We start from the raw sequence: 72089 nt of genomic DNA, 5'->3' as shown, positions 1-72089 counted from the left end.
AATAAGCCCAGGAATGGATTAACAAGCTGTGGTATGTGTATACCATAGAATACTATTCAACCATTAAAAAAGATGGAGACTTTACATCTTTTGTATTAACCTGGATGGAAGTAAAAACACATTATTCTTAGCAAAGCATCACAAGAATGGAGAAGCAAGAATCCTATGTTCTCAATTCTGATATGAAGACAATTAATGACCTAGTACATGTTAGGGGTTTGGGGAAGGGAAGAGCAGATAGAAAGAGGGAGTGGGATGGGGTCTTGGTGTGTGACACACCTTTTGGGTGTGGAACACAATTATAAGAGGGCCTTTACCTGACAAATGCAATCAATGTAACCTGGTTCTTTGTACCCTCGATGAATCCCCAAAAATAAAAAAAAAAAAAGTACACCTTGGTGTATACCCTACAAACTGCCCTAACTGATAACATCTCCAATAATATTAATAGCTTAAAATTCTAATCTGGTAATTAATTGTATGTATGCACGTGACACTTCTTATTAACTTTTTTGGAAAAAATAGGAAGGAACACATAGATTAAAATAAAATTAAAAGATATATTAATCAATCACAGTGAATGCATATAACTTGAATCATAGAATTAAAGGAATAAAAAAAGATGTATGAAACAATTGAAATTTGAACTTTCATTGAATATGTGACAATGATAAAACATTAGTGTTAATTTTTTGGTCTGATAGTGTTTATATTTTTAAAAGCCCTTTTCTTTTAAGAAAGTTATGCTGAATATTTATAGATGAAATTATACATGATGTTTAAGGCTCCCTTCATAGTAAATAAGGACAGAAGAATATAGATGAGATAGGAACAACTGTGGATTGACAGTTGGGGTTGGGTGTTGAGTGTTATTGTTCCTTAAAATTATCCTGTCTACTTTATTGTGCATTAAAACTTTTTATAACAAAATGGAGTTTTTATTTTATAAATAAATAAAATCCAAAGAGAAGATAGGATAGCCTGATTTAATTTTAAGAGTACAGGCTTTGGAGTCAACTGCCTAAATTCACATTTTAGCTCCATCTGGCATGGATGCAGAGAGGAGGGAACGCTTCTACACTACTGGTGGGAATGCAAGCTGATACGACCTTTTTGGAAAGAAGTTTGGAGAATACTCAAGCAACTAAAAGTCCACCTACCATTCGAGCCTGCAATTTCTCTACTAGGTATATACCCAGATGATCAAAATATCTTACAAAAAAGATATTTTTTGCAGCCCAATTCATAATTGCCAAGACATGGAAATAGCCCAAGTGCCCATCAATCCATGAATGGATTAAAAAATTGTGGTCTATGTACACTATAGAATACTATGCAACCATAAAAAGGATGGAGACTTCACATCTTTGTGTTTACCTGGATGAGCTGGAACATATTCTTCTTAGTAAAGTATCTTAAGAATGGGGAAAAAAGTACCTGATGTACTCAATACTACTATGAAATCAATATATAATCACCTATACATTTATACAAATGGTAAAACATAACTATAGTCCAGAAAGTAGAAGGGAAGAGGAGAGAGAGGGGAGGAGAGGGTGCAGGCGGGAGGAGGGAGGGCATTTGGGGGGACCTCACCTAATGGGCATGATGCAATGGTATATTTCAAAACTATTAAGAAAAGAGTATAATTGTGATGGATGTGTTAATCGGTGCAATGTGAGCATTTCACATTGTATATCAAATCAGTACACTGAACCCCATAAATGAATCGATGTACACAATTATGATTTCATAAAAAATTTAAAATAAAATAAAAACTTTTAGATTCATAGAAAAATCACCTAAGTAGACTCACTCTCAGTTTTCATATCTATAAATTAGAGAAAATAATACTCACCTCAATGTATTGTCATAAAGATGGCTTTTTGATATAATCCAAAAACTGGCAAACATATTGCCCAGTGACTTTCGTTTCATAAAATTATAACATCTGAGTAATTCTCTTATTACATATAGTATTAGTTCTAAATTTCTCCTTGTACCCATCAGTGCAAGGAAATAGCCTCTCAAAATCTTGGGACAGGAGATGATGTTTTAAAATTCCACGTGGGGATTCTCATATGCTTGCCACAAGTGATCCTGCTCCTACAGACTGTTAGTCAAGAGGCCAACATGCAGAGAACCAACCTGCCAGCCATGTGAGTGAACCACTTTGCAAGTGGATGGTCCAGACCCAGTTAAGCCTTCACAGGGCTACTGCCCTGCTGAACAACTGAATCAAACTCAAGAGAAACTTTAATCCAGTATCAACAAGCCCAGCTACATTCCTGATCCACAACAATAATAAATGATATGACAGAGAATTAAATGATTAAAGAAAACAAAGTTCATCCAAGAGTTAATAAAACTATAACTCAGAGATTATTCAGTTAACAGCATCACAATGCACATTACTTTTAGATTTCCTCCAATATAATTACTATGTGAATTGTTGAGTAAACTCCATTCTCAATTCTAATTCAGTGGGGGGAGTTGCATCATTATTCCCAGTGCTTTTGATGACTAGCTAAAGTGTACTTGGAAAATAATTATACATATATAGCTCAGAAATATATACAATAAGTCACACTGTAATTATTTTTAACTTTTATAGTTTTTTAAAAAATAACTATTCACTAGATGTACATATCCTAAAACCTACAAATTCCCCTTCCAAGGAGATAACTAGAGAAAAATCTTGCACATATGCACATGAACACATGTAGAGGATACTTTTTGCTTATTGCTGATGACAAGTAATATTAGAAACATTAATGGAAGAATAAAGCACAATGTTTTCATTGGTCTTCATTTGCCTAGTTCTTTTATTTTTCAGGTTAGTTTTAGATTCATTTGTCTAGCTCTAGAGGAAAAATTTATTGCTATTTCTGTTGGACTAGCCTTAAATTTATTATTAACTTAAGATGATTGACATTTCTATGAGGTTAAGCCACTCTATCCAACATGAAATGTCTTTCCATTTGCTTAAGTTTTCTGTTTCTTGTTTTTGTTTTTGCCATCGAAACATCCCTCTGTCACTCAGAGACCAGGAGTGCGCGTGGGGTTGAGCCTAACCTGATTGAGGAGAAAGAGTTGGCACATGACCCAGGTTCTGTCAATCAAAGTAACAGGAGTGGATTAAGGAATGGATACATGTGCCAATCTGGAGCACTGTGCATCAGCTTGAGAACTGTTTCTGGATCTGTTGGGAAAGAAAGATAATCCTTCTGCTGGCATTGCTAAAGTAGTAGAATATAAGACTTCAGCTCTTTGGAAATAACCAAAAAAGAAAAGCAACACCAAGAAAAAGCCATGTCAAGTCATGAAATAAGTCAGGTTCCTGACAACAGTCATTGCATGGCAGGATCCAGCCTTGACCTGTCATATACCCTGGGGTCAAAACATTTATTTTTTTTTTTCTTTGAGTCAATTCAAGTTAATTTTTTTTTTTTTTACTTAAGACTGAAATAGGCAACATGGCAAGTATAGCATTTTTTATGATTTGGGAATTCCATGTAGAGTATGATCCCATTGCAATGGCATCATTTCTGCCATCTAGCTTAGTCACTCTCCTCTCACTTTATCCAGATCAAAGTCTTGAAATACAGGAAGGACTTAGCGTGACACGTCCAAACCTTTTTCTCCCTATATTGTGCTCAGATGAGCAGTCCACACACATCACTTTGTCTGGAAACTCTTTTGCCTCTTTAGCTGGACAAGAAGGTCTCTGCTTAGGGGAGAGTGAATTAATCTTTCAGTAAGATTTCAACTCAGGAAGAAATCGCCTTCCGGCTCTCTCTGTCCACCCATTAGACACCGTTCCATATGTATAAGACTCCTGATAACAGTGGTTTTGACACCTCCTTTTTTTCCTAAACATAAAGATCAGCCTCCTAGTTATTGCTTTACAAAGCAGAGAAACACTTTGGAACTGATTAAACGCATATCAAGGACAGAAGGCATGAACCAGGAACTACTATTTCTAAGCAGTGCAAATATGTGCAACCAAAAGCTCTGAGATTTCCTTAATATACATGGCCTTATTTCACAGATTCTGCTGCTTATTGCTTGAACCGCAGAACACAAAGAGCCAGTAATACAGCAAACCCTGCAAATGTGCAGCACACCATCTCACAGCAGGGGCCTCAGTGGCTCACAGCAGGCGGCTGTGCCTCTTAGGGATGTGAAAAGCCTGCCACAGACTGACTCTCCGGCTGATGCCGCAGCCTTCTTACATTCCGGATAAGCAATTTCCATACTGTTATTTTCTCATATGGATTTCAGCAATGGTTAATATGAATTCGGCTCACCCCAGGCATCTGAAGTATCTGAAGAAATGACATTTTTATCCCTAGAAATATAAACTTGTAAATGTATTTGAGGATTTTATTTTAAATATTAGTATTAAGTGACATATCCTAGCTATATTAGGTCTCTTGGCAATTAATAGCCTTGTTTCTCTTCATTCATTCTGGAATGATGTGCTTATGTAACAACATCTAAAAAAATGTAAATCATTACTTGTTTCCATCCATTCTTCCTGTCTTTAATTATTAAAGCCTGTATTATGTACTGCTTGATTTCTTGGATTCTGCCCTAGAATTCTTTCTTTATTCTGTTCCTCCTCCTTCATTTCTCTCTTTTTCATTCCCTCCCTCTTGTCCTTCCTTTTCTTTTGCAAGATTTTTTGCTAGGCCCTGGATTAATTTCCTATGTGTAGGTACACATATATTTTCTTAATAGAATTAAATTAATCTGTTACAAGCACATTGACTCGACCCTAAGGTTTGTGTACTGAGGGATCAGGATGACTTCCCATGGGTGAAGGAATGGAGGGGCAGCAAGCCAGGACTCTATTTGCAGTGGGGGGGGGGGAGTAATTTCATGAGGAAAAAAAAAAATAAAAACTCCTTCTAAAGAAAGATTAAGTCAAGATGTACAATTTAGTTGTAGGGTTGAGGGCAGACAGTCCTAGACAGAAAGGCTACTGTAAGAATGAGAAATGCTAGAAGGGCCAGAAGTTTTGCAGAGCTGGAAGTATGCAGAGTGGTCTGTCACTGAAGTCCCCGGCATTAGAAGAGGGCGCCCTCAGTCCTCCCTGGCACACTCTCACAGCCCTGGCTGCCCTCTGCACGGACTTAGGGACAGAGCCCGCTAGAAAGTACTAAGTCACTGGAACCACCAACAAGAGAAACTGACCAGCATTGATGGACATAAATAGATCCTGCCAGAGGCACTGCCATTTTGGGCTCCAGCAGCCATGGGAACTGTCACAATATCCAGAGACTAGAGGGAAATGTATCCCAATATTCATGAGAAGCTGAGGAGGAAGGGATTGGAACTGTCTCACGTTATCAGCCCAGCCTGTAGCACAGTACCCAGCACATAGTGCGCACACATTTAATATTTGTGGAATAAGTGAAAGAATGAAAGAACAAATGAATGAACTAGAAAGTATCTACATTACTGTGTTTACCTTTTTAACTGTAGGAATAAACTCCAAAGCTGGTATTTAAAAATGTACAAAGGGAACATTTGTGAACATTTAAAACTCTAAGCAAGGTGACAGAGCAGTCTCAAGGAGGCAGAACCAGTGTCTGATTCTAAGTGGAATCCTAATCAAGTATAACCGACTCACGTCTGGAAGAAAAAAACCACATGAATAGAAGATAATCAGCCCCAGACGCAGGGGAAAACCAGGATCCCAGAGGAAGAGAATGTTGACAAATAATTATGCAAGTGTTGCCTAGAGGAAAAGGAATTTTGATTAAACAATAACATTTTGAATTTCTTGGCAACACCATCCCTACAACACATCAGTCCATCCTGGCTGCAACACATCTTCCTTAATTGAATCACTCCTAATGTCTGGATTCCTGACTCACCAAATGTCTGCCAATCCAGATGTTCTAATACCTGGACAGTTGTATTGCTCTCCAAAATTTGATAAATTGGTTTACAGGAGACATGCCTGTGAGAGCATGGTAATGCCAGGCCACCCAAAGGGATGGCCATGTCTCAGTGCGCTGCTAAATGAGATTTGTGAGCTCCAGAGCTAAGGACCAGTTATGCCCTAGGGGTGATGACACTCCCGAGGTGAATGCCTCAAGCCATGGAAAGTGGCTGGTGGCGAGCTAACCTTCCAGAACCACCCTCTCTGCCTTCCCCAGTGCCTTTGCCAGCATCACCTGTCTGGCAGAAGGGCTGGAGAAGGAGAGGAGGAAAATAGGGGACGGCCACCACTTGGCCACCAGTGGTTTGTCGTGCACAGAAAACACTCTAGAGTCCCCCAGAAATGTGTGAAGAATTTTTAAACCTCTGGATTTATCTGCAGAGCAAATACAAGCAGAACCAGAGAAAATCCATTTGTGTCTGTCACCGTGACTCTGTATTTTGTTGGGCCAGTATCTCTGGGAAACTGTTTATACCGTGTTTATCACAAATCTAACAACATACAGTCACTTAATTTGTTTTTATGCATTTCTCCTAGTCACCAACTGCCTCCAAATTACTGAATTTATCTTGTTCATTGATTATGTGGGTACCTCTAAAGGATTTGACATTGTAGTTCGCCGGCCCTTTTCCCTCATTAAGCACAACGACGTGATGAGATCATGCCTCACCCCTCTCTCTCCAGCAGCTCCTTCACTGCTTCCAATTTCTCCTGGTATGAACTGGAGTTTTAGTCGCTAGATGGCTAGTCTCTGCCTTTTCTTCCAGCAAATCCTGACCCATTCTGACTACTCCAAACACACTCAATCAGTATGTCCCCACCGAGCACCTCCTGTGTGACGTGCTGCCAACTCACATCCATCCCCTGCATGGTGTCCTAAATTGTAGATCCATGTCCATAATGAAACTACTGGACATTTATGTGCAGATGGTCTCCCATCGCTTTCAACAAAGCACAGTAAAACATTAGTTCTTCTATTGCAAGTAACAGGATACACAAATCAAAATAGCCTACAAATTATCCACCCAGATAAAGAGTGAATTTCAGGATTCTAGCTTCTTCTCTCTCTCCTTTGGGTCTTCTCTCTTTCATAGGTAGTACTAATCCTCAGGCAGGAATTTTTATGGTGAAAAAAAGTAGTTGCAGCAGTTTCAGAACTCAAATATATATCTCAGATTGCAGAAGAAGAGAGCCTCTCTTGCACAGTCCTTGAACAGAAGTTAAGGCAGGGATTTTCAACAGGGGTGCCACCAGAGGATCTTAGGTGTGCCACTGAAATTTTTAAAGATAATTAATTAAATTGTTTTGAAAGAAGTTCAAAGCACAGTAAATGCATTCTTTTTTTTTTTACTCTTTTTTTATCGACATAATTTAAGTATGCCACAGAATTTTAAGTATAAGTTCAAATGCACTGTGAGATAAAAACCAAAAAACAGGTTGAAAAACACTGAGTTAAGGGCTTTCCTCTGTTTGATTAGTTAGAGTCATCATCTACCTCTGTATGGTCACTGGTCAGAGAAACCCCATGAGCTGTTGGTTGCAGGCTCGTGGCTGACTCAGTTACTGTGGTGAGGAGATGTGATGATCACGAGTAGCTTAGACCACACAGAGCTTTTCTTTGCAGCCAGAGGTGTGCTCAGTCCTACCAAGAGCAAGGCTACTACATGGTAGAAGAAAAGCAGAACAAATGCTGGGAAGACAACCAGTAGTTTTAACTATATCTTGTCAATTTGAAACCCAGAGAAAAGGAAGCATTTTGTATGGCCAAGTTTCCCAGACACCTAAGAGTTCATTTCTTATGTATTTTAACTAGTTTGAATGATATAGTTCAAACGTGTATTCTTCATATCTCGGAAGTATAACAAAGTTTAACCATTTAAAGATAATTTGAGGTCATCAAAAAGTAACGTCATTATTTTACCAAGTAGAACCCAGTGACTGACCCCAACAGTTATTGAGCTGTGCGTGGCTATAACCTATTAAATGACTCCAGAGCACTATGCACTTTAAAAAATTGTATTTACTCCTCCCTTTCTCTAAATTGCTACTTCAATCTATAGTGGAATTGGGAACATGATAATGAAGCTTTTAAAATTGCATATAAATTAAAAGTAAAGATAAAATTGCCCAAGAGGAAATATGCCAAAGTGCAAACTGGCATTGCCTCCACATAGGAGCATTAACACTTCTTTTTTTTTTCCTCATTTTTTTCCTACAGTGATTAAGAGTAGCTTTCGTGATCACACATGCACAAAAAATGAACAAAGAAAATAAGATTTTCTTTGCGATCCAGTACCAGTACCTTCCTTCAAGTGTCCCAGCTACTAATTCTTGCAGTCTGTGACACTCTTCTAGCACCTCGGAGGCTTTGTTGTTGAATTCTTGGTTGCCTGGTATGTTTTGAGTTAGGGAGTATACACACTTGAGGAGAAGAATTCATAAAAAAGTCAGAACAGCCAGGGAGAAAGCTGCCCATCTACCACGAGGCCTTTCCAGGGAGTTTTGACCCTGCTAGGTCTCCACCAGACAGAGACTGGCCCTCTACTTTGCAGATAGAAAAACCTAGTCTTGCCAGTGCCCCAGGGTCAGGCAGATGGTAAAGATGATGACTCAACACTGTGGAAACTCAGAAGTGACAATTTAATAACAGACAATGTAATGGGATCTGCTGCCCACAAGGAATTTTCCTACTGGCGTAGAAATCAAATTAAAATTAGAAGGTTGATTTGGTGAGCATAAAATTAGAACAAACGATGAAGTAGCATAAGGTTAAAATAGACTGGAGCATCCATGCAGCAATACATGGGGCCCTCTCAGCCAATCACACCAAGCCTAAGGCTTTGTGCCACTAAATAGCAAACTGGGAATGGCCAAAGTTGGTCTCCATGACTCACTATTTAATATATTTCATTACCAAACAACCCTCTTGTAATGAGCCATTTTTTCTTTAGGTGTGTCAATACAATCCCAGGCTATGAATAAAGGTTAAAGTCACTTTTCCTACTTCTCTTTGTAAGTATAGCTATGGGAATGCCATTTTCAAATTTCAGTACCACCTTGTGGTTACCTCCCACTCTATATACCGCCTTCAACTTCCAAGACCGCTGAAAGTCAGATAGAAAAAGGCTCAAACAAGTATAAAACTAAACGCATTATCTTCTCGGCAGCTCTTCTACCAAGCCCAACTAGTTTCCCAAACTAAGTCATCTTTTTTTTTCTTAATTAGTTCTATGCACCTCTTTGACTCGTCTCCCCCTGCTGGTGCCCATATTCTCCAGGCCACCAAGTCTGATTGACTCCTCCACCATGTCTTTCCCATCCATCCCATTCTTTCCCCACCCACTGCTCTACCTCTTCATCTCAACCTGAACTATTGTAACAGACCAATAATAGATTTCTTTGCCTTCTGTCTTTTCCCTTCTCTCATCTGCATATTGTTGTCCTATTAATCTTTTAAAGACTTTCTCATCCAAACCATTTAAGGGCTTTCCATTACACAGAGAGTTAGTTGTAAATGCCTTGGGTTAGTGCTCAAAGCTTTTATAACTTTGGCCTTTATTTCATATTTTAACTTTACCTTCTGTGACCCCTTCAACATGGACCCTCTGTTTCAGCTTGTGTCTATCTTTTGATATGCAAGACTATAGGAAAGAAGTCTCAGAAATTAATACCAATAGGTATAGTACATAGATTTTAACAGCTCATTCAGCTTTCTAAAAAGTTTCTTACATCTACTTTCACAGACACATACAAGTATCTGTAGAACTTTCAGGCATCCATGGCTTCTATCATGGCTTAAAAGGAAACCTAAACCTGTCCCGAGTAGGTCTTAATCCAATGACATCAGACAGATGTCACGTGACTTATATCGACTCGAGTCTGTCATCATTCAGAAATATCCTGAACAGAAATGTCTCTGGAATTGTACTTGATAGAGACCCTGTTTATCCCTTATACGGCATGTGACTTTGAGAAACACAATTTAATTGGGCAGATTTGGCCACCTTTCATAAAAGACCCAACACAAAGTGGCTATATTAGAGAGTAAGAGACCAGAGGACAAGGCTGAGACCAAATGTAAGGGGCTTGAAAATCAGGTGTAGGTATTAAAATAAATAACTCGTAAGCAGAAGCTAACTAGAGGGGCTGATGACCACAGGCAAGAATGAGCTTCTTTTTTTGTTTTCTTTTTTTGAGATGAGCTCTCATTCTGCCGCCCTGTGTAGGTTGCCATGGTGTCAGCTCAGCTCACAGAAACCTCAAACTCTTGGTCTCAAGCAATCCTTTGCCTCAGTCTCCCATGTAGCTGGCACTAAATGGCCCACCATGATACCCAGCTAGTTTTTCTATTTTTAGTAGAAACAGGATCTCACTTTTGTTCAGGCTGGTCTTGAACTCCTGAGGTCAAGCAATCCTCCTGCTTCAGCCTCCCAGAGTGCCAGGATTACAGGCGTGAGCCACCATATAACTGACTTTTTCACTTCCTTTACCACATTAGTTAAACCTTGGCTAATTGTAATATCATTTACATTGCAGTTTTTTTAATTTCTTTGCTCTTGAAATTGCCATGACAGTTCTGAGACAACCATATAAGTATGAAAATGGGAAGGAACTCAATACTAGGAATTGCTACCCAAATTCTTGGTAAAAGCCAACCCTTGGCCTTGAACATTCCTCCCCTCAATTAGAAAGACCACAAAAGATCTAAACAACTTCTTCCCAGTGCAGTTGCTCTTTCTCAAGCCTGCCTACTCTCCTCACTAAAAAGCTATCGCTAGCTTGGCTTACTTGGTGTGTCCTAAAATTCTCCCAACCAACACCAAAACGTTGGAAAAACCTCCACTCAGAGACCAGTAATGATTTGAGCAATGAAGGGAATATATTGACTATGTAAATCAACAGTCCAGACATGGTTATTTCCAAGTGTTCACACATGGTCATTGGGAAGCTCCTCTACATTTTAGCTCTTCATTGTTCCATGCTTCACTCCCCAGTATATTCTTTCTATGTAGGTACAAAGACAGTCATCAGACTTAGAAAACCAAATAAAAGGATGGTGTCACTTTCCCAACCAATAAATAGCCTAGGGTGAATTTTCATTTCATTTCAGCTCAACTCCCACTCTCTTTACTGAGCTAATCACTGTGCCAATAATCACAATGCTTTGATTACACAGGACCATCTCATATTCTCCTGCTCCCTTCTGAAGCCAGAGGATGTGGCCAACTCCACTGAACTACCTGGACTAAGAACTGGGGAAGGGGGAGCAGTGGCTCACGCCTATAATCCTAGCACTCTGGAAGCCAAGGTGGGTGGATAGCTTGAGCTCACGAGTTTTAGATCAACCTGAGCAAAAGAGAGACCCTGTCTCTACTAAAAATAGAAAAACTAGCTTATAGCTCAGTGGCTAGGGCACCAGCCACATACACCAGAGCTGAAGGGTTCGAACCCAGCCCAGCCCTGCCAAACAACAATGACAACTACAGCGAAAAAATAGCCGGGTGTTGCAGTGGGCTCCTGGAGTCCCAACTACTTGGGAGTCTGAGGCAAGAGAATCGCTTAAGCCCAAGAGTTTGAGGTTGCTGTGAGCTGTGACGCCGCGGCACTCTAAGGCGGGCAACAGAGTGAGACTCTATCTCAAAATAAATAAATAAATAGAACAACTGAGACAAGAGGATCACTTGAGCCCAAGAGTTGGAGGTTGCTGTGAACTATGATGCCAAGGCACTCTACCCAGAGCGATAGCTTGAGACACTATCTCAAAAAAAAAAAAAAATTGGTGAGAGGTAGTTTTCCAAAGGAAAATAAAAGGCTTTTACCAGAAGAAGGGAGAATAGATACAAAATAAACAATTGAATACCAAGTACTAGGGACAGCTTCTTGCATTCCCAAAGGTGCCTATTAGCTCTTACTATAATATGCTCACTAATGAGTCCCATAACTTTATGTTCAAAATTTCAGATAAACTTTGGAGATATGCATGATAATTTTAATACACACACCACTTAAACCTCCAATTTTATTTTTAGTAATAATAATCACACTAGCTATGCTATTAAGTGCTTTACTCTGTGGTCAACCTGGCCTAGGCAATTTACATATGTTATTTCATTTAATACAAAACAACCCTTGAATGCAAGTGATAGTGTCTCCACATTTGGGTTCAAGAAATTGAGCTCAGGGAGGTTAATGATTTACACAAGGTTGCAGACTCATAAGAGGCAAAGCCAAAATTCTACCTTCAAAGTCTTACCCACTATTGAGTTACTTCTCTCTAAATTCTCAGCAGCAATACGGTCTCATGGATTTATTCTAAGAAAAAATAATGCAGGTGAGAAAAGATGTATGTTCCGGGTTGTTATTTATAAGTATTTGTCCACAAAACTCAAGTGCAAAATACAGTATCAATAAATTATGTCAACCTACATATGTCCCTTCGTTATCACTAAATACATACTAAGCTCCTACTTTAAAAAATGATAAAAGATTAATGACTTTTTCTGGAAGGCTGTGAAATTACAAGTTTGTTCAAATCAGCTGCCTAAGATACAGCTTCACAGTCAAGGTTAATCAAACACAATAGGACCTTGTGCATTGTTTCAAATCTATCAGGATGTCAGTTTACCGTTTAGGAAAAAATTGAATACTTAATCTATACAACTACTCCAAATAAATCTTTATATGTATTCACTGTCTACTATGGGGCCAAAAGGAGCGTTATGTTAAATTATTCAATGTTGATGATGTTCAACACTAGAACATTCTATCAAATGAGAAAGTGAGTGGCCTCAGAATCCCCAAAGATGCTGATTTTAATCACTGCACCTAACATGAGAAGGTCCCATCGGAGTCAGAAACCCTCCGTCTGCCACAGTCCCCACCTCAGAGGCACCAAGACAGCAGCAGCCCCAAGGCTCGTTAAGGAGCTTATACCACCAGGAAGGCAGCTGGACAAACAGTCCTGGTGGCCAAGGCTTCGGACATGCCACCTCAACTGGGTGGGGAGGAAGGGACAGAAAAGCTTATAGAATTATTGTCACTTTTCTAAAAAGATGGATATTAATGTAAATAAGGTCAAGTTCTTACTGGATCTCATAATTGTTTGTTTTTTTTCTCTTTTCAACCAATTATAATGTATAGAAAGATCAATTATAATACATAGAAAGATCAATTAGTTTATAATCAGGTTCTTTTTCATCATGTGTCCATTTCTCATTACCTTCAGGGATATATCCTCAGCAAATATAGCCCCAAAACACAGCAAATATAGCCTGAAAAGCTCATGAAGGAGAAGCTCATTTGCTCAAAAGTAAAGACCTAGTCCAGTTCACTTTTAATTTGCATAATCCCTCTTAATTTCCCCCTTTATGATTTTTGATATTTTTTTTCTCTAAATGACATGGGTTGGGAGAAAAATTAAGCAAGCATCAAAGTTCTGGTTCCTGTGTTCTCAGCTATTACTTTAATCTTCAAGATTTTCTCTCCTGTTTATTAAAAATCAGTGACTCATCCAACTTTACACATAAATCCATATCGAAGTTAATTAGAATCTTGGTAATCTAATGTTTGTCTCTTCCCTTATTAATTCCTGGAAACTTGAAGCAAGACTCTGTGTGTGATTGTGGAAGAAAGAAAAAGAGAAGCCTGGAGATGTGACCCACCCGTGACTAACTAGCATCATTTGCATGGCAGTTTTCAGAATCGTGCCGAAGCCCATTTGGTGCAAGGAAGTACCAGCTGATAGTCAGGTCAGCCTCCTCTGGAACTGAGATCAGCCCTGCCTGAAAGAGGCAGGATGGAGAGTGGAGCCCAGCTTGCAGACCTCTTTCTCTGTCCTTCCTCCATAATTAAGAAAAGTAACCAATTATTCCTATAAATTGACTTTCCTTTCTTCCTGAAAAAGTTATATACTACTTTTGCAAAACTGCTACTAAAAACAGAAAAAAAAAAAAAAATATGGGTACAAGGTGGAAATTATCATGCAGCAAGACACTTTTATGGTTGGTTTTCTCAATGTGAACCTGGATGCAAATGTAGGCCAAGTACATGAGTAGGATTCCATCTAACACACTTACCCTGTTTCCCCGAAAATAAGACTGTCTTATTTTAAGGTGTGCTCCCAAAGATGCACTAGGTCTTATTTTCAGGGGATGTCTTATCTTTCCTGTAAGTAGGTCTTATTTTCAGAGGATGTCTTATTTTCGGGGAAACAGGGTATCAGTGAGGAATTCTCATGAACGGCTCCTGTACCAAGGATTTTATTGTGTACTGATTTTGCTTTAGGAGACTTTTGTGGAAATCACCTAAAACAAACTTAGAAAAATAATTTTCTTTTCCCAAACTGCTCTTGAAAAGTGTTGGAGAATCTTCCAGTGAATTTTCTTATTTTAAAACATTAGTTGCATTAATAACATTCTAAAATCTGGAAAAAAAGGTGCTACAGGAAAGCCAAGAAATTCACATTACACCACATATCAAGGGGCTTAAGTTACTCACAGAAAAGACAAGTTATAGTTTTAAAGGATAATTAATTTATTTTACATCAGTACTTTTGAAACTATTTTTATGAAGTTGCCTAATTCCATGCTATGTGTAAGGAGATCCTCTGAAGACCCAGAAAAAAACCAAAACCATAAATGTTAGTATTGCATTTGACCCACTGTGGAGAGCTGATTCTTGCACTGGCAAAGCATTCCCCCAACCTAGAGTTCCAGAAGCCACTGGAAATGCAGGGGCCCTCACTTCTGCTCCACATGTGCACCCCTACCCCCTACAAACCCCTGAGCTAAGCAGCAGACCTGCTGTTCCCACACACCCTGAAGTGAACAGTTGGCAACTCCTGAATCCTCACATGGGTCCAGGAGTGCAGGTGGAGGAAGACAGTCTCCCTCACCTTCCTCCAGAGCAGGGTGTGAGCCGGTACTGGGGGATCTCAGCACCACCTGTGCTCTAAGGTGTTCCCAGTGCAGTGCATCAGCCCTTCCTCTTTCTCTCTGAGCTCTCTCTTTCCCTGGATCCAGCCAATACTGGGGGCCAGGGATAGATCCTGGGAACAGTTGCTGCACTGTGCTCCATGCCTCCTACAGCCCTGTTACTGTGGCTTGTTCTGGGTCAAGGTCCACATGCCCAGACTCTTTCCTCCCAGGACACTTCCCACCCTGTCCCACTACCTCTTCTCATGCTCAGAATGTATGTCCACCCTGCACAGCCAGATGCTTCCGAGCCCCAGTAATGGGCCGAGTTTGACTTTTCTTCCCAGGAGGCTCTACTGCCTCCAATCAACAAAAAGACTGACAAACTTCAAACCCCAGAAATGTTGAAACTCCCAGGGATGGGTCCAGAAAATGAACAGGGATGGGAACAGGCAGCCTCAAGGACACTTCCATTCCTACTGAGCAGTGAACACAGTTTACTTAGGATCAATCGCCTCTCCGCCTTTTGGCTAAGATGAAGTGAAGATTACTTTGGACTAGTGGATGTATCACACCATTTCATAGCATGGCTATGACATGGGGGTGGGGTGTGCCCAGGTGGCTTAAATGTGAAGAACAACTTATAATGTTCATATTGTCACATAGGTCACATAGAACCCACCTGTGCTTCACAATGTGCACAGCCAAGTTCATGCCTTGTGGCAGCTCTGTCCTTTCTACTCCTTCCTATTACTGTTCATTCCCTTGAGATACTTACAAGAGTTATCTTCACACGTGCCTTGGTCCTTCCTTCCCCAGATGTCACATTTAAGTTTTATCTTCCCTTTTCATTGCTTTTCCCACCATGATTTTAAAGATCTATTTTGGCTAAAATGAAATGATCAACACTGAATTTTGGCACACCCTCCATGCAACACAATTCAAATGAGGCATTGGTATTGATGCAATGTGTAAAATATAAAACATACAGAAGAGCCAGGTTTTCTGCAGGAACAGGGTCTGAAGTCAGCATATAGAATAAAACCATACATTGCCCAAATGTATTAAAAATACCCTTAAACTAATTTGGAGCTCATAGTTCTGTGTATGCAATAAAATATATCACTTACAAATGATTCTTTCCACTTATTATAATGAAGACATGAAAAACATAATTTTCGAAATTTTATTTTCCCAAGAAAAGAGAAAGTTAGCATTCTTCGTTGAGTTTTGGATAAAACAGTTGCCTTGAATTTTTAAAAAAATTTAAATTTTTAAAAAGATTAAAACCATGTTTGAAGGGCTAGAATCCCATGGGGCAGCAAGATGTGCCACTCTGGGAGCCACATCGAAATAGTACCAACCCGGAGGAGCATCATTCGGTGGAGTCCTGGTGGATGCAATTGAAATGGATAATTTGTGGGCAGTATCTGTGGCTCAAGGAGTAGGGTGCCAGCCCCATATGTCCAGGGTGGTGGGTTCAAGCCCAGCCCCGGCCAAAACTGAAAAAAAAAGGATATTTTGGTCTCTTCTGTCTCACTTTTACTGGATTTTTTGCTGGCTTGTGTGTTTGCCTAAGCTAAAGCACCTAAGTAAATTCCCATAAATTAAATGTGTATAAAATACAACTTCACTATACAGGGAAAAACATACATGAGGCTGATAACCCGGCAATGTTTCCTTACTCAAATATTTAATCTGAATATGAAGTAAGGCTTCTTTTACCAGAAGATAGAGTCTTCCTGTTGCCACTGCCACCACACACAACTAACAGATCCATACACACATGCACATTTTCATGCTTGCGGTATGTACACACTTGCACCCACGCACACATACAACCACCAAGAGGGCAGTAAGTGAAACACCTCCCTCCAAGACTTCCAGTCCATGTTCAATCAACTGCCCCACACTGGTTGTTAAACTCCCCACCTCTGTACAGCGAGCTGTCTCTCCACCTTCCTTGTACCCCTGTGGGTGCCTCCCTGGATACCACAGCACACCTGTTAGCACTGAGCTCCTCCAGGCTCCATTCAGGGCCCTCAGCGCATTCTGCTGCCCTCCTAATTGCCAGATTTTACGGTCTCCACCTTTCTGCCCCACTGCTGCTAGAAGAGCCTCTGCTACCGCTGGTTTGCTGAGAAAGCCAATCAAATCCCTGTGTCCATTCCCTAGAAACATGAGGAACAGAGGAGAAAGCAGGGCACTCTTAGGTACTAATCAGATCTTTCTCCTTCGACAGTCCAAGGTCTAAACTCTTGGTTTATTTTGCAGAGCCTCACAGGGTGAGAATAGGAGGAGACCTCGCTAGCAGCAGTACCGGCTTCTGGCTGCTTAATGAAGGAAGGGATCATTAACATGAAATAACAACAAACATGTGCATAGTGCTAAGAATATTCTAGGGACTGTCTTAAGTGCTTGGCTTATTTAAGACAATTATTTTGCCAGCCCCCTACACTATTAAGAGCATGCTTGACATCCTAGGCCCAGCCCTAAACTTTTCAATAGCAGGGAAATTCCTCTCTCTCCCATAAGTGGCCAGAGTGAGGGTTCTATCTTCCCAGTCAGGGTATAATCAGGTTGCATGAGGTCCAGACCTGACTTCTCCCAAATTCTAGGCAGTCCTACATTGTTAGATCATTGTATAAAGCTTTAGGTTCCTCAGGGAAGATAATGTGTCAATTAAAAATTTTAATTTTTTTATAACAAAAATGAATGGAAAGAGAAAAATATAATGAACCCTTTTATATCAGCCTCTCATCTTCAACAATTATCATCTTATGAATAGTCTTATTTCATGTGTACCCCTACTCACAGGATTATTTTTAAAGCAAATAACAGACATCCTGTTATTCCATCTATGAATACTTTAACATGTGTGCCAGTTATTAATTTATTACTCTTCAGCTTCAAATCAATCCTCCCTTCATAGCTCCAACACGTGATACTTGAGCTTGACCCTGTACATGCCTTTTGCCAGCTGGCAAGATGTTCAGCTTTGTCAGTAGAGGGCACCGGAGGGACTTTGTCCCGGAAAGAGACTTTTCTTCCTAGTTCCACCATGTTAATCCCTGTTTGTTCCTGCAGGGCAAAGCAGAACAGCTCATGAGATAGGTAGGCAGTGGCGCTTAACTTCCCAGGGAGTTTCAGCAGCACCCAAGTCCCTAAATAGCTTCTCTCTGCCTGGAGGAGCCACTTCAGTGAGCTTCTCTGATGTCCAGTGGGGCACAATCTCCAGGAGACCTGTATCTCACCCCTGAGGTGACATGAAGGACTACCCTAGATGTGTTCCTTCCTGTCTTAGTACTAGAGGTAGTGGCTGTTCTTTTTAGCTCCTATTCCTCTATTCAGAGTGCACTCCACCCTTTAATAGTTAATACCCTGTTAATAATTAATAGTTCTTCATATGAAACATTCCCTATTCAAAATACATGTAGTTTGTCTCTTAACATCCTAACTGATGTAAAAGATTTTAATTGAGTGTTTAATATGCCTTCATTTTCTCTCCTTCTTAGTGTATCAATTATACTTCTTTTCATTTTTTTACTTTTTTTAGTGATTGCCTAGAGTGGGCAATAAGCATTTACAAATAATTCAAGTCCACTTTTATTTTTTTTTTTGAGACATAGTTTCACTATGTTGCCCTTGGTAGAGTGTCATGGCATGACAGCTCACAGCAACCTCAAACTCTTGAGCTTAAGTGATTCTCTTGTCTCAGCCTTCCAAGTAGCTGGGACAACGCTTGGCTATTTTTTTTTTTTTTTTTTTGCAGTTCTCATGGTTGTTTTAGCTGGCCTGAGTCAGGTTCAAACCCACTAGCCTCAATGTACGTGGCTGGCACCCTACCTACTGATCTACAGGCACTGCCTGCTCCTTTTTTTTTAATTGACATAATGTAAATGTTCTGTGGAAGTTAAACTATAGGTTCAAGTGTGCTGTGAGATAAAAAAGGTTGAAAAACACTGGTTTAAAGCTTTGTGTCTGGCTGCACCTGCATAAGCTGCTACAAATAGAATAAAGAGTTTCATGGCCTAAAAAAAAAAAAGAAAAACACTAGTTTAAGGAAATATTGTGGCTGGTTTGATATTCTATTCAGATTACTAAAACTTTCTCCATAACAACAATAAGGCTGTTTCACTGTCTTATCTTTCATGTGTTTGTAGAGTAGTACTTTTAAGTTTCTTCAAGAACTTTTTCTTTGTATTCACAACTTGGCTAACTTGCATAAGGCCTGGCTTTTGGCCTATCTCAGTTGTTGATATTTCTTCCTCACTAAGCACTAAATAATCATTTCTAGTTTTTGATTTAATGTGAAAGACATACAACTTTACCTTTCACTTGAACACATATAGCCCATTGCAGGGTTATTAATTGGCCGAATTTCAATACTGTTTTACCTTAGCGAATAGGAAAAGCCCAAGGAAAAGGACAGATTTGGGGGAATGGCCAATTGGTAGAGCAGTCAGAATGCACACGATCCTTACAGATATAATAATAATGAAAGATGGGGGTGGAGCAAGATGGTGGTCGAGTAACACCTTCCCTGCAACTGGGCACGGTGAGTCTGGGGAGATAAGACTCCAGGCATCACTGGCTGGTGGGATCTGCCCATAATCATCCCTTTGAGTATACAGGGAGTCAGAAAGGGATTTCTGGACCCCAAGAGGAGGACAAAAGCAGTGGAAAACTGGCAAGAGGTTGCCTGTGTTCGATTAACCTAATACCACTGGCAGCTGTAAGTACAAGCAGAAGTGAGACTGCAAACTGGAAAGGCCTTACCTGTGAACTGTTTTGGTGTTTTTGGACTTGGCACTCAGTTGAACTGCCTTAGGGAGACCTTGAGCAGGAGTGCAGGGAAATCTGGGCATTGTCTAGGGCCCCAGACTAAGCCGCTGAGCTGAATGGAGCTAATAGTGTTCGGCTGTGGGCCACAGGGAGCCATTGTGAGAGACCTGCCCCGGCAAGCTCCACCCTCAGGGTCGCAGAGCAAGTATCAGGCGGGAGTTAGTAACCTAGTGACTGAGCAGCCTAAAGACAGGGACTGAGCTGCCTTATAGCCTTAACCGTCAGGGGCAGAGTGAGACCGGTTTTGGCACACTGGAGCCTCGGGTTGTTGCCCTGGGTAGAGTGCCATGGCATCACAGCTCATGGCAACCACAAACTCCTGGGCTTGGTGCCGTCCAGACCTCCATAAAAGCGGCGCGACAACCCCCAACCCATGACCTGCGCCCACCAGGCCCCCGCATGCCCTGACCAGGAACCGTGGGAGCCGCGCAACCCGGCATCCTCCCTCCTATAGCCTCCCTGTCTCCACACTGGCCGTTCATCTAGCCATGGACTGTGGTAGCCGCATGCCCTTCTGAGCTCTCCCTGCCTCTGTGCAGAGCCCTTCTCCTGGTCAGAGGCTGCTGGAGCCTTGGGCTCTCTGTGCTAAAGTCACTGGGCACCAGGCACTCCCAGAACTGTGTGCACCACCTCCCACCCTGTTGCTGGATTCGGGTGTGTCACACTCTGGAGCTGCTTCCACAACCAGAACTCCCTGGCTGGGGCACCCCAGAGGAGCTACACAGGGTCACTCCCTACAAAGATCCAGCAACAATAGAGTGATCCTGCTGGGGGTCTCATCTTGGAGAGACACTTCCCCAACTCTGAGGACAGTCAGAGGCAATGGTGAAAAACAATCATGAGGCGAAATCAACAGAAAAATTCTGGCAATATGAATAATCAGAGTATATCAACTCCCCCAAGGATAAAAGGGGCATACATAGCAAAAGATCCCATGCACAAATAGCTGAGATGTCAGAAATCGAATTCAGAATCTGGATACCAAATAAGATTGAATTAGAATTCCAAGCAGTAACCCAAAAGATATCTCAAGAATTCAACAAATTCAAAGATCAAATGACCAAAGATTTTGACACATTGAGACAAGAAGTTGCAGCCCTCAAAGATCTGAGAAACACAGTAGAATCCCTCAGTAACAGAATGGGGCAAGCAGAAGAAAGGATTTCTGACATTGAAGACAAAGCTTTCGAATGCTCCCAAACTCTCAAAGATGAAGAGAAATGGAGGGCAAAAACACATCACTCTCTCAGAGAGCTCGGGGATAATTCGAAGAAAACCAATACTGGTCTTATAGGGATCCCCGAAAGAGACGAAGTGGCTTCACAAGGCACAGAGTGTCTTCTCCATGATATTATGAAGGAGAACTTTCCAGACATGCCAAGAGATTCTGAAATTCAGATAGCAGACAGTTTCAGAACTCCAGCATGACTCAACCCAAATAAGACATCTCCCAGACACATCATAATCAATTTCACTAAAGTTAATATGAAGGAGAAAATATGAAAGCAGCCAGACAAAAGAAAACCATCACCTACAAGGGCAAGGATATTAGAATAACTGCAGATCTCTCTGCTGAAACTTTTCAAGCTAGAAGAGGATGGTCATCAACTTTTAATCTCCTAAAACAAAATAACTTTCAACCCAGAATCCTGTACCCAGCTAAACTGAGTTTCATTTATGATGGAGAAATTAAATACTTCGATGACATTCACAGGTTGAAGAAATTTGCCGTAACTAAACCAGCTCTCTAGGATATTCTCAGACCTATCCTCCATAAAGACCAGTGTAATCCTCCACCATAAAAGTAAACCCACACAGAAAATTTTTATCAAATTCCAACTTCCACAGTCGCAAAAGGATTAAAAATGTCCACCGGACTCTCGAAAGGCTTATCAATATTCTCAATTAATGTGAATGGTTTAAATTGTCCTCTAAAGAGGCATGGGTTGGTGAACTGGATACAAAAACTGAAGCCAGATATCTGCTACATCCAAGAATTGCATGTTACATAAAAGACAAATATAGACTCAAGGTGAAGGGATGGTCATCTATACTCCAGGCAAATGGAAAGCAGAAAAAAAACAGGCATTGCAATCCTATTCGCAGACACAATAGGCTTTAAACCAACTGAAATAAGAAAGGATAAGGATGGACACTTCATATTTATTAAAGGTAATACTCAATATGATTTAATTTCAATTATTAATATTTATGCACCCAACCACAACGCACCTCAATTTATAAGAGAAACTCTAACAGACATGAGCAACTTCATTTCCCCCTGTTGCATAGTAGTTGGAGATTTTAACACCCCTTTAGCAGTGCTGGATAGATCCTCCAAAAAGAAGCTAAGCAAAGAAATCTTAGATTTAAACTTAACCATTCAACATCTGGACTTAAAAGACATCTACAGAACATTTCATCCCAACAAAACTGAATACACATTCTTCTCATCAGCCCACGGAATACTCCAAAATCAACCACATCCTAGGCCACAAATCTAACCTCAGCAAATTTTAAAAAATAGAAATTATTCCTTGCATCTTCTCAGACCATCCTGAAATAAAAGTTGAACTCAATAACAACAGGAACCTGCATACCCATACAAAAACATGGAAGCTAAACAACATTATGCTGAAGGATAGATGGGTTATAGACGAGATTAAGAAGGAAATTACCAAATTTTTGGAATAAAACAACAATCAAGACATGAATTATCAGAACCTCTGGGATACGGCAAAGGCAGTCCTAAGAGGGAAATTTATAGCACTGCAAGCCTTCCTCAAGAAAATGGAAGAAGAGGAAGTTAATAACTTAATAGGACATCTCAAGAAACTGGAGAAAGAAGAACACTCCAACCACAAACCCAGCAGAAGAAAAGAAATAACCAAAATCAGAGCAGAATTAAATGAAATTGAAAACAAAAGAATTATGCAACATATCAATAAATCCAAAAGTTGGTTTTTTGAAAAGATCAATACAATAGATAAACTTTTGGCCAACCTAACCAGGAAAAATAGTAAAATCTCTAATTTCATCAATCAGAAATGGTAACAATGAAATAACAACAGACCCCTCAGAAATTCAAAAAAATCCTTAACAAATACTACAAGAAACTCTAGTCTCAGAAATATGAAAGTCTGAAAGAAATCGACCAATACTTGGAAGTACGCAACCTACCAAGACTTAGCCAGAAGGAAGTGGAAATGTTGAACAGGCCGATATCAAGTTCTGAAATAGCATAAACTATACAACATCTCCCTAAAAAGAAAAGCCCATGACCAGATGGCTTTACGTCAGAATTCTACCAAACCTTTAAAGAAAAACTAGTACCTATATTACTAAATCTCTTCCAAAATATAGAAAAAGAGGGAATATTACACAACATATTCTACGAAGTAAACATTACTTGATCCCCAAACCAGGGAAAGACCCAACAAGAAAAGTAAATTGTAGACCAATATCACTAATATTGATGCTAAAATACTCAATAAGATCCTAACAAACAGAATCCAACAGCACATCGAAAAAATTATACACCACAACCAAGTGGGATTTATCCCAGGCTCTCAAGGCTGGTTCAATATACGTAAATCTATAAATGTAATTCAACACATAAACAAACTAAAAAATAAGGACCATATGATTCTTTCAATTGATGCAGAAAAAGCTTTTGATAATATCCAGTATCCCTTCATGATCAGAACACTTAAGAACATTGGTTTAGAAGGGACATTTCTTAAACTAATAGAGGCCATCTACAGCAAACCCACAGCCAATATCGTATTGAATGGAATTAAATTGAAATCATTTCCACTTAGATCAGGAACCAGGCAAGGTTGCCCATTGTCTCCATTGCTCTTTAACATTGTAATGAAAGTTTTAGCCATTGCAATTAGAGTAGAAAAGGTGATCCAGGTTATCCACATAGGGTCAAAAGAGATCAAACTTTCACTCTTCACAGATGATATGATCATATATCTGGAAAACACTAGGGATTTTACTACAAAACTTTTAGAAGTGATCAGGAATACAGCAATGTCTCAGGCTACAAAATCAACACCCATAAATCTGTAGCCTTTATATATACCAACAATAACCAAGCCGTAAAACAGTCAAGGACTCTATTCCTTTCACAGTACTGCCAAAGAAGATGAAATATTTGGGAGTATACCTGACAAAGGACATGAAAGATCTCTACAAAAAGAACTATAAAACATTGAAAAAAGAACTAGCTGAAGATGTTAACAAATGGAAAAAAATGCTCGTGGCTGGGAAGAATCAACATTGTTAAAATGTCTATACTACCCAAAGCAATATATAATTTTAATGCAATTCCTATTAAAGCTCCATTGTCATATTTTAAAGATCTTGAAAAAATAATACTTCGTTTTATATGGAATCAGAAAAAAAAAACATGAATAGCCAAGACATTACCGAGCAATAAAAACACAGCAGGAGGAATCACGCTACCAGACCTGAGACTATACTATAAATCAGTAGTGATCAAAACAGCATGGTATTGGCACAAAAACAGAGAAGTAGATGTCTGGAACAGAATAGAAAACCAAGAGATGAATCTAGCTACTTACCGTTATTTGATCTTTGACAAGCCAATTAAAAACATTCAGTGGGGAAAAGATTCCCTATATGACAAATGGTGCTGGGTGAACTGGCTGGCAACCTGTAGAAAATTGAAAGTGGACCCACACCTTTCACCATTAACTAAGACAGATTCTCACTGGATAAAAGATTCAAACTTAAGACATGAAACTATAAAAAAACTTGAAGAAAGTGCAGGGAAAACTCTTGAAGGAATCGGCCTGGGTGAATATTTTATGAAGAGGACTCCCCAGGCAATTGAAGCAGTATCAAAAATACACTACTGGGACCTGATCAAACTAAAAAGCTTCTGCACAGCCAAGAACATAGTAAGTAAAGCAAGCAGTCAGCTCTCAGAATGGGAGAAAATATTTGCAGGTTATGCCTCCAATAAAGGTCTTATAACCAGAATCCACAGAGAACTCAAACGTATTAGCAAGAAAAGAACACGTGATCCCATCTCAGGGTGGGCAAGGGACTTGAAGAGAAACTTCTCTAAAGAAGACAGATGCACAATCTACAAACACATGAAAAAAAGCTCATCATCCTTAATCGTCAGAGAAATGCAAATCAAAACTACTTTGACATATCACCTAACCCCAGTAAGAGTAGCCCACATAACAAAATCCCAAAACCAAAGATGTTGGCATGGATGTCAGAAAAGGGCACACTTCTACACTGCTGGTGGGAATGCACACTAATACATTCCTTCTGGAAGGATGTTTGGAGAATACTTAGAGACCTAAAAATAGACCTGCCATTTGATCCTATAATTCCTTTACTAGGTTTATACCCAGAAGACCAAAAATCACAATATAACAAAGACATCTGTACCAGAATGTTTATTGTAGCCCAATTCATAATTGCTAAGTCATGGAAGAAGCCCAAGTGCCCATCGACCCACAAATGGACTAGCAAATTATGGTACATGTATACCATGGAATATTATGCAGCCTTAAAGAAAGATGGAGACTTTACCTCTTTCATGTTTACATGGATGGAGCTGGAACATATTCTTCTTAGCAAAGTATCTCAGGAATGGAAGAAAAAGTATCCAATGTACTCAGCCCTACTATGAAGCTAAATTGTGGCTTTCACATGAAGGCTATAGCCCAACTATGGCACAAGACTATGGGGAAGGGGCCAAGGAAAGAGAAGGGAGGGGGGAGGTTAAGGTGGAGGGAGGGTGATGGGTGGGGCCACACCTATGGTGCATCTTGGAATGGGTACAGGCGAAACTTACTAAAGGCAGAATACAAATGTCTACATACAATAACTAGGAAAATACCATGAAGGCTGTGTTGAACAGTTTGATGGGAATGTTTCAGATTGTATATGAAACCAGCACATTGTACCCCTTGATTGCACTAATGTACACAGCTATGATTTAAAATAAGAATAATAATAATGAAAAACTTTAAAATAGTATATGAATTAACAAAATGGGAAATAGAGCAGGACTCTATCTCAAAAAAAAAAACAACAAAAATAAAAATTAGCTCTTAAGTCCTTTTGAAATAATCCCATTATTCTTTAATAGCGTCCTGGTTTTCAGTTCCATCAAGATGTTTTCAGCTCATCTCATAAATTCCTTGCCATTTCTCATAGAACTCTTTATTTCCTTTAGTGGAAATCTCGTTTCTAAAGATGCTTATTACTGATCTTCAAGGAATAGGGCTAGAAAATGTGCTTTTTTAAAAAAAGAGGAATACATTATTATTTCATGATGACATTTCCAACTTAAAATTTGTAATTATAATTACAAATTATAATTTTACCTAGCATCTTTGATTTTCTGTGTATATGTCTTCTCTTGATTCTTAGTGTTAACAAAACTGTATTTTATTTTTTCTGCAAAATATATAATAGGTTCAAAATGACATTATTATTAACAATATTAATATTTCTCCTTAATTCATTTTTACTTGAAGGTATACCCGCTAAATAGGGATAAACAAATAACTGTGCTTTTAAAATACATGAAATAATTCTTCTCTGGGTGTTTTAAGACACGAATTTAAAATACATGAAATAATTCTTCTCTGGGTTATTTTGCTTTTGCTTTGGATATATGGTTATGCACCACATAACAAAGTTGCAGTCAACAATTGACCACAACAATCCACATACTCATTGGTGGTTCCATGAGATTATAACGGAGCAGAAACATTCCTATCAGCTAGTGATGTCATAGCTGTATGTATGTTGTGGCTGTTCCAAGGTCATACAAGCAAACAACCATGGACATATTTCTGAAAATAGTAACACCTCCTCAAGAAGAGCCCCAGACAGGTCCTGAAGGAGTCATTTCAGAAGGCATTGTCATCATAGGAGATGCAGCTCCGCGGATGTAATCGCCCATGAAGACCTTCCAGTGGGACAAGAGATGAAGGTGAAAGACGGTGATATGGATGATCCTGACCCTGTGTAGGCCTAGGCTAGCCTATGTGTGTGGGGGTGTGTTTGTGTGTATCTTAGTTTAAAATAAAAAAGTTTTAAAAGTAAAATAAAGTCACCACGCCAGCAGCATTTGTGTGCAACTGCTGTCCCCACCCACTCTGGGAAGGGGCGGGGGGAGTCTCGCTGGGTGCACGCGCAGCTTTCGGTCAAACAGTTCATAGCTTCCTTCAAGGAATTCTAGTTACCTGGAGGACCTGAGAGGTACTCCCCAGCCCTTCCCTCGACCCTCTAGCATCCCCGAATCTCCCGCTTCGGGGGCCTCGGACTCCAGGCCTCGGGAGATTCCACCGAAGTTACCGCCGTGCCTTCAGATCCCCTTGACCATCCCCGATGTCTGACCAGTCTGATGGTACAAGCTAGGAGTCTCTGCAACATGACATTCAGAAACTGAAGGAGGAGGAGGACATGCTGGACAAGGAGATCTCTCAGTTAATATCTGAAGGATACAGCGTGGATGACCTGGAGGGCCACATTGCCCAGCTCCCTGAGTACAGTGACACCAAGAATGGAGGGCAGATGCTGCTGGGCAAACTAGCCATGATCTGAGGTGTCACCACCAAGGAGTTGTATCCAAAATTTGGTCTGGACATGACTGAGCAGCAATTCATAGCCCTTGTCCATGGCCCAGAGAGACAGGCGGGTGTGTAGATGAGAAGCTGTGAGTGTTTTTAAACTAAATATTATTAGAAAGAAGTCAAAAACTTAAAAATATTTAAAACTTAAAAAGTTTTAGTAAACCAAGGTTATTATTGGAGATAAATATTTTTAATAAATTTAGTGTTACCTAGACAGGCACAGTGGCTCACACCTGTAACCCTAGTACTCTGGGAGGCCAAGGTAGGTGAATTGCCTGAGCTCAGGAGTTTCAGACCCAGCCTGAGCAAGATTGGCACCCGTAGTCTCAGCTACTTGGGAGGCTGAGGCAAAAGGATCACTTGAGCCCAAGAATTTGAGTTTTCTGTGAGCTATGATGCCAAGGCACTCCACTGAGGGCAACAAAATGAGACTCTGCCTCAAAAAAATTAATTAATTAATTTAGTGTAGCCTAAGTGTACAATGTTTATAAATTCTATAATAGTGTACAGTAACGCCTTCAAATTCACTCACCACTCATTCACAGACACTCACCCAGAGCAACTTCCAGTGCTGCAAGTTCCATTTATGACAAGTTAGTATCCTATACAGGTGTACCATTGTTTATCTTTTATACCATACTTTTACTGTATCTTTCTGTTTAGATATATCATTACCATAATGGCACAATTGTCTGTGGTATTCAGTACAGTGACATGCTACATGGGTTTGCAACCTAGAGCAATAGGCTGTAGCATACAAACCAGGTGTGCATGAGGCTATCCCATGTCTGTTTATGTAAGAACCGTCTATGATGTTGACACAAGGGTGAAATTGCCTAATGACACCACTTCTCAGAAAGTATGCTGGTCATTAAGTGACGTTATGACTATACAAATATTTTTTACCTTGATTGTATGTGTTTGTATATCATTTACATGGTTCTGAAGTTCTATCTACAAAACAGTGTATTTAGTGAAATCTAGTTTCCATGTGTGCGCTCTCTTTCCCTATAAGAAATCGTTAGTTTCTTGTTTTATCCTCCATTTGTTAAAGACAAGCAAAATAAATACTTATATTCTCCCTTTATTAAGTAAAAGATAACATACCTATCTGTACTATCCTGCACCTTGTATTTTTCATGTAACAAAATATCCTGAAGATCACTTTATAAAAGTATGTAGAGATGCTTTCCCAACTCTGTTGGCGCTATTTAGCATTCCACTGGGTGAATGCACTGTAGCTTATTCAACCGTTCCTGAATTGGTGGCCATCTGAGTTGTTTCCAGTCTCTAGCCATTACAGGCAATGCTTCAGTGAACATGTCTTTTCATATTTTTGCCATTGTATCTTTAGTTTTGTTATCAGTTAGCTTTTGCTATGTATAGCACACTACCTCAGAACTTAGTGGCGTAAAGCAACAATCACTTATTAGTCCAAGATTCTGTGGGTCAGCGATTGTGGCAGGGCACAGCCTTGTCCTTCTGTTGTTCTCACTCAGGCCGCTGAAGTCAGCTGGCAACTCAGCTGGAGCTGGAGAGTTCAAGGGAGCTCATACACATGTCTGGTGTTGGCAGGCTGTCAGCCAAGGTTTCTCAAGTGGCCGCTCATCCTCCAGTGGGCTATCTAGTACTGTCCATGAGTTCTCATAGCAGCCTTGGGGACACAAGCACATCATGAGACAGCAAGTCCCAATCAACTCATAAGCACTTTTCAGTCTCTTGTGGGTATCAGTTTTGCTGCTGTCCCCTAGCCAAGTCCGCTGTCACTAAGGAAAAGGAAGATGGCTCAAAGGCATGCAAATAGGGAGGGTGTGCTACCAGCCATTCCCAAATCATCTATCAGAGAGAGAGAGAGACCCCCAAAGCAGGATTGTTGGGTCATAGGACAAATTCAAATGTAAAATTGCTAAATCTCTCCCCATAATTTTGTATGTCCTTCCACTATGAATGAAAATTGTTTCCTGATAGTATCACCGAAGGAGTATGTTTTCATACTTTCATTTATTTTTTAATACAAAAGTGAAGAATAGTATCATAGTGATATTTTAATCATCTTGCAAGGGTGAGCATATTTTTATAAGCTTAAGGGCCATTTAAATTTATTTCTGTGAACTGTCCATTATTCTTGCTTGTTCTTCCACAGGGTGGTTGGTCTTCTCTGTTTCTATAAAAGCTCTTTACATATTAGAAATTTTAGCCCTTTGTTGGTGATATTACAGTATTTTTCCTAGTTTGTCATTTTATTTTTTTAAACATGTAAATGTAGCCAAAATTATCAATCTTCTGTCAAATGCTCCTGGATTGTGAGCCATTGTTATAATTTTTTCTCCATTTTTAAATAATAGAATTTAACACCCCCCCCCCTTTTTTTTAACTATTTGGGCATTAGGGAGAGTATCTCTATTACTTGAGACGCCACTTTTATTGTAAATTTCTTTGACTAATTGGGTCTGTATTAAGTTAACATTTAAAGTGTGACTAATCTCAGGTAAAAAGGTGAATTGTTCAAATTTTTGTTCATCTTTCCCTCTGCCTACACTTCATTTTAAAACCAACTTCACTTCTCAGTCCTGTATGAAGCACTAGCCAATGTCTCAGCAGTTAAAAGAATGAACAATGCACCAGGTGTAGGGCTCGCATCTACAATCCTCACTCTGGGAGGGAGAGGTAGGAGATTTGCTTGAGGCCAGGAATTTGAGAGCAGCCTAGGCAACACAGGCAGACTCCTGTCTCTACAAAAGTTTTTTTTAGAAATTAGCCAGGCATGATGACACATGCCTGTAGTCCCAGCTATTCAGAAGGCTGAGGTGTGAGGATCCCCTGAGCTGAGGAGTTTGAGGTTACAGTGAACAATGATTACACCACTGAACTCCAACCTGGGTAACAGAGAAACAGCTTGTCTCTGAAATTCCTACGATACTAGGATTTGGTATTTGGGACTTTTGTCACCTCCTAGTTGCAGAATCTCAGGCAAATTACTCAGTCCTTCTAGTGAGGATAATGAAACCTCTTTCACACGCTCATTTTATAGAGTAAATGAGATAATGTAGGTAACTCACTAGCATAGTACTAGGCATATAGTTAGTGCTCAATAATTTATATGTAGCCTATTAAAGAAGTAGGAGAGGTTCCTTTAATGATGAAAAAGCAAAGGAGAAATCTGATATGTATGCGACTGACAAATGTGGAGCTCAAAGCAGAAATGCCTCTGTGGCCGTGGTAACACATGACAGTGGTTAATGTATTATGTGTATACATGTGCATATTCATTGAGAAAGAAAACACAGCTATTACCTATTTCAGTCTGTTTCATGCAGGGACACTTCTCTGTAGACTAAGCAGTGGGGTCTTTGCTTGACAAGTAACTTAGTCACTTTTCTTATGCCAATTCTGAATCCCAACCTGGAAGGACAAAATCCAGGGCCGAAGGCACTTCAGGCAAACTCATACTTCAAGAAAATGAGTGTTTGAAAATTCTCATGTGCTGAAGAGCCAATGACCTGACCTGCAAACACTAAAGTTCCAGTGTGCCCCTCTCCTCCTGGCACTCTATGGCAAACAGAGGACCACTGTCACGTCTGCCCTGCCCACCCCCCCTTTACTCACAGCTGTCCAGGGCAGATGAGCCATGTGCCCTCCCCAGGTAGCCAGCCATCTTCCAGCCACAGTCCTGGGAGGGCAAGGTCTGCTCAGCCGGTCTTCGCTTCCACAGTTTCTGCCCCAACAGTCTAGAATACCAGGTGTAAATCTTAAGAAAGCAAAAAAGGGAAGGCTGAAACTAAGCTAAAGTCAAAAGAGAATAAAAAATACATTTGGAATTGTTTTCTGAGACACATGAGGGGGCTGTGTTGGCTGTATTCTGGATGGTTGGAGTTACAAACTCTATAGAAAAATCTAGAGGTGACCTTGGCACATATGAAAGTTTCCCTTTTAGAATGGTTTCAAAAATGCCAGTAGAGTGATGACTGTGGGGCAGTGGAAAGGATGATAAACTTGAGAAGGCACATGAGGGAAATTTCTAGAGTAATGGCAATGTTCTATATCTTGATAGGTGTTTGAATTACACAGGCTTAGGCGTTTGTTAAAACTCGAAGTCTACACCTATGATTTGCACATTTCTTTGTATGTAAATTTTATAATAAAACCTATAGGGCTAAACCTGTGCCTCAGTGAGTAGGGCACTGGCCCCATATACCGAGGGTGGAGGTTTCAAACCCAGCCTGGGGCCAAACCACAACAAAAATAGCCGGGCATTGTGGCAGGCACCTGTAGTCCCAGCTGCTCAGGAGGTTCAGGCAAGAGAATCACCTAAGCCCAAGAGCTGAAGGTTGCTGTGAGCTGTGACACCAGGACACTCTACCGAGGTGACAAAGTGAGATTCTGTCTCTAAAAAAAAAAAAAAAAAAGCCTACAAAATACTGCATTCCAATGAATAGGCATATTGAAATACTAAGTGAAATTGTATTGATGTCTGCAATTTACTTGAAATGTGTTAAAAGGGGTTTAATGATTACATGGAACAGATACACTGACATGTGAGTTAAGGAGAGTCAAGTGTTAATGAAAACTGAAGTGGTGAGTTAAGAAGTGTTTACACTAAAATTCCTCCAGTATCTCTGTATGTTTGAAAATTTTCATAAAACATTGGGAAAAGTTACTGAATGCTTTAGCTATCAAAAGTCAACAAATTACTCTTATTGCTGTTGGGTGTGCAGCAAGATCGAGGGCTCACTGGGAACAGAGAATTCCTCCCAGTGTGCCCTCTTGCCTGTTCCTAGGCCACTGACCTCTTCTCTCACACAAACCCTGGCTCACAAGTCCTCCCTCTTCTCTGCACTTTCATCATCAGGCCCTCACCCTCTGGGCATAGATGAATGGAAAAACAGCACAAGGAACTCAGCCAGTGAGCAGTTCTTTGAAGACTCAACCCTACATGCTGTCATGGCTAATTATCAATTCCAGCATAAGTGCTTTTCTGGGCCCAGAGAAAACTTTAAAAACACACTTGTAAAAAAAAAAAAGTAAATTGTAATAATTTTTATAAATTACCTTGATTTCAGATTTTAAATTATAGAAGATTGCTTTCTAATAGTAGCAATGGAGAAATGACCAGTATTTGTCTTATTTCCATTTCAGATGGAGAAAGAACTTGACATTTGTTGAGCCTTAGATGCAGAGCAAGTATCTTGCACACATTAGCTCACAGAGTCCTCCCAACCCCAGGTGGGTAACTGCGTTAGCCTTGCTTCATAGAGGCTCATGGCCATGCAGCCAGTAAGGAGCAGATCCAGGACTCAAACCAAGATCTCAGCTCAACACCATGTTCTTTTCATCAAAGCACTTCATGACACTTAAAATAGGTCGTGTCTTGCAAAGCTCTCATAACTACAGTAACAGCAGGAGGATTTTATAAAATACCACTGGGTAGAGACATGAAAGTTGTAAATGCAGCATCGTGTTTTACTACTTCAATTGTTCTCACCAAAACACAAACTACCAAAAGGCATTCTTAACAGTTTACTCTTCTCACCAGTAATACTGACAAAGGAGAACACAAACTCAGGAAACTTTCCCGTATTTCCTACAGCTTTATAGGGGCAGTTCAAGGTTTAATCTGCTTAAACTGAAATTTACTTCTGATGTCAGAGAATTGCTTGTTCATAAACTAGAAATAAACAAATGGCGCGATTACCCCTAATCGTCTTCTCTATCATACTTAAATCACCAGGCAAAAAATTGTTACTAATTATAAAATTTTCCCCCATTTCTTAACTAAGCCAGATTCCTATGCTACAGGAACTATGCAGTAATCACCCAGTAGATGGCACTAGTTGTGCTGACTACTCAGTTTTACTCATTGAAGTCCTGCAACTTAGGGGCAGAGGTTTGTCTCCCATTAGGGCTATAGACACTTGAAACTGAAGCCCCACATGGCAATTAAGTCATCCCTTGCATTTTACTTGTGCAAACACTATAGCTGCTTCTCGGTGCAGAACAGGATTGAAATTTGTAAATGGAAGATGAAGGGTGAGTCCACTAGGCATTTTCAGGAGTATTTATCAAGCCTCCAACCCTGTCACTTTTTTTTTTTTTTTTTTTTGAGATAGTCTATGTTGCTCTTGGTAGAGTGCCATAGCGTCACAGCTCACAGCAACCTCTAACTCTTGCGCTTAAGAGATTCTCTTGCCTCAGCCTCCCAAGTGGCTGGGACTATGGGTGGCCAGCCACAATGCCCGGCTGTTTTTGTGGTTGTTGCAGTGTCATTGTTTTTTGCAGGCCCGGGCCTGGTTTGAACCAGTCAGGCTTGGTGTATGTGACTGGCACCCTAACAACAGAACTATGAGTGCCGAACCAAAAAAGCCACCTTATTTTTGACAGTGCCCCTTCCCATAGAGCTGATCCTAGCATTCATGAAATGTAATTATCTTTGAACCTAATCCAAAATTTGTGGCACCCACACCCAGAAGCCATACTGAACCTCTTATTCCACTAAGAATTAAGCATTCTACCCTTAGTGTTGTCCTTTGGAGGCACATCCTTCTAAGTACATCCTTCTAAGTCTTCCCATCTTCGATTAGTCTTCCCAAGAAAAAGAAACTGAGAAAACATATGTAATTTCCAAAGTTACCTCATTTTTAAAGGGAGAGAGCTCAAGGACAGGAGACAGGACCTCCAGGGGTTTTAAGTGCCCAAGGTGGTTCAAGTGCAGTTCTCCCGAATCTATAGATAAAGTCCCCCTTTTAGTAGAGCAGAGGCACGATCTATGTATGACAAGTTCCTGGGAAAGTCTCCTGCAGGTGGCTTACAAACCATTCTTTGGTGAGTTTTTATTTTTTTTGAAAGTCTCACTATGTCACCCTTGATAGAGGACTGTGGCGTCACAGCTCACAGCAACCTTCAACTCTTGTGGTGGTGCCTGTGGCTCAAAGGGGTAGGGCACCAGCCCCATATGCCAGAGGTGGTGGGTTCAAACCCAGCCCTGGCCAAAAATTGCAAAAAAAAAAAAAAAAAATTCTTTTGCCTCAACCTCCCAAATAGCTGTGACTACAGGCGCTGGCCACAACACCCAGCTATTTTTTGTTGCAGTTGTCATTGTTGGTTAGCTGGACCGGGCCAGGTTCGAACCCACCAACTTCGGTGCATGTGGCTGATGCTGTAACCACTGTGCTATGGGTGCCGAGACACTTCTTCAAGAATTTTAATCAACCCATATTCAAAACATAACTCAATAAACTATCCTATGTACAGAAGCATAAATTTAATTGGAGTAAAAAAAAAAATACTCCAACAAATTCAAATACAAAATTTACTTGAATTTTTCCATTTAGAAATGGAAAAAACACGTCAATAGCCCTTCAGTAGATGTGAGATAACAAAAGCAAAGGTGTGAACAGGGTTATGTCAGTGACCTGAGACCTGAGGTCCAGTATAGGTCGACATTTATCCTCTAAGTTGTTGGGATGGCACAGTCTCAAAGCTTGGGGAGCCACAGCAAAATTGTGGGTTGTCTACCATGACTTTTCAAAAGGTTGACATGAAAGATCTACTAGTCAAATTTGTCAAAATGTCCATTTCCTTTACATCATGCCTGCTGTCTTGTATCTCTGGGGTATGATGTTAGCAGGGAAAAACACTAAGTGACTTGTCATACATAGGACTTTCTCCAGTTATATGCTTTGAGAAACATCAGTAGATCCTTTTAGTTCAGAAATCTTGAGTAATCTGTTTATAATATTTGAATCCAAACTTTGGTGGTTCCCAATAAAGTTTGGAGGCATTTGGAGAGAATTTAAATATACCTGAAAGTAAAACGTTTTTTTCCTAGCTTCTCCCTTGGGGCATACACACCATTCACAACAGTGCTGTTCCAAAGGTCATCAGGTTTCCTCAGCATACATAAACTGTTTATTATTACAACTATAGTAGAACCTAAGTTGACCAACCAAAAGACTAACAAACGGGCCAATATAAGGAACTACTATACTGATCCATACATCTGGTTCATGTCCAGTCTAAAAAAATTAGGCAAATTTAAAGAGGTGATCAATACAGGTAGTTGGTCGGCTATGAAGAGTCTAGTCCACTTTGTAAAATGTAGGACTGTTTAATTACCCCAATATTTAATCATTGGCTGGAACCTCAGCACACAGGTTTTCAGACTGTTACCATGGTAAAGGTTGAGTTTATCTAGAGAAAAACTGTGACCATCTTTTTCTACCTGATTATGTACAGACTTTCACCAGATATGGGATAAAACAGAGAAGGGAAAGTAGATCTAAAAAACTAGTAGCTATAGGTAGGGCAAGTAATCTCAAGAGATTAGAGCAGTGGTTCTCAACCTTCCTAACGCCACGATGTATTTTCATTGTTATAAAGGGATCACAACCCAGATTGAGAACTGCTGTATTAGAGTTAAGGGGTGTGTTCCAAGTTAATACCACTATACATCCTGTTCAGTTTATTGTCTCTTTCAAATAAAGCAAAAGAGGTCAGGTGCATGGTGGCTCACATCTGTGATCCCAGCACTCTGGGAGGCTGAGGTGGGTGGATTGCCTGAGCTCATGGGTTCAAGACCAGCCTAAACAAAAGCAAGACCCCACTGCTTTAAAAATAAAAAAAAAAAAAATAGCTGGGCATTGTGACAGATGCCTATAGTCCCGGCCACTCTGGAGCCCAAGAATTAGGTTGCTGTGAGCTACAAGTGAGACTCTTGCCTTAAAAAAAAAAAAAAAAAAAAGCTAAAGAGTCACAGGCAACCTAAAATGGCTTGGAGCAAACTGCCATTTATACTAATGATACCTGACAAGCATGTCATTTTAGTAACTAAGCTGAAATGTTAAACCTACAGAAAATCTAAGCTAATAACTGCAACTGTATCTTTGGATGTAAAACTTGTCCTTTTTCAGAAAAACTAAATTTTAAAGCTAGTCAACTACCATCCTATACTTTAAAAGTTCTCACATTTAAACATGTCTTCAAATTTTAACCAGAATTACTGAGATTATTACAAGGCAAAGCTCTATACAATACAGAGACCCCTAAATAATTTAAGTGCTATGGGAAAGCATACTGGAGCCTTCACTGTGAAATACCATTATCTGGCCTATAGGCTTTCATCTTTCAGTCTTTGCATTGTAGCAACTCCCTTCAGAACCCACCCAAACAGAAGAGGCAAGCTGGTGTGCTCAGACCAACCCACTGTTCAGAACTGTTTTGTAGAAAGAATATGGGGGACCCCATTCTGCGAAAGTGTATTTCTGTACTAAATGGTTTTGTTTTCAGCAGGTGTTGTTCAAACTTATTTCAAGGTTGATAGCCAAAAGCACCAAGAAGGAAGAAGGTGGAAAACTTTCTTCCTCTTCACTTCTTGATGAGTGCGGTCCAAGTAGACTGGTAAGGCAAATATTCATTATGGATTGTAACTCATTTTGCCTTGGTTTTGGAGGTTTCCCTTAAGAAAAAAGAAATTTGTTAATAAATGATTAAAGAAGACACAGAACAAGGTTAAATTATTGAGGCAAGTGTCAATGACAAAAGTAAAAGCTTAAGTTTTTCTCTATTTAATCTCAACATGTTAAAAGATGACAATACTTAACACACCTGATGCTGCGTTTTCTTTCTACATTAAGGTATGATTAGACAATACTGGACTGCTTATTACATGCTACAAGTCATTCTAATTACTTACAAGGAATCTTAAAAACAATTCTAAGGAGGAGTATTATTACTTACTTGTTTCCATAGTTGCAGAACATAAGGCCCAGAGGTTTCAAGTGTAAACAACTTGCCCAGTATCACAAGTGAAGAGTAATAAGGCCAGGATTGGAAGCCCGGCAATCCACACCTGAGAGTATTTTAATTTTTCAAAACTCCAAAATTCTTTCTTTAAAAAGAAAGAGTATGTGCTATCTTCTCTCAAAAATAATTTAAAATACTGTTCCTATCTCTACTTAAATTTTAAAAATTATATACTAATTTGCTGCATTTTTTTAAGTGCTACACATCTACAATCTGATGAACTATACTCTATCCCAACCCTCACACAACTTTTGAGGTATTTTGAAATGTGAAAATCTTAATAAAGTATTAGTCACAAAGCCAAATTTACAGTAATCATTAATATATGATAAAGGAAAACATTTTTCTATAATACATATAAACCACAGCTACAAAATTACTATGGACCATAAACAAAGTCCTGGAGCTAATTTAATGTTGTCTAACCCTTAACACTACCTACACAGTGCTTAATAGTATATAGCATGTACTGACATTTTTGTTAAACACACTAGATTCGAGCAAATAATCTGGCACTTTTTATATTCACACAACAAAATCTACGTAAATTATCGTGTGATTTGAAGTAGGAAAAACAAAGTGATAAATGTAGAGATGAGCAGCCGCCAGGCTGAGGTCCACTACAACTATAGTAAGGTGCACTGGCTCTCCATGTTAAGTCATTGAAAGAGAGCAAAAATTAGGTAAGTAGTTAACATAAATGCAACTTTTATTCAAGAGATAATATTTAAGAAGAGTTGAGTTCTAACAAAGTAAAAATTTACTGGTTATCCACCTTACAGTAAAACGTGGAAGTGGATACCATGTATGACAAATAATTCCATCTTTACACTTCTGAATAAAGCTGTAGCTGCTTCTTTGAGAGAGCCATTTCTTAACTTTTGCTAATAAGGCTATGTGAATTGTGTGCAGAAACTCTGACCACAGACATATACACACCCTTTAAATTAAGTATGTAAGATTTTCACTGCAGGCTGAGTACCTGGTAAATACCTAGGATCTGTAACTAAGACTGCATATTACTACGTAAATTCAATTTGAATCACCTTCACTATGTTTATCCACCACACTTATTTTTAAAAATAATTAGAGCAATGTTATTATGACTTTACAACTCCCTCAGATTATACTTTAATATTTAACATGGTAATTAAAAAAATAAATATTCGAGACCTCAGTTTTAAATTTTTCTTCAATGTAATCTACAAAGGTGGTAACAAATGTTAAGAGCACTACCCTAAAATAAAGTAAATGTAGCTTTCTTCTAAAAATTACTAGTTACAGCATAGATCATTGTCCAAACCATAATTCTAATAAAGAATCTGTCTTTTGGTAATAAAATAAGAATTTAGGATGATTCAGTCCTTGGAAAATCTTAATGGCAGTCACTCAATGAAATCAATCATTCCTGGCTCCATAAATACTCAAAAAATGCTGTTATCGTTAACCAAGTTTTTGCTTTTTTGATGGTTATTGCTTTAGTTGACAATATCTATATTCAAGAAGAAGTATTTCTTCCATTAAGCCTTATGTTAAATATTACAAAATGTATACAGAAGATAGACTCACAGAGGCCATAAAGCTAATAATTATCTTAAGTAACTCACCCATGAAATGGGTGCAGGGTTTTTAGAGGCTATTCAACAATATTTTTGCTTTAAAAATAAGCCCCTACTTTTTCAGAATGTTCCCATTCTTCAATAGGAGATTTGAGCAGCTTAACAATTTTGTTATAAAAAACAAACCACTCTTCTTAGCAAACCAAAAACATAACAGAAAACCATAAAGGACATACTTTTCACAGTTAACAATAAATAAAAGTGCAGTTAAGTATTCAAGTAGGGCATGTAGTTTAAAAACTACATGTGAGTATTTGGCATCGGTCATCTTTTAAAGGCTCTCCGAGGGTCCCTGCCATTACTTATTGTGGTCATGACTGTTTGATTATTAGCTGTTCCTGGTAGCTGTGGATTTATAGGTCCCCGGCCATTGCTTCTACCAGCATATGAAAACTGGTATCCCCTTGATTCAGGACCGATTTGAATACCATTTCCTAAAAAAGAATATGAAAATTCATCAATAATTTCACAAGTAGTCTATTATAATCTATAGACTACATCTACTTAAAGCTCCAACATACATGCTTACAAATGTATGATTACTGCATCAACACATGCTTACAAATGTATGATTACTGCAAATACATTAATTTGACACTTATTAATAGAAAAAAGTCACGGCGGCGCCTGTAGCTCAGTGGGTAGGGTGCCGGCCACATACACCGGGGCTGGTGGGTTTGAACCCCATCCAGGCCCGCTAAACAACAATGACAACTGCAACAACAATAACAATAATAACAACAACAACAAATAATAGAAAAGTCAACTTGGGCAACAAAATTAGAGTAGAAATAAAACAAGTGTGTAAGCCAGGTGTAATGGTTCACGCCTATAATCCTAGCACTCTGGGAGGCCTAGGCAGGTGGATTGCCCTGAGCTCACAGGTTCAAGACTAGCCTGAGCAACAGTGAGATCCCCATCACTAAAAATAGCCAGACATTGTTGTGGGTTCCTGTAGTCCCAGCTACTCCAGAGGCAGCAGCCAGAGAACTGCTTGAGCCAAGAGTAGGAGGCTGCTGTGAGTTACGATGGCACTCTACCAAGGGTGACAAAGTGAAACTCTGTCTCAAAAAAAAAAAAAAAAAAACACAGGTGTGTTCTACCTACATTGTAAGAGTAAAAAAGAAAAAACAAAATAGCATGAGTATTGACATTTGGCTCAAATATGACTTTCAAAACAGACAATGTAATTCTAATTTTTTAAGACAAAAACAGCAAAGTTCCCAGGGATATGATCATTAATTATACCAAAAACTATAGCCATCAGGTCAAATAAAACACCCTAATGAGCTCCAACCACAAAAGACTTTTCCTCAATTTAAAAAAAAAAAAAAAAAAAAAAAATTCAAGGGCGGCGCCTGTGGCTCAGTGAGTAGGGCGCCGGCCCCATATGCCGAGGGTGGCGGGTTCAAACCCAGCCCCGGCCAAACTGCAACCAAAAAATAGCCGGGCATTGTGGCGGGCGCCTGTAGTCCCAGCTGCTCGGGAGGCTGAGGCAAGAGAATCGCATAAGCCCAGGAGTTAGAGGTTGCTGTGAGCCGTGTGAGGCCACAGCACTCTACCGGAGGGCGGTACAGTGAGACTCTGTCTCTACAAAAAAAAAAAAAAATTCAAAAGACCTTCAACAAGGGCTGCAAGGACCATTAACATGACATCGAAGGATCATGGTTATCCTTTAAAGGCTCGTCTTTTAAAGAGGCAATACCAGTATATGAAAAATTAAGTTGAGCAATCTGAAGATAAAAGGCTTTCAGTGTACCAAAATAATCAGTAATTCTGCATCTATTTTAAGTTAATCACTAGATTACAAAAATTTTATAAAAATTAGTGTAAAAAAATATGCAACTTCTTCATAGACATCACCAAAACTTAAAATTCTCATCATGAGTAAATGTTTATCACAGTATTCCCACTTACTGGCCCAAATGTTTAAATATATAATATGCCCAATAAGTTGCCTTAACAGTATATCTGCTTTCTAGAAAATCAGTTCTTTTGAAATTCTCTGTTAACTAGTAGTTCACCTTTAATACTAGTTTACGCCTAAAGACAATTCTTTTCCTCTAAATCTTTCATAATGCTCTTAATTCTTATACTTGATCACAAATACACACACACAAAAAAATCTTACCCATTGATCCAAATGTACCTGTACCCATATTACCATTCATGGAATTACTCTTCTGTTCACTCTGTAACCAAAAAAAGTTTTTAACTTAACAAAATGAAAATAAAATAACATATTTATATCATAACATTACCACACCTTTTCTATTTCAATTTAAGTTTTCATTTTTTCATTTTTAACAAATTTTTCGAAGGCTTGTCTAAGTCCACTCAAGGTTGTAATATTCATAAATACAAGCCTCTCGACTTGTCACATCCTATTATCTTTCTTGTTAATACTATCCACTCTGCAAAATAGCACATATACAAGAATATGTAATATATGGTGCTACAGCCTCATGTATAGGCTCACAGAACAGATGTAATAAAAATCACTATAAAGATGTTTTTAAAATTCTCTTCATTACTTTCTTTTTTTTTTTTTTTTTTTTTTTTTTTTGTTTTTTTTTTTTTCTTTTGGCCGGGGCTGGGTTTGAACCCGCCACCTCCGGCATATGGGACCGGCGCCCTACTCCTTGAGCCACAGGCGCCGCCCTCTCTTCATTACTTTCTAACAATCAAAATAAGCGTAATCATAAAAACATGCTATACATTTTAACTAATTACCCCTTTGTTCTGCTGTCCTTGATAATCTGGGTTGGGTTCACTGAAATTTGGCACTTCTGAATAAACCATACAAAATCTGAAAGAAAATGAAGAAGTTAAAGGACTTCTGCAATAAAATAATCAATCTTCCTTTATACAACATCCCCAACTTACAGGAATGAAGAATTTAGATGCCAAATTAACAGCAATATAGTAATTCATTTATAACAATAACTTTCTAAATGATGTCTCATAAAAACATTCAATATTTGACTGTCTACAAGACATAAAACATTCTATTTCACAGTTAAATTCTTTCTTGTATACTGCAAAAAATAAATCATGTCAAAGATCAAGGACAGAAACACATCTTTGCCCTGCTTTTCCACACAGGCTGATGCTAGTGTATGATTAGGGTTCCAGAGTGGTTTCTCCAGCAGTGGTGATGGATTTGCATGATCCATTCACACACTCTCATCCAGTCCCTCTTTTGACCAATCAATGTGTATCTGCAAAGACAATCATTCAAGGTTAAGAGTAGATTCCAGGTGATAAAGGAAACTGGCTATTAAGCCACCAGTTTACCCAGGTGTAGCTTGTAAGTAGACTCTATGGTGTGAATTAACATTACACACAGCATTTTCTTAGCTCCTCACCCCACAAGAAAGAAATCAGAAGCAGTTTTGGTAAATCCTAGACTGACTCTGACAAAGAGCAGTCATTAATAATTGAGCGACCTCCAGTGGTTCTTTTCACACTGACCTCCAGTATATAAACACCTCTAAGACCTTTCATAACACATAACTCTAATAGTACTACTCTAATTTTCCTTCTGGCAAGATATAGTGTTAAACCAGTTACTGATTTTTACAAGCTTCTATAATTGCTTTTTATCTCTTTCATTAAAAATAGATCTTCCAAACCATGTATCTCATCTCCTTGGTGTGGAAAAGCTTTCCGTTTTTTTTTTTTTTTTTTTAATGAAGTAGATGTCTAACCATTATTAACTAGGTAGAATGGATTCATGATTTAGCTCATTGCCTTTACCGTACTTTATGAATACAACCCAAATGTCTAGGCTAGCATGGAGGCTGAATTACCTTTACACCCCTAGAGAGGATGGTTCCTCCAGGTCAGGGTGGAGATCATTACCAGGGTGGTAGTGTACGGAAGCTCGCATTGCGGCTGCCTGCACCGTACCTAGACTGTGGATAAATAGAGGACTTCAGTTTTCATTGCTGCAAGTCCTTTTAATGTGAGTATATTCACCCACAACCAGAGAAAAAGAAAATTTAAACTTATGACCTGAAACCTACAAAAATGGTCTCACTGGGGTTGGTCTCCATTGCAGCACTTACTGCTCTTTGCCAGGAAAAACTGACATTTGCAACCATAAGAAACAGTACTGAAGTACTGATAGCTGTTAGCTAGTACATGCAAAGTTATTTCTTCAGTTAAGCTGCCAAAGACATTTAGTTTACGAATCAAAAAAAAAAAAAAAGGAGCCAAGTATAAGATTTGTAGTTTAAACCTACTAATGTAGACTTTATTTGTAATTTATTCAATTATATAAAATGCATTTTAATACTTACTCCCCAATTTTTTGAAGTTCACCACCCCTTCCAGTATAAAGTGTCAGGCATCCTTTCCACATGGATGCATACCTAAAGGGGGGGGGGGAAAGTTAGTTCTTTAAAAATAAGTATATTTTCTTCTATTTAAATCAAGTAAAACTTTCTACATTTGGGGTAGAAATGAGGATCAAGCCTATTCTCTGCCACAGTAAATCAAATACAATATGTATAATTTGATTAACTTGCCACTTACAAAGGAATAAAAAAATTCTGCCAAACCCTGACATAATTAAACTATGACAAACCCTAAAATAAAAGAAAAAGGCTTTTTAAAACAAGATTATACTGTAGATGATCACACATCTTTAGTCAATTGAAAGGAAGAGTTTCATTATTTTTTTTTCCAGAGAGTCTCACTATGTCACCCTTGGTAGAGTGCCATGGAGTCACAGCTGACAGCAACCTCAAACTCTTGGGCAATTCTCTTGCCTCAGCCTCCCAAGTAGCTGGGACTATAAGCGCCGCCACAACGCCCGGCATTTTTTTTTTTTTAGTTGTCATTGTTTTTATAGCAGGCCCAGGCTGCGTTTGAAATGACCAGCCCCTGTGTATGTGACTGGCGCCCTAACCACTGAACTACAGGCACTGAGCCTAAAGGAAGAGCTTTTAATTATAGAAATTTAAGCTAAAATTATTTTTCAGCCATATAACATATAAAATCAACACCCTAGTGTTTACTTCTATGCTTTACACAGTCTAGTCAAATATTGATGTAATGCCTTTTCCTCTGCCTCTATAAAAAAACACAGGGCTCTTGGCTCAGCGCCTGTAGCTCAGTGGCTAGGGCGCCAGCCACATACATAGGAGCTGGTGGGTCTAAACCCAGTCTGGGCCAGCCAAACAACGACAACTACAACCAAAAAATAGCCAGGCATTGTGGTGGGCATCTGTAGTCCCAGCTACTTGGGGAGGCTGAGGCAAGAGAATCCCTCTTAAGCCCAAGAGTTGGAAGTTGCTGTGAGCTGTCACGCCACAGTATTCTACCCAGGCAGACACAGTGAGACTGTCTCAAAAAAAAAAAAAAAAAAAAAAAACCACAGGGTTCCCCAGATATGAAATAATTGGCAGTATTTAATCAAGGTGATAAAAAAAAAGAAACTACAGTCATAAACCATTCACCAATCTGTCTTCCCAAATTTGCAATATTTGGCTTGGTGCCCATAGCTTAGTGGTCAGGCCACTGGCCACATACAGCTGGGCTGGCAGGTTTGAACTCAGCCCCCACCTGCTAAACGACAACTACAACAACAACAAAAATAGCTGGACGTTGTGGCAGGTAGTCCCAGCTACTTGGAAGGCCAAGGCAAGAGACTCTCTTAGCCCAAGAGTTTGAGATTGCTGTGAGCTATGATGCCCATGCACTCTACTGAGGGTGGCATAGTAAGACTCTGTCTCAAAAAAAAAAAAAAAATTTGCAATTTTTAATATCGACCTGGCTGAGTAATTGTTTCATATGAACAATTGTGAATGCAGACATAATTAATCTCTTGCAAAAGACAGTTTCTGCCGATAAAAAACAATTCTAGATGCAAATCTACAAAAAAGGTAAATTAATCAATATTATTCATTATTATTCTCAAATCAGCCCAAGGAACAGTTCTTTGTGTAGCTCCTCTCATTTCAATGAGAGTTATTTATTAAGGGCTCCATTTGCCACTCTCAAGTTATACAGACAGTGATGGAGGAGACAGGCTGGTAACATTTTACATAGTAATGCAAAAATGTGTGTTTTGAGGAAAAAAATAGAACAGTTAAAATTATTATTATTATTTGAGACAGAGTCTATGTTGCCCTTGGTAGAGTGCCATAGCATGACAGCTCACAGCAACCTCCAACTCTTGGGCTTAAGCGATTCTCTTGCCTCAGGCTCCCCAATAGCTGGGATGCCTGGCAATTTTCTTGTTGTCATTGTTTAGCTGGCTCAGGCTAAACAATGCACCAATGGCCAGCCTTGGTGCATGTGGCTGGCGCCATAACCACTGTGTGATCGGCGCAGAGCCAAAAATTAAAATACTTAACTTTCACTAGTTTAAGGAATGAGAACGCTAAAATCAAGTTTTCTGAATTAATCATTATTTAGATGACTTTCTTCAAGAGCTACTTTTCTTAAATGTAACCTGAATTTAAAGGCCTTATGCTGGGTCAGACTCCAAGCTTAGTGTTATTTTAGTAAGGTATAATCATTCCCATTTTACAGAAGAGGAAGCTGAAGCATGAAATGTAATAACTTCTCTTGGCCACACTGAAGTAGCAAATAGAGACGCTTTCCTTTTGAATTTTCCTCTACACTATACTCCTAGGTAATTGTTTCTCCTTAACATCCTACAGACACCATAGCTACTGAGTTTTATTTTTTGACCAATTTTTTGATAGAACCATCTGTGACTGTGACTAGACTATATTTGAAATGAGATGCTGTTTTCAGTGTATAAAATACTTTTACTCAATGGATGAAAGATATGCTAATCCTTACCACACCCTCTCATTCATGAATTCTAAATACCCAGAAATTTAAAAGACATAATTAGTGTCATAATGAGTCAGTCAGTGTAAGAGAATAAAATGTCTAAGTCCTGACTCTCACTTCCTGCTGTGGTAACTTCCCTTCCTGAAGATGTTGTAAGACCTGTAAGATAGTATCAAAGAACTCTAAGCTCCTACCTTCAGAGCTCTCCAATATTTCTCTGAGATTATATTAGGCAAAGATCAATCTCCACCTACTCTTCCTGTAGTTACAACCGATAAATTATTGCAATTCCATGGATCACAAAAGTTTCCAAATTCTATCTTCAAGATCCTCTTTTTATCTTCCTAAGATAGAGCTTTGGTAAATTTTTAAAAACAAGACTATGGGAAAAAAAAAAAGTTGTGCTAAATTATATTTTAAAAGTCACCCATCTGCTCTGACTCTTTTAGATGGTGTTATTATAGCTGTCTTTCTACCAAACATTTTCTGTATGTTGTATAGGATTTTGTGCAACATTCACATTACAACAGAAGACATAAGAAATCTCTGAGAATGAGCCTTCCAGATAGTGTAAACTTCCCCTCTTAAATTTTTTCCAGTACAAACTTTACATACCATGGAAAATGATAAATTCCCCAACTACAATTTTAACTCATCTAAATGACGTACTTAAAATACTGGCCAAAATTTCAAGTCATTAAAAAGTGAGCGGTTGAAAACTGAGTGACTACACTGAATTAAACAACCTAGGCAAAATGTGGACTGTATCAATCTACAAAAAGACCCAATGTCTCCCCCAGAATAGCGTTTAAAAATACATTTGATCTGTGAAATGGGTCTTGGTGGTGGTGGTAGTGGAAGATTATAAAAGCCTGCAACTGACTGCCTTTATAACTGCAAAGGTGTGTTACATCCCAGCCATTCAAATTTAACACCAAAGAAGCTTAAAACTCCTCCGAGTGGCCCACAGAAAAGACAAGAATCTCCAGAACTTGCCAAGATCTTGGGGAGTTAGCCAAATCTCCATTCTGCAGACTGGCCTCCCCTTACTTTCATGCATACCTACCCTCTGGTCAACCGAATAATATCCCCGGGCTGTATGAGCCCTCCGATCTCATCCCACACGGAAATAGTGATGCTGCCCGTTTTATCTGCTACTTTGCACGATCTCACTTCATGGCCATCTTTGGTTTTGGTCACGCGTCCTGTGAGGATTTAAAAATCAAAGAGGAGAGTGGTGTGTTAGATGAAATCGTCCAGAAGGGTTCCCTAACTCCTCCTCCAGTATTTTATTTAATACATCTGGAAGGTGGGGAAAGGCCCAGCCCAGAGTTGTCGCCGCAGGTAAGATCCGAGGCCAGCCGGGAGCCACTGGAGCCACGTGGGTGGGGGAGGGGAAGGGATGGGGGAGGGGAGGGAGGAAAGCCCCCGGCTCGCGACTGCCGCGCCTCTATCTCCCTCCCCGGGGCGCACAGGGGGCGGCGGAGTGGACTGCGGACCCCACTTACCTATCTCCAGGACAATAAAGACGACATTTAAGTTTTTCAGTCCGGGCTTAATATCTTTTATAAAGAGAAGTGGGTCGTTGACCCCATTCATATTCAGGCAGGTGCGGCTACGACTGCAGAGACACTCGAGTGGGCAGGGCGGGGACAAAGCTTCCTACCCTCTGGGGCCAGGGGTGAGGGCGGAGGGGCGACCTTGGGCGGGGGTGGCGAGAGAAGGGGCAGAAAGCGGTTAGTCAGGGACCTGAGAAACCAGCCCGGACAGCACAGAGCCTAAAAACAGAAAAAGAAAAAAAAAGCGCTCACAAGTTCAAAATTTTCAAAAAAGACGCACCACTCCGCACACCAACACCGCTCCCAACTGAGCTACAGGATGGCAAGTGTGCGAACTGCCCCGATCTTTGGAAAAAGGAAGGAAAAAACAGGAAACGAGGAGACAGCTCTCCACAAAGTGTCGTTCACACAGACTCGGGCGCGCGCCCAGCCTGTCCGGGTCTCTGGGAAGAGACTGCCTGTGACAGCGAAACCAGAGCAGAGACGAAACAACCTCCCACCCACCGTCCCAAACAGCGACTGGCGAACGTGCCCGTGCGCAGGATAGAGTCCCCAGGCTGCCCCGCCCCTGTGACGTCACTGGGCGTCGGCACGCCCTCCCGGCGTAGAGGAAAGAAAAGGGGCGGGCATAGATCCTGGGTGCCGCGCTGCAGCCCTCGCTCCTCCCTCCGGACTGTCAGCGCGGGCCACCCCACCTAGTCCTTCCAGTACACTCGGCCCCGCCCACTCCGCTCGCTCTCTCCGGAGTCCGATCCAGCTGGACGTGTCAGTTCTACGTCGCTGCTCTGCTACCGAATTTTTCAGCTCAGTGTCCAACTTTGAGTTTTCTTTTGTCTGTTTTGCTTTGAGACAGAGTCTCACAATGTTACCCTAGGATAAAGTGCCCTAACGTCATCATAGCTCACCGCAACTTGAAACTCCTAGGTCTACCGATCCTCCGGCCTCAGCCTCCAGAGTAGCTGGAACTACAGGCGCCAACCGCTTGCGGCGCTAGTTTTCTCTATTTTTAGTAGAGACGAGTCTTGCTTTGCTCAGGCTGGTCTCCAACTCCTGAGCTCCAGCTATCCATCCGCCTCCGCCTCCGGGAGTGCTAGGATTACAGACCTGAGCCACCAATCAGGCCTTTTGGGTTTTCTGGTCTTTTTTTTTTTACCACCCTCAGAACTTAGTCCTCCACCTGTGCCCTTTAATCCTTTGGTCACTGGAAACAGTGCCATTAAGGACCCAGTATTTTAAAAAAAGTGTAATGGGGCGGCACCTGTGGCTCAGTGGGTAGGCCGCCGGCCCCTTATAACGAGGGTGGCGGGTTCAAACCCGTCCCGGCTGGGCATTGTGGCAGGTGCCAAAAGAACCGCCTAAGCCCAAGAGCTGGAGGTTGCTGTGAGCTGTGATGCCACAGCACTCTACCAAGGGTGACAAAGTGAGCTCTGTCTCAAAAAAAAAAAAAATAAGTGTGCAATGGAATAAAAACAGGGCTCAGGCCAAGGCGGTTGACATCTGAAAGACGTGGATGGTGAAAGGGTCTGTGGTTGCAAAGCTGGAATTTTACCGCAGAAAGGACCTTGGAGATAGTGCAACACCAGTCGTCCCACCTAGTCTTCCACTTTTCACTCTGATAAAGGCAGGTAAACACGTAATTAAAATCTTTTGCAGACTTCTCGTTTTTCCTTGTCTCTTCCCTCTCACAGCTCCCTTTCCCCATTCTGCGTCTTTTACTTTGCATTTGTTTTTATACATCCAAAAGAAAGTAACAGCTGTGGAAATGCCTGAACAATAACCTGGAAAAAATGAAGTTTTAAAAGTTTGTTTGTTTGTTTGTTTCATGTGGTAAAAAGAGCATGTGCTTTAGAGACAACTCTGGGTTCAAACTATCTGCTAGTTGTGTAGTCTTCTGGAGAACTTAGTCTAGGCATAATTTAATTATCTGAAAAGTAAAATGAGGATCCCTGTCTCACAGAGGATTAAATAGAACAATAAATAAATTGTCCAATTACTGTCTAGCAAATAGTACTCAATACTATTACCTTACCAATTCTCTATTATTAAAGTGAAGAAAACAATAATAGCCGTGTTCCTTAATCCTTTCATCGGCTCTATGGAGATTAGCGCTAATTTTACTGATGATAAAATTTACTAGAGACCACATAGCTACAGAAATGGTCAAACTGGGTCTTGAATCTAGAGTCAATCTTGGTCGCAGAGCTCTACAGCCTAAAGATAACTTTTAGATTTGAATTGCAGTGGTGGAATCATAAGTATTAAAAAAAGACTGAAGAAATAAAATTGTGATGGGCGGCGCCTGTGGCTCAAGGAGTAGGGCGCCGGTCCCATATGCCGGAGGTGGCGGGTTCAAACCCAGCCCCGGCCAAAAAAAAAAAAAAAAAAAAGAAAGAAAATAGTGACAAGATAAAGCAGTAGAACTTTAAAGAATGATCTAGTTAACTATTTGTGATAGTAACAGAAATATTGGAAAGAGTGTAAGAGAATTCGTGTGTCAGGAGCCTTAATTTTGTCCCCATTTTTTCTGAATATGTTTAGATCAGCCACCACTTCCCAAACATCTGCAAATCAAGCAGCATAGATAACATTACACCCCTTGAAAAACGGTTTCAAAAATAATCAACATTAGTAAGAGAGTCAAGGCATTCTTAAGGAATCAGGCAGGAATTTATAAAGCCCAGAGTGCTAAAGATGTTGACCTAACTGGAAAGTAGTGTAAAATAATATAAACATGATTTTTTTTTTTTTTGAGACAGTCTCACTTTGTAGCCCCCGGTGGAGTGCTGCTGTGGTGTCACAGCTCACAGCAACCTCAAACTCTTGGATTCAAGCCATTCACTTGCCTCAGCCTCCCAGGTAGCTAGGACTACAGGCACCTGCCACAACACCTGGCTATTTTTTAGAAACTGGGTCTCGCTCTTGCTAGGGTGGTCTTGAACTTGTGAGCCTAAACAAGCCATCCACCTGGCCTGTCAGAGTGCTAGGTTTATTTTTTTATTTTTTTATTTTTTGCAGTTTTTGGCCGGAGCCGGGTTTGAACCTGTCACCACCAGTATATGGGGCCAGTGCCCTACTCCTTTGAGCCACAAGCACTGCCCTGTCAAAGTGCTAGGATTATAGGCATAAGCCACTGCGCCCCCCCCCCAAAGCTGTATTTTCTAATGCATGAAAAACATTCTCACAGAAACAATATTTAAATCAGTATTTTATTTTTAATGTTTAACTTTATCATCAAAGGATTAAAAATAGATAAGAAACCAATTAACCACTTGGAGCAGAGTTGTAGTCAAGAGTTTGGGCGAAGAAAGTAGTTAGCCACTCTGAACTCTCTGTCATTTGCCCCCAGAAAAGGGATTTATCTAGGGCTGCTCAGACTATATAGACACTTTATGAAGAGGAACAGGACACACAGGAAACCAAGTCCCACAGGAGCAAATGCTGGTGCTCGAGCAGTTGCCCAGCCTTTCTCTTCCCTCACGGTACATAACTCGGTTGACCTTCTATTCCCTTCCTTATTCATTCAGTAGTTGTCAAAAAGGAAATGCCAAACATATGCTTTCTCATTAACCAAAACTACAGACAGCCTTGAGAAGCAAGATGATATAGGCAATATAGGAGCTCTTCAACTCAGGCTAGTTGGTTTCAACTACCTCTAAATCACTTTCAAAGACAGTAATTAATAAAAAGAAAAATGGGCTATCAAGAAAAATAAGTATTGCTAAGCAGATAATCTCTCTTGAAATTACCATTCAGTGAAATAAACAAGAAGGTCTGCCATTTAGCCCATCCACTTAGGTCAGCGGTTCTCAACCCGTGGGTCGAGACCCAAAGGAACTTTATTAAAGAGTTGCGGGGCGGCGCCTATGGCTCAAAGGAGTAGGGCACCAGCCCCATATGCTGGAGGTGGTGGGTTCAAACCCAGCCCCAGCCAAAAACTGCAAAAAAAAGAGTTGCAGCATTAGGAAGGTTGAGAACCACTGACTTAGGTCACAACGATTATATGCCTGATTCTTCAGTATAGTCACAAGATTACTTCAGTATAGTCACAAGATTACTTCACGGCCTTTTCCCTTCTAAGGCTCTTGTTCTTCAGGCCTTCATTGTTCACAGACCAAACATAAACTTATTACTAGATAATGGGCTCTTCTACATTTTGCCCAGAACCTCAACACCACAACTTGATGTAAAGATGTTTAGTGAGATCCAGTATAATACAGATAGGTGTCTATTAAAGTCCTGCACAGGTGAAGTCTGCCTGCCTCCCCATTGGTAAATTCAGTAAATTTCATCCAGCACTCAGTACCTACACCCCTAGGTTTTGGTTTTTGGTATTACTGAGATCATTCTCACTTTGTTTGCACTATCCATCTATTTAAAACTAAAACATCTCACCAAGCACCATTTGGTACTAGACATCTTGTATGGTGAAACTAACAATTTAAAAAGTTATAAGAACTACAGTGTTCTTACATAATTCACTTTGTAACATCACTGACAAGGTGATGTTTTTGACAAGGTCAAAAATGAAAAAGCAATCTTCTTAAAAAGATTTAACCAAAGAAAGTAATGAATGTTTACTAATGCTTGCAGTAATAGCCACACAAATCATCCCTATAATGAGAAATGTTAACACATATTGAGCATTTGCTATATATCAGGCATTTTACATTGATAAGCACTTTACACTTTTTGATATATTACTTAAAAAATAACATATGTGGTGATTTTTCTCATTTTATTGTAAGTTATAAAACTTGGATTTAAAAGCAACCATATGTTATATGCAATAACGAAATGTTTTTTGCCTTAAAAAGTGTTTCTTTAGTTATATAAAGGGGTAATTGGATCTTTCAAAGGCTTTGTAATTCACATGGATAAGTACAGTAAGATGTTACCTGATTCTCCAAAGTCTGATTGTTTGGGGGCAGTTAAATCTGCTTGTAAGAAATAACTCCGTACTACATTTCCCTTGGGTAGAAAATCATCCCTAAATGGGTTAATTCAACTCAATTATATTATCTTTTTAATGCTAAAGTGAACAAGTTTGGCTTCTGTGTTCTAAAAAGCTTCTTTCAAATGCACCACACCTCCAGAGCTGCCTGGACTTATTGTTTATTCAGACGAAAAAAAATTATTGGATACTGAACTAATTGGATACTGATAAAACAACATACAGTATCCAGCTGCTTCAAAACGAGTTACTCAGGTTAGAAAACCCCAGCTAGCCTGGTTTCAGAGCGCTCTTCCTAAATAGGCCTCATAAGAAGTATGTGACAGTTTCTCCTAACATCATGTTGGCATGGAGGGCTTGAAGACTCTTTGTAGAATTCTGATTTACTGTCATGGTTTCTCTATAATAAAAACAAATGCCTTTTCTTATTCTGGAGATTATCAAGCATCACACACATGCGCACACACATGCTTGCACATACTCACACACCAGTAAATAAATCACCAGGAAGAAACAGTAAATGTTTCCAAACAAACCCGTAATTGAGTATTTCCCATAGAAGCATGGTGTCCCAGTTGGAAAGATGCTTACAGATAATGTGCTCTAACTCCTTCACATTGTGTATGAAAAGATGCAAACCCAGAGATGTTAACAAAATTACCACCTACAGCTCCTAATGAATTAATGGATCTCAGTAATAATTACCAAAGGCTGCTAATATCACAAACAGAGAGACACCAAACCAAACCAATTAAATAAGAATTTCCCAAGATGGGACATAGGCATCAATATATTTTAAATCCCCCCAGGTAATGACAACATGCAAGTAAGTCTGACAATCACAGCAAGTTAAGAGATTTTTTTTCCAGAATAATTTTCTTTGCTTTCCATATATCTTTCTTTTTTAATTTTTTTGAGACAGAGTCTCACTTTGTTGCCCTCAGTAGAGTGCTTAGGCATCACAGCTCACAGCAACCTCAAGCTCTCAGGTTCACGCAATTCTCTTGCCTCAGCCTCCTGAGTAGCTGGGACTACAGATTCCTGCCACAATACCCCAGCTATTTTTTAAAGATAAGGTCTTGCTCTGGCTCAGGCTAGTCTGGAACCCATAAGCTCAGGCAATCCACCCACCTCAGCCTCCCAAGTCCTGGGATTACAGGCATGAGCCCCTGTGCCTGGTCCCTGGCCCCTCCATATACCTATTAATACTCTGGAAAAGTGTTTCTTTCTTTTTTTCTTTTTTTGTTTTTGTTTTTGTTTTTTTGAGGCAGAGTCTCACTATGTCACTCTTGGTAGAGTGCCGTGGTGCCACAGCTCACAGCAACCTCTAACTCTTGGGCTTACTCTATTCTCTTGCCTCAGCCTCCCAAGTAGCTGGGCCTACAGGCGCCCACCACAACACCCAGATTATTTTTTGTTATTACTGTCACTATTGTTTAGCTGGCCCAGGCCAGGTTCAAACCCGCCAGCCCCACTGTATGTGGCTGGAGCCATAACCACTGAACTATGGACGCCGAGCCTGGAACAGTGTTTCTTGTATACCAATTAGGGGAAGCCTGCATTAATATTTAATGCTTCTAAAAGGTATTAACAAATTACATTTTAGGAATTTTGAAGAGCTTTATATTTCATTTGCCCTTTGTATATACCTTAAATAAAATTTATTAATTTATTCAACAGATGTTTATTGAACAACTGTGTGCCAGCACTCAGACTGCGTTAGAAAAAAATAATACAAAAAATCCCTGACTTCATGGAGTTTACATTCTAAGGGGACAGTTATACAATAAAGTAAATATGGTGGGGCCGTGCTCCGTGCATGCCTATAATCCCAGCACTCTGGGAGGCTGAGGCGTGTGGATTGTCTGAGCTCATGAGTTCAAGACCAGCCTGAGCCAGAGCAAAACCTCATCTCTAAAAATAGCCAGGTATTGTGGTGGGCATCTGCAGTCCTAGCTACTTGGGAGGCTGAGGCAAAGACAATCACTTGAGCCCAAGAGTTTGAGGTTGCTGTGAGCTGTGATGCCACAGCACTCAACCAAGGGTAATAAAGTGAAACTCTGTCTCAGAAATAAACAAATAAATAAATAAATAACGTGTGTAGTATGTACTAAAGGATGTTGAAGTACTAAGGTGAAAAATAAAGCAAGGAATGGCATAGGAATTTAGTAGGTAGTGGGGCAGAGTGGTCAGGGAAGGTTATAAGAGAGTAAAGACAAAAGGGATAGGAGGGAGCCAGCCAAGTGGCATGGGGGGTAAGGCACTCCAGACACAGGGAAAGCCATTGAAAAGACTCAAGTGTTTCTGGCTTTTTCCAGGAACAGCAAGAAGGCTGCCATCGCTGAAGTAGTGAGTCAGAAGAGAGTCTAGAAGATGAGGGGGAAGGAGCAGCTGAATTGGGCTTTTTCACTGAGACAGCAATCTATTAGAGTATTTTTGACCAAAGACCTGACATGCTAACCAGATTTAACAATGTCACTCTAACTGTTGGGTGGACAGCAAAAGGAGCAAGGGTAGAAGCAGGAAGATCAGTCGGAAGGTTGTAGTGTTACTCCACTTGAGATGTGTGGTGCGTGCACCAGAGTGGTAACACTGACAGTGGGCGGATGTGATCAGCCTCTGGATCATGTGGAAGGTAGAGCCAACAGATCTACCATCTGGCTGGAGTGGAGTATGAGAAAATGAGATGAATACAGGCCAGGCTCAGTGGCTCATGCCTGTAATCTTAGCACTCTGGGAGACTGAGGCATATAGATTGTCCAAGCTCAGGAGTTCAAGACCAGCCTGAGCAAGAGCGAGACTCTGTCCCTACTGAAAATAGAAAAACTAGCCAGGCACAGTGGTAGGCTCCTATAGCCCTATCTCCTCTGGAGGCTAAGGCAAGAGAATCACATGAGCCCAGAAGTTTGAGGTTGCTATGAACTATGATGCCATGTCACTCTACCCAGGGTGACAGAGTGAGACTGTCTCAAAAAAAAAAAAAAATGGACACAGTTTTGTGTTTTTCATCAGACACATTCATCTGTGAGGGTTTAGGGATAAACTGGGCAGAGTTGGAGTAACCAGTATTGGAGTTTTGACAAGTGAGAATAACCCTGGTTTTTTTCAGTGTATAGTGTATAGATCTTTTCTAGTTTGTGATCTGTCCTTTCCTTTCATCTGTATTTTTAAGTACAGAAAATTTATATTTTTATATGGTCAAACCTATTATCTTTTCCTATGGTTTCTTCCATTGCTTCTTTGCTTAAGGAAACCCTTCCTCATAAATGGATGATATAAACATTGTGCTATACCTTCTTCTATCTTTTGTGGTTGAATTTTTAACTTTTTAATCTATGTGTATACTATCATACAAAGCTCTAATAAAATATTTTTCAAAGAGTTACTTTATTTTACCAATGTTATTTATGGAAAAAACAATACCCTTAGATTTGTGATTTTTAAAAAATATATTATCTTACTATTCTTTTCTTTTCTTTGTTCTTTTTTTTTTTTTTTTTTTTTTTTTTTTTTTTTTGCAGTTTTTGGCCAGGGCTGGGTTTGAACCCGCCACCCCCAGCATATGGGGGCCAGTGCCATACTTCTTGAGCCACAGGCACCACCCTATTCTTTTCTATTTTATAAACTCTAGTTCCAAATTATCACTACTAGGTCACTGATGTACCTGCCTATTTTCAGTATTTAACATGCTTTAACTACTGCATATTTATGATTCTTCAGCATTTAGCAAGCCCCAGTTTTTTTTTTTTAGCCATTCTTGCTTACTTTATTTTCCTAGAAAATTTTGTCATTATTCAAAACCAGACCCCTCTCAGGATTGGTCTGTAATTGAAAGAAGTCTAAACATTGACTTGAGACATAGCAATTTTTTTTTTTTTTTGACAGTCTCACTTGGTCACCCCCGGTAGAGTGCCATAAGTGTCATAGCTCACAGCAACCTCAAACTTTTGGGCTCAAGTGATTCTCTTGCCTCAGACTCCCGAGTAGCTGAGACTATAGGCATCCACCACAAGATCAGGCTATTTTTTAGAGATGAGGTTTCACTCTTGCTCAGGCTGGTCTCAAACTCCTGAGCTGTAGCAATCCACCTGCCTCAGCCCCCCAGAATGCTAGAATTACAGGTGTGAGCCACCACTCCTGGAGACATATCAATTTTTAATAATATTCAAGTACTCATTTAAGAACCATGCTATCATCCTCTATTCTTTTTCTTTTATAATTTACTGGATTGGTTACTCATTCATGTTTTTTATACACTTTAAATCCCCTAAAGATCATGATTTTGCTTTGATTTTGATTCTGCTAGAATGGTGATTCCTCAAGTAAATTCCCCAGAAAGAAAAGAGGAAGGTATCTTCTGATACTTCATGTGTGCAAAAATGTCTGATTTTCTTCTCACATATTTTTGACAGGTATAAGATTTTTAGACTGAAGTCCTTTTGTCTTAATACTTATCATGAATGCCTAGGTGTAGATTTTTCCTTGAAACACTAATTTAATTTTACTTATTTATTTGTTTGTTTGTTTGTTTTAGAAAGAGTCTCACTATGTCACCTTCAGTAGAGTGCTGTAGCGTCACAGCTCACAGCAACCTCAAGCTCTTGGGCTTTAGCAATTCTCTTGCCTATGGTCCCAGCGTCCCAAGTAGCTGGGACTACAGGCACCTGCCACAACACTCCGCTATTTTTTTGTTTAGCAGGCCTGGGACAGGCTTGAATCCACATGCCCTGGTGTATGTGGCCGGTGCCCTAACCACTGAGCTATGGGTGCCAAGCCATTGAAACACTAATTTTAGAAAAAAAATGGAAAAAACCCTAAATATCAAAAAATGGAGATTTATTTAATAAGTCAGTATCATTAGTAGGAATATCTACATGACTAGTTTTTAAATGAGGTCAATATACATATACTGATATTGAAACAAGTCCCTGTGAAAAAAGGGAGCTGCATAATAATATGTACACAGTAATTAGATTTTTACTAAATTAAAAAACCAATATGGATGTATATTAATGTATTTATTTTCAAACTATATATCTGGAAAAACATACACCAAACATTAGCAAAATCACTTTGGGTATTAACATGTTGGACAGAAATAACTAATTTTTTTATGTAACATACTCTAAATTATTTTAGTAGTTGTACAGTTCTTTGCAGCCAATGTATACATTTTTTCACCTTTTCTCATGTTTTTATTTCACTTTACACTGTGGACCACACTCCATTTTGTACAAACATTATGTCAGGCACCTCTCCTGAGCATTCCTGTAACACACTGTACATGTTCCAGTTATAGGAATTTTTCCTTTAATGTATAATTTCCTCTTTATCAATTTCTACTAAGTAGAACAAAAAGGCAGGTGCTTGTCCTATTTCATAATTTTACCTTATGCCTTACAAAGTACATATGCTCAATAACTACCCTGTTTCCCCGAAAATAAGACAGTGTCTTATTTTAAGGTGTGCTCCCAAAGATGCACTAGGTCTTATTTTCAGGGGACGTCTTATCTTTCCTGTAAGTAGGTCTTATTTTCGGAGAATGTCTTATTTTCGGGGAAACAAGGTATTTGTTGAAAGAGTCTGTGTTATTTGAAGGGCAGTGTATGTTATCTAGTTGTCTGGGAAGTAAAACAGTCAGTGTTCAGAAGGCAAAAAAGAGAAGTGAGCCAGTCAGGGTGGAGAGTCCTCAGGGTGAACTGTGTCCCTTGGGTGAGCCCTCAAACTCCCAAGGGAAGTTTCCAGCTGTAGTATAAGCAGGGCAAAGGGAACAAGCAGAGAACTGGGCAAGAGCAGTAAGAAGGTAACTGACCTTTTCTATTTAGGGGATTTCCACATTTAGGTAGGATAATATTATGCAAATGTCCTTCTCTCATAACCTAGTAACTCAGCTATCTCATGTGGGTGAGAAAAATAGAAGTAGCAAGAAACCTTTAAAAGGGAAGTTGGTAGGCAAAAATCACTGCGAAAGCAAAAGAAAGCTGGGTCTTGCTTATAAGGGTAAAAGTTTAGCTGCTCCAGAAAAGAAACACCAAATAGTATACACCTGTATGCAAAGGCTTAAATAAGATGGACGTTCATTGCTTCTTCAGGTCATAGTCCCAAAGTGAGCAGTGCAGGTTCACAAGGAGACTCTACTCCATGAAGTCACTCAAGGATCCAGACTCCTTCCATTTCCCACTTCACCACTCCCTGGCCTGTGTGGTGGCTCACACCTGTAATCCCAGCACTCTGGGAGTCCAGGGCAGGTGGATTGCCTGAGCTCACGGGTCGAGACCAGCCTGAGCCAGAGCGAGACCCCCTTGTGTAAAAGATAGCTGAGCATTGTAGTGATACCTGTAGTTCCACCTGCTCGGGAGGCTGAGGCAAGACAATTGCTTGAGCCCAAGAGTTGGAGGTTACTACGAGCTATCATCCAGGGTGAAAAGGGTGAAAAGGTGAAAAGTTATCATCCAAAAAAAAAAAAAGAAAGAAAGAAAAAGAAAAAGAAACCCACTTCACCACTCCTTGTGGTCACATTCACTGTCCCAACCTGTGGAAAGGAGAAAGAGGAGAAATCCAAAGCAAACAGCTTATTTTTAAAGATGGAAATGGCGCAGAAATTCCATATAAGCTCAATCTCCTTCAGGTTGGCTGAAACTTAGCCACATAATCACAGTTAGCTGTGAAAGACCCTAAAGAAGTAGTCTCCAGCTGAGTAGTGACGTACCTAGTATAATCTCTGTTTCTATGGAAAAAGGGAAATGTGGATTTGGGGGGAAAAGCAGAATTGTTTGCCATATGAAGAAATCAAATCTTGTGTCTATAACCTAACTAGTAAAAGTTGACTTGAAAGTCTCATGGTCTCAAAATGCCGGTCTCCAAAGACTACTGATGCAAGGACATCAGAAGAAATTTAAAGCTAACTGTATTCAAGTTAAAGGATTGTTCTTTATTATAGGTAATATTCTTCCTACATTTTATATAAAGATGAAATATCTTTAATGAGAGGAAGATGATGATGGACATCATTTTAAATGTCCTTTTTAAAGAAAAGTAAAATTGAATCTCAACAACAATGAAGTGTGATTTTTAATCATATCAGCATACCAATTCCCCAATTTATTTGTGTGTGTTATTGCTGAGATTTTACTGATTCTTGACATCCTTATTTATAACCAGTGTTCCATATGACAATCAACCAAAGTGGGTCAGCAGACAGCCCAGTAGTGAGGACTATTATCCCTACTCTTCCTTCAACATAGGTGGCATCTCATCCTGAGAATATGTTTTCTAAACTATCTCCTCACTTGAGCCACCACCATCTTCTTCTCCATAGCCAGTTAGGTCCCCCCACCTCTGGACTCCCACAGTATTTTATTTTATTTTTTTGAGACAGAGTCTCACTATGTCGCCCTTGGTAGAGTGCTATGGCATAACAGCTCACAGCAATCTCAAACTCTTGGGCTTATGTGATTCTCTTGCCTCAGCCTACCAAGTAGCTGGGACTACAGGAGCCCACCACAATGCCGGCTATTTTTTATTGTTGTTGCAGTTGTCATTGTTATTTTAGCTGGCCAGGCCAGGTTCGAACTGCCAGCCTAGGTGTATGTGGCCAGCGCCCTACCCACTGAGCGACAGGCACCGCCATAGGCAACTTTTTTAAGGTCATAAAACTAATTAACTAAAAGTAGCCAGAGCCCAATTCTATCAATTTTCATTCAACCTTCCTTCTACTATCCTATGCTATCCCCTTTGTATTTATTATAATTATTAAACATTTGTGTTCCTGATTTTTAATGTTAAAGGGAATAAGTTGAAAGCTTTATATTTCTCTTAAATGCTACCAAACCTGAGTGAATTGCCATTCCCCTACATTTGCCCTTGTCTTCAACTTTTTCTGCAGCAAGAAACATATATTCACTGAGATGCATTTTCGAGTCTGTATTGGATGCATAAAAACCCTTGTCAAGGCTCGGCGCCTGTAGCACAGTGGTTATGGCACCAGCCACATGCACTGAAGGTGGCAGGTACAAACCCGGCCGGGGCCAGCTAAACAACAATGACAATTGCAACAATAACCAGGTGTTGTGGCAGGTGCCTGTAGTCCCAGCTACTCGGGAGGCTGAGGCAAGAGAATTGCTTCAGCCCAAGAGTTTGAGGTTGCCGTGAGCTGCGACGCATAGCACTCTACCAAGGGTGACATAGTAAGATTCTGTCTCAAAAAAAAAAAACAAAAAACAGCAACTGTTTCCTTTCAGGATTCTGTTGGCTGACTATGTGGGAGTGAGTTCTGATGGTCTTGCTTGCAAAGGTTGGTGTGGCTCAAATCATCTGATGGCTGTCCTGTGGGCTGAAGGGCTTACGAAGGCCTCACTCTCATGCCTGGTGGTTGGTGCTGGCTCTGCACTTGGGCACCTCTATGGTCCTTCAGTGGTTTCCCATCCTCTGGTAAGCTATAATAGGCTTCATAATAGGCTTCATAAGGTGGTGATCTTGGGGTTCCAAGAGGGTAAGTGGAAGCTGAAAGGACTAATCCTAGGATCTGGAACATTCTTGTCCTAGTTCCAGCATTCTAGGATCTGGAACTAGCATCTCACTTTTGTCGCATTCTGTTGATTGAAACCAGTTACAAGTCCAAGCCAAAGTCAAGGGAATGGAGAGATAATCTTTGCTGTTCATAGGAATAGCAGCATCACGTTGCAAAGAAGCATGTGGGCATAGGGAGGTGTGATCCGTTGAGTGGGGTGGGGAAGGTATTACTATAATGCTTTTCCACAGCTGACATTCCCACAGGATAGCACTCTACCTGCCAGTTTCTGTCATGCCCATGGCTTCTTTTGAACCAAGTAAAATTCGTATGGTACCATATTTCATATGTAATTCTGCTTCCTGGCTTTAAGAAGTCAGACTGTAGATTAGTGCTTATTAATTAGGATTAGGGGGCCAGGCGCGATGGCTCATGCCTATAATCCTAGAACTTTGGAGGCTGAGGTGGGTGGGTTGCCTGAGCTCACAGGTTCAAGACCAGCCTGAGCAAGAGCAAGACCCCGTCTCTAAAAAATACCTGGCTGTTGTGGTGGGTGCCTATAGTCCCAGGTACTTGGGAGGCTGAGACAAGAGGATCACTTGAACCCAGGAGTTTAAAGTTGCTGTGAGGTAAGACGCCATGGCACTCTACCAAGGGTGACAAAGTAAGACTCCCTCTCAAAAAAAAAATTAGGATTAGGGTCAACTTCAAGTAAGAGAAAACTCTTACTGTCTAGGCTTATACAAAATACAAGTTTATTTATGGCTCTTGTCAAAGTCCAGAGATGGATTCTAGAAGATTAATATTGGCCCCTTCTATCTCGTTGCTCCCTTGACCGTATCTACCATTGCCAAAGTTGCTTCAGAGTTCAGGGTGACTGCCAACACTCCAAATCTACATCCCATTTCATTCAACAGAAAGGAAAAGGGGAGGAGGAACAGAACTGACTCTAATTAGAGATGTTTCCTAGAAGTTGCACACCCAGCTTCCACTTGTATACTACCAGCCTGCACTTAGTCATATAGCCACATCTATCAGCAAGGGAGAGTGGAACGTGTACGTTTTTTGCTAGTAGCCAAGTTCCCAGCCCAATATCTGTGGTTTTATTAATACAAAAGAAGAAGAGATTAGATGTGAATGGAAATATGAATGAGGTAAGGGAAGAGAGGGGAACTATGCAGATATCTGAGGGGAGAACACAGGCAGAGGGGATGCAAGCACAAAGGCCTTGAAGCAACATTCTTGGAATGTTTCAGGAATACAAGGAATCCAGCAGAACTAGAATGGGAGGAGGGAGAGTGATAACAGATGAAGGTGAAGAGATAGCCAGAGATCAAAGTATGCCAAGGGGTAGGCGGTGTACTGTGAATAAGAAGTTCTTTGCTGAGGAGTCCAACATCAAAGTTCTGTTGGGAGTGCATAGGACCAGAGATTTGCTAAGAGTAGCAGTTCCAACCTGTGGGTGGCGACCCACAGGAACTGTATTAAAGGGTTACGTTGCAGCATTAGGAAGGTTGAGAACCACTGGCTAAGAGGAATCACAGATTCAACAGAGAGTCTAATTTATGGCTGTGATAGCGACCGAATACAGAGCAAAATCAGCAAAGTTGGAAAAAGCATGTAAGGCAAAGTCTGAAGGAAACCAGGTGCATGCTTTCAAGAGTCCTCTCCCAGTGGAGTCACACAGAGACATCCTATTTCTCTAGCAACAAATTGTGACAACAGGTATGAAATGCTGCCTAGCAAGGGAGCTCATTACAGACTCAGGACACAGCAATTTTACTGAAAGCTGGTCACACAGGCACCCTGCACCCTTTTCCTGACACATACCAAAATCCCTGACTCCCAGAAGGAAAGAAGGTGTTTAGCATAAACACAGTGGGTCCTCTTATCATTTAGGGAAGGGGCAGAATTTGCCTGAAACCTAAGTTCCCAGACATCGGTTAACCATGAAACTTGCAAGCAGATCTTTCTTTCTTTTTTTTTTTTTTAATCACTCAACGTCTATGCAAGCAGATCTTTCTAAGAATAGCATTTTTGGGCCTGTTGTTCATTCTTTTCTGCACAAAAGTACACAGACAGGGATGAAAAAGGCGAAACCGAACAGGGACTAAGCAGGTTCCATGAGTTAGTGAAAGCAATGAGTAAATAAAGACCATGAGGCAGATAAACTGAGAAGCAGAGGGAGGAAGACACAGAGAAGAGAGAAGTTGGTAGGACAACGACCATGGTATTGCTCTTGGAACATCACGTTGCTTTATGATCCTGGACACCAATGATCAATGCTCTGGTTCTATGTGAAACATGATCATGGCATTGAAATGTTTTCTGTACTTGCCTCCTTATTTACTCTTATATCCTTATAATAAATTCCAGCCACCCAAGGTCAGTGGCATGTTTGTGCTCCTTGAAACCTGAAAACACTTCGCTAATACACCTTGGGTGTAACCACTGAAGACATTGACTTTATAGAGAAAAACTAGCATGATAGCCAAGAGACAATGGCCAACAGGGTAAAGGACCACAGGATCTATAAAGTGGAATGAAATCTCCTGCCATTCACTACCATGAGCCCTGCTGCAGCTGCATCAGATGGTTCACAAATACATTCAAAGGACACTTTTATGTTCCTTTGACTTTGATCATGTAGTTTACCTGTCTATAATTCCCAGTTTTGTCATCCTCAAAATACCCTGAAGAGCTTCAGTACCCAGCTCGAGGGTCATTTTCATTCTCTGATCATCTCATCCCCCACACTTCTATTGGGCCCCTTTAGAATGAATCTATTCCTCTGTACTGCTCTCTCAGCTCTTGGTACACATTTCTATGGTAGCACTTATAAAACACTGCAATCATCAATTTATACATCTAGCCTGGTGTTGTGACAGCTGCCCGTAATCCCTGCTACCTGGGAGGCTGAGGCAAGAAGATCACTTGAGACCAAGAATTTGAGGTTGCTGTGAGCTATGATGCCATGGTGCTCTACCCAGGCTGACAAAGTAAGATTCTGTCTCAAAAAATTTATGCATCTGTCTCTGAATAAATTATGTTCTTAACACTTGCCATAGTGCTTCACAAGTGGTAGTTCTTTAATAAATGTGTATCAAGGAATAATTGAATGAATAATTAAAGAAATAAATGCAATGAGTTGCAAGCTGAAAAGTTCTGATATGAGGAATCATGAGCAAGCCTCCCTGACCAAGACACCCAATTCTCAATTCTCATTCTTTCTTTCTTTTTTTTTTTTAGAGACAGAGTCTCACTTTGTCACCCAGGGTAGAGTGCCGTGGCGTCACAGCTCACAGCAACCTCCAGCTCTTGGGCTTAGGCGATTCTCTTGCCTCAGCCTCCCAAGTAGTTGGGACTACAGGCGCCCATCACAACGCCGGGCTATTTTTTTGTTGCAGTTTGGCCAGGGCTGGGTTTGAACCCACCATCAACGGTATATGGGGCCAGCGTCCTACTCACTGAGCCACAGGGGCTGCCCCTCAATTCTCATTCTTAAAGCAATAAAATCCCTCAGGTACTGAAGTACTTATTATTTCTCCAAATTTTACTTTTGCACTACTCTAGTTCTTTCAAGATATTACTACTTCCCAATTGTAGCCCAAAGAAGAAGGGGAAAGGGGAGAGGGAGGGGAGGGGAGGGGGGAGAATGGGGGGAGGGAGAGTAATTGGTGGGACCACACACGTGGTGCATCTTACAAGGGTACATGTGAAATTTACTAAATATAGAATATAAATGTCTTAACACAATAACTAAGACAATACCGTGAAGGCTATGTCAACCAGTTTGATGAAAATATTTCAAATTGTATATAAAGGACATTGTACCCCATGATTGCATTGATGTACAAGCTATGATTTAATAAGAAAAAGAAAAAGATATTACTACTTTACACACGTTATATAGCCATGCTTGCACTGAGTGTAATAATTTCCCTTGCGAGGGAGCAAATTCTTTATTTTTAATTATTGCAGAACTTAAATGTTCCCCAACTAAAAAAGTCTAATGCTAAATACACTCAATTCCACAATATCTGAGCATGTTTATGCAAGTAAGTAAACACACAAAATCACCCTCCTCCTGTGAAAGCAGTCCCTGTCACCAATGCCTCATACACACATGTATATTTATTAATAAAACTTTTCAAAGAGGAATAATTTCAAGTAGTATTGATTTCACAAGCCATTACAAGGACACTGAAAGTGGACTTCCAAAGCAAGTTTACAATAATATTGATTCTAACAAGTTCTCACACGGCCATAGCAAACATTAGATAAAATCTAAACCTGTTACTCTCTCCAAGAGATCTCTTTTCAGTTGTGGCCCTTTAAAATCCCTTAGCATGTTTTCTAGGTTTCCATTACTTCCCTGAGAGTTATCAGAATGCTTCTGTGGTTAAATTCTTTGATGCCATGCTGTGGTTGTGGTGGTTATTGCTATTAACTTGCAAAGGGTTGCAAGAACTACACCAAATGGATTCTGAAGCTGAGGACAGATTTTTAAACACAGTATTGTCTGAAATTAAAACTCTTTACTATTCATTTTGAATTCTCAAGCTATCAAAGAAAGACTTCATAAATGTGTTTTGATGAGGTTAGTTGTTGCCCAGTTTTCACAGGCATGTAGAGAAGCGGATGTCCCAGAATCAGAGAAGAAAACTAATACTGTTTGAACATTTTCTTAGTACCAGACACTTAACATACACTCTCCATTTAATCAGTATGACATTCCTATGAGGTAAGATTCCTGATCCACATTTCACTGATGGGAAAACAAGCTTGGAGAGGGAGGCCCAGGCCATACAACTACAAATAGTGCCAAGCAGAACTGAAATTTCAGTAATATCTTTCTGGCTCCAAAGTGTGTGTCTCACATCATAAGCGACAACTAGCTGTAATCAAATGTAAGCTATCCTGGATATCATCCCCAAAGTAGAGTGATCCGTTTAGAGATTAAATTTTAAAAAAAATGAAAAAGAAAAGAATCAAACAGGAGTCTGCAAATTTTGTCCCCAAATCTGTGTATTCTCTATGTAACTTTATGCTGCTTCCCAACCAAGAGGGCAGAATTGAGTCGTTGTGACAGAAACTACAAGATCCATGTAGAGTTCAAAATATTTACCATCTGGCCCTTTACAGAAAGAGCATGACAACCTCTGGAGTAGAACCTTCGTTAATCAATGCCCACAGCTGTCCCAGGAAGAGAGATGCAATGCTTGGCAGACCCTGGAAAGTCATGCTTTTGCACAGGCCCAAGGGGATCTGCTGACTCTGCCGGGAAGTAGTATCTTATAAAATGAGGCTATTTCCCCTGCCCTGGTCTATTATCCATCAAAGAATCTCATCACAAATACCATTCTCTAGGCACTGTGATAACTGAAAACAGGTATGAGGAAAAACAGGTAATACAGTCACAGTGAAAATGTAGCCAAATTATAAATGAGGAGTTTGATAGTCTAGTCCAGCAGTTCTCAACCCGCGGGTTGCTACCCAAAGGAACTGTATTAAAGGGTCACGGCATTAGGAAGGTTGAGAACCACTGTTCTAGACTCAAAATCACCACATTATGAATTTATTTGTTGTGAAACACTTACATAGGTCTGATCATATTTGAAATGACTCATAAAATTGAGTTTTTAAACTTTGCAAGAACTAAAGATTAGGATTCATGTTGACCCAAAAGGATAGTTAAGTGAAAAACGTTCATCTTGAGAAATTAGGCCACCAGCCTCTCAATCTACATCATTTTATTAGTATCATTCATGCATTAAATTATGTTCAAGGCATAAATGAACTTGATTGATGCAAAAGGTTGATATATTTTCACCAATCATGTGATATTCACACTGTGTTCCTTATTTATTTTTATGTCAAGATAGCAAAACAGGATGGAAAACATGAAACTGTGCATTAAAATTTTGAACAATTCACAAGAAGTTTTGGAAGAGAAGGTAGTCAATTCAAATTGATTAGGTTGGCTCTACAAATCAATCATTTTATTTCTGAAGTAACAAGGAAAAAGCAATTCTGGGTGAATAGCAAAAAGTCAGAATAAGAAACAAAGCTGAAAAATAGTTCAATTACAAAGAGGGACAAAATAAAGAAAACTGAGTAACTTTTTAAAAGTAAATAATTTCTTCTTAATTTGAAAATAAAACAAATTGGTGGTCATGGCTGCCCCAATTTTACTTTTTTATATAACTTTTTATTTTAAAAGTTTTAGATTTATAGAAAAATTGCAAAAATAATACAGACTTCCCAATATACTCTCCTCATCCCATTTCCCCTAGTATTAGTATCCTATATTAGTATGGAACATATTAGTTAATGAAGCAATATATTATAAACTAGAGGATTTCCTTAGGTTTTACTTAATGTCCTTTCTAGATAGACTTAGGCTGACCATCCCTGAGCTAAGTAAACATTGGCAAGAGAAATATGATTATTGTGATTGGTCTAATTAATCTAAGCCAAATGCTGGTAACCCAAACCACAGCTAATTTTAAGGTTGGGGTCAAATGGATGTTGACAGGTCGATCACCAAATTCATTCAAGACAGATACAGTGGCAGGGCTTGGTGGTTCACGCCTATAATCCTAGCACTCTGGGAGGGTGGATTGAATGAGCTCACAGGTTCAAGACCAGCCTGAGCCAGAGCAAGACCTCATCTCTAAAAATAGCCAGCATTGTGGTGGGCACCTGTAGTCCCAGTGACTTGGGAGGCTGAGACAAGAGAATCACTTGAGCCCAAAAGTTTCAGGTTGCTATGAGCTATGACACCCCAGCACTCTACCAAGGACCACAAAAGTGAGACTCTGTCTAGAAAAAAAAGACACAGCATGAAAAAAATCTCAGTGCAATAGCTTATCATTATTAAATAGGACACTTACAGATCCATCTAATCATGAATGGCCAAAGATATTCATGACACAAGAATTTTTTGTTATTTCTAAAGGGTATTTCTAGAAACTTTTAAAATTCTCAAGATTCGGAAAAACAGAAAATTTGGTTTTCTCTTCATTCCATTGACACCTTGTTTCCTAGGCATACTCACCCTACAGAGCACTACCTTTTCTTTACCTCTCTCTTTTAAACTAAAAAAAAAAAAAATTATCTTCTTAGAGAAAAAAATATATTCACATGATTAAAAATTCAAAAGGTACCAAAGAGAGACTTGTCCCTCCTACCTCTGTTCCCAGTTCCTCATTCCTCTCTACCACCAAAGTTATCATTTTCTTTTCATTCCAGAGATAATCTGTGCCTTTTTAAGTACCTCGTTTTACAACACTCTCCTGTACCTGGCTCTTTCTCCCTTTATATCCTACTGATATTCCACAGTGATACATAGCTTGCTTGTTCTTTTTCATGTCTTCATAATATTCCATTGGTGGACTTAGGTAATGTTTTTGATTAATCTCTTGACAATGAACATTTGAGTTATTTCCAATCATTTTTTTTTTTTTTGAGACAGAGTCTGTCTCACTTTGTTGCCCTCGGTAGCTTGCTGTGGTGTCAAGCTCAGAGCAATCTCAAACTCTTAGGCTCAAGAGATCCTCTTCCCTCAGCCTCCTAAGTGGCTGGAACTACAGATGCCTGCCACAATGCCTGGCTATTTTTAATTGGTATTTTTTTATTAAATCATGACTTCGTACATTGATTCATTTATGGGGTTCAGTGTACTGCTTTGATATATAATGTGAAATGCTTACATTGAACTAAGTAACACATCCATCACAATTATACTCATTTCTTAATAGTTTTGAAATGTACCATTGCATCATGCACATTAAGTGAGGTTCCCCCCTGAAAACCCTCCCTTCTCCCCTATCCCCCCTCCCCTCCCCTCCCCTCTCACTTCTCTTCCCTTCTACTTTTTGGACTATAGTTATGTTTTGCCATTCGTATGAATGTGTAAGTGGTTATATATTGATTTCATAGTAGTATTGAGTACATTGGATACTTTTCCCCCCATTCTCGAGATACTTTACTAAGAAGAATATGTTCCAGCTCCATCCAGGTAAACATAAAAGATATGAAGTCTTCATCCTTTTTTATGGATGCATAGTATTCCATGGTGTACATATACCACAATTTGTTAATCCATTCATGGGTTGATGGGCATTTGGGCTGTTTCCATGTCTTGACTATTATGAATTGGGCTGCAATAAACATTCTTGCACAAATGTCTTTGTTGTAAAATAATTTTTGATCATCTGGGTATATACCTAGTAGAGGAATTGCAGGATTGAACAGTAGGTCTATTTTTAGTTCCTTGAGTGTTCTCCAAACTTCTTTCCAGAAAAGTTGTATTAGCTTGCATTCCCACAAGTAGTGTAGATTCTGTTATTTTTAGAGACAGGGTCTTTCTCTTCCTTAGGCTGCTCTGGAATTTCTGACCTCAGGAAATCCACCCACCTCTTCCTCCCAGAGTGCTAGGATTACAGGTGTAAGCCACCACATCAGACTTTCCAATCTTTTGATATGACAAACAATGCTGTAATGTATAAACTGAGATATATCTCATTCACACACTTCCAGGAGCATATTCATAGAATAAATTACAGCCTTTTCATTTTCACCAAAACTTCACTCCAAGAACAAGTTTTGCCCTGGATGAGAATACTCCTGAAAACACTTTAATCTTTTGTTTGTTTAATTAAAAAGACTCATTCATTCATGTCACAGACTGAAACCACTTCCAAATTATATATTCCACACACTGATTTATACCAAAACTCTTTTGCCTCATTAAAAAACAACCACTTTAGAGCTTTACTTGGCTTACCAGAACAAGCAATTGGAGGGCACATAAAATAGTAATTCCATTGATTGCATGCAAAACAAGTTGAGAACAATACCAGGAAGATGAGACATGTCAGGAAGTTGCCTGGCTTCACTTGGTAGCATAGCAACTTACTCACTGGTCTCAAAATCCTTTCCACTCAAATTGACATCTCAGCAAAGTCTCTAGGTTCGTGACCCTCCTGGGTCATACATGTCCAAAATTTTATAAACATTTCTGGGCAGAGCTCTTAAAATTGTAATCCCCACGTTATTTCAGCTGGCTCCCAGTAGCCAAGGCTGGGAATGCTTAATGCATTCTTTTCTAGTTACCAGTCCACAGGCAGAAGCCAATGAGCAAGTTCTAGTGAGAAAACCGATTGTGGACTCTACCATCACCAGAGACTCAAGGAATATTCAGTCACTGCTTTTAGGAGCTAAGTCATGGGATCCACGGTAAAATTAAAATAACAATACTAACATCGATTGAGCATTCGCTATGTGGCATGTATTCTGCTAACAACTTTGTTTGTTTTTTTAGACAGAGTCTCGGCCAGGCATAGGGGCTAACACCTGTAACCTAGCACTTGAGAGGCCAAGGCAGGTGGATTGCCTGAGCTCACATGTTCAAGACCAGCCTGAGCCAGAGTGAGACCTCATCTCTAAAAATAGCCAGGGTGGCGCCTATGGCTCAAAGGAGTAGGGCGCTGGCCCCATATGCCAGAGGTGGCGGGTTCAAATCCAACCCCAGCCAAAAACTGTAAAAAATAGCCAGGCATTGTGGCGGGTGCCTGTAGTCCCAGCTACTTGGGAGGCTGAGGCAAGAGAATCACTTAAGCCCAAGAGTTAAAGGTTGCTATGAGCTATGACACCACAGCACTCTCCTGAGGGTGACAAAGTGAGACTCTGCCAGGGCGGAGACTGTGGCTCAAAGGAGTAGGGCACCGACCCCATATGCCAGAGGTGGCGGGTTCAAACCCAGCCTCAGCAAAAAAAAAAAAAAAAAAAAAAAACCCTGCAGGAGGGAACACAGTAAACTGAACCAGTCTTTACACACTGTTTTGAGTGAATTTATCATTAATTACAAGACAAAATGTCTGTGAGGAGAGGACAGAAATTGCTCTATAGATGTGTTGCAGGATGGGGAGAAGATGCTGCTGAGAAGTGGGTATGAAAATGCAAGGTTGCTACAGAGTAAAAGCTTAGTTTGCCTTGAGGCACTACCTGGAATATCACCACCATTATTACCCCTTTCCCAATTTTAAATCCCCCCACCAACATGTGAAAAAAAACAAAAGCCAGTATGTTTTTTTCTCGACACTGCATTGTATTGATAATAATAAACTTTATTTAATGCTTCATTAAGTCGCAGCACGTGCAAGGATCCGTAACTTGTAAGCCAAGTGTTAGTCTTTAGAGGTTATGCACAGGTGCTTATAAAGGGGGTTTGAGATTATGCCTTTTAAAATCTAATAGCTTTAAAGCCAGTTTCATTGAGATTTGCTTTTCTAAAGAATATTTGTGAGATTAGAGCCTGCATAGAATAAGAGTTACTATTTATTCTCAAACTGAAGAAGACCTCTGACCAATTGCTGTGAGGGGTTGGCCAGTGGCCTGAAAAAAAAAAAAAAATTGGGTCACGTAGTTAATTACACACAGCTTAGCCAAGAAATAAGCAGAAGACAGTCTCACTCTATCTCTTTGATGTGTACCCAGTTTGAAACCCTATCATTGGCAGCAATTTGGCTTTTGTACCTTCTCAGCTCCCACAAGGTGCAGGGCCAGGCCGTATCATTTATGGCCTTTCCTGGTGGCTGAGTACAGCATGCTGGGTGAGGGGGAAAAAAATTCTGTGGGATGTCCTATAATAGCCTAACTACAGGCCCAGTCCAGAAGCACATGACTGGGCTGCAATTACTGTGGCCTTTCCATTATTTCTAGAGAATTACTCAGTAACGTTACTGGAAATGAGCTCTCTTACCCAGTCCTAACCACTCTTTCAGGAAGGTTAGAGCCCCATGAATTTCACAACCTTTGTGGCTTCTTGGGAAATGCTTTATGAGTTTCCAAATCTCTTGCTCAGCTTTGATAAGATTCCCAAGTCATTGCAAAAGTGAAAATAAAACCCCAAGCCATTTTGCATGTGTACCTTGGTATTTATAAAACAGGGAGTGAAACCTACATGTAAATAACTTGATCTCATAATCACATGGTTTTTCTGGTACTTAGCAGAAGCTACAGTCCCTATGAAAAGAATAAATACTGTATATTGGTAATGATAGAGAATTAATCTTCCCCTATACCTCAGTAACTCATAGAATGTTAGGGTCAACAGGAATCTACCCCATACCTTCATGTCGTGAATTTGATACCAGAGATGTTGTCATTCATTTATGGGCACTTATTTCATATGGTAGAAAGAACACTGAGCTTACAATGAGGAAACTTGAACTTGAGCCCTGACCTTGTCACACTTTCTAGTTGTGACTTTCAGACAAGCCAGTGAGCCTCAAATTCTACATTGGCAAATTGGAATAATTTATATCTCAAACAGCCTATGAATGTCCTTTTCTTGGAAGAAGTAACCATCAGAAGGTACCATCAAAAACTTGAAAATACATTGACTTTTATAGAGTCAAGCTAGTAAAATTCACATGTAACAGATGAGAAAGTGACCATTAGAAATAAATCATAAAAGCTCAGCAG

General features: G+C 39.9%; 1 protein-coding gene and 1 pseudogene across 5 annotated transcripts; one reads left to right on the top strand and one right to left on the bottom strand.

Annotated features, from left to right (window-relative positions):
• The first annotated feature begins 26552 nt into the window (after window positions 1–26552).
• Window positions 26553–27420, top strand: LOC128589746 (DNA repair protein SWI5 homolog; annotated as a pseudogene).
• A 717-nt stretch (window positions 27421–28137) lies between these two features.
• Window positions 28138–47640, bottom strand: NABP1 (nucleic acid binding protein 1). Of its 5 annotated transcripts, none has more exons than XM_053597654.1 (9): window positions 47086–47640; window positions 46644–46782; window positions 43069–43140; window positions 41498–41573; window positions 40896–40956; window positions 37080–39198; window positions 30954–36798; window positions 30642–30749; window positions 28138–29001 (listed from the first exon to the last, which is right to left on the bottom strand). In XM_053597654.1, the coding sequence occupies exons 1-6, from the start codon at window positions 47174–47176 to the stop codon at window positions 39029–39031; spliced, it is 609 nt and encodes a 202-aa protein (XP_053453629.1). In that variant the 5' UTR covers window positions 47177–47640; the 3' UTR covers window positions 28138–29001; window positions 30642–30749; window positions 30954–36798; window positions 37080–39028. The 5 variants fall into 5 exon arrangements, with proteins under 5 accessions (XP_053453629.1, XP_053453628.1, XP_053453625.1 ...); XM_053597653.1 differs by having other exon boundaries at window positions 30954–39198; window positions 47086–47277; window positions 47389–47640; XM_053597652.1 differs by having other exon boundaries at window positions 28382–29001; window positions 30954–31095; window positions 33857–39198.
• Window positions 47641–72089: the final 24449 nt, after the last annotated feature.

This window comes from Nycticebus coucang, chromosome 7 (assembly GCF_027406575.1).
Source record: "Nycticebus coucang isolate mNycCou1 chromosome 7, mNycCou1.pri, whole genome shotgun sequence".
Taxonomy (NCBI): Eukaryota; Metazoa; Chordata; class Mammalia; order Primates; family Lorisidae; genus Nycticebus; species Nycticebus coucang.
This window is presented reverse-complemented; position numbering and strand designations above follow the sequence as displayed.

What these genes read in the sequence shown, in the direction of transcription:
- NABP1 (XM_053597650.1), bottom strand. Translation starts at nt 47,176, where the DNA reads ATGAATGGGGTCAACGACCCACTTCTCTTTATAAAAGATATTAAGCCC. An exon ending in CTTTATTGTCCTGGAGATAG is followed by an intron (nt 46,783 to 47,085) that starts GTAAGTGGGGTC and finishes AAATCCTCACAG; the next exon opens with GACGCGTGACCAAAACCAAA. An exon ending in AAGGACAGCAGAACAAAGGG is followed by an intron (nt 40,957 to 41,497) that starts GTAATTAGTTAA and finishes TTTTGGTTACAG; the next exon opens with AGTGAACAGAAGAGTAATTC.